Genomic DNA, 65,186 nt, shown 5'->3' on the forward strand with positions numbered 1-65,186 from the left:
AAGAACCATCTGTGATCTTTTATTTTAAAAAAAGAGCAAGCGAGATAAAGTTGTAGGTGTTATGTGAAAGCTGTGAATGTTATGGCTTGGTGCCCTATTAAAGGTGGTGTGCACAGTAGCAAGTCCCAACCAGCTGCAAAGTAAAGTGATCGTGGCACTGTCTGTCCAATAAGTTTAACTTTGTAGCCTAGTAAAATAATAGAACGAACTTCTGTCACCATATGGTGACACATAAGTTATCAGAAATGGATCCTAGAATATAATGGCATGATGAGCAAGAAGCAGAATTGTTTACAATGAACAAACCATGCCAGATAAATTAGATGGCTCTGCACCACATGAGGATCCCCTTGCAATGGGGAAATTTTCCAGTTGTTGGACCCGCTGAATTTATAACCATGTTGTGCTTGCAGATGGATACAAAGTAGTCTCAGCATGGCTGAGAATCTAGGCCAATATGTCTTAATGGGTGGTACTTTATACTAAGAATAACTTCAAGCATCTTATTCTTCCTTCACTGGAAGCTTCTGTAGGGTGCTAGCTTTAAACCTTACATTAAATATATAAAATGTAGCAAACAAAATCATTGTTCTCGGGCAGAAACTTGTATTGATTTCAGCTTGTATTTGAGAGTATCTTTAGGGAACGAAGGGTCTGATCTACACTAGGAAAACAGAGCTAGAACTAATGGAAACAATGACACAGTCTGTAGCAGCAGCACAATAAGAGGTTATTGCTATCGTGATATGGAACAGATGGGAAATTTTGGTTCCTTCTGTAGAGGTCTTTGAAATAATGAGTCAAGCTGCATCCTTAAAAATGCTCCAATATTATCCGGCAATGGCCCCAAACCCTGTGGTAACACTGTTGTAAGTAGTATAGAGATGGCTGATGTCCCATTAAAGTTAGGAAAGATGATCTTGTGGTTAAGGCACTGGACAGGAACTCAGGAGACTAGGGTCTGCACAGGCTCCTTGAGAAATGTGGGACAAGTTACTTAATCTTTGCAACTCAGTTCCCCATGTGTAAAATGTTAATAGTGCTTCCTTCCTCCCACCCTTTGTCAGCCTTATCTGCTTAGATTGAAGTTCTCCAGCTCAGTGGCATAGGGGGACCTCTCGAAACTCTACTGCTCTCGGTCATGACCATTGCTGTCAAGTAGTGCAGTATTGGGTGCCTAGATGGTGCCACTCAAGGGAACACTTGCTGAAGTGAAAGACAGCCATAGCCGGTAAAATTGCCTGCATAGATACACCTACAATCTTTGTGTTGCTGCTGTTTCTTGATCCTGCAGTCTCCTTTTTCTGTACCTTCCCTTTGCCTCCCATTTGTTTTTGAGGATGTGCGAGCACACTCCTGAGTCAAGAAATGCCAATCGCCATATTACAGATGGGTGTAATCTGCCCCTCTGAGAGCACACAGGCCTGGTGCCCTCACTCTCTGGGACGTCCCTCTCCTCATCACTAGGGTATCCCATGGAAGCAGGGGGCACTTGCCTGCAGCCTCAGCTCAGTTTAGCTTCCTCCAGCCAGTCAGCCAGACCAGGCCCCGGCAGCCGCGGCGGGGATTATGTTATCAGTGCCAAGGCCAGGGATTAAGAGTGACATCCAGGAAGCGGGAGGGGGTCCCACCCTGGCCTGTGGATTGCCAGGAGCCCCCTCCTGCCGTCCCAGCACCGGCTGGAAGTTCCGACAGCCATCAACGGGCAGGGCTGCCCGGGAGGGGGTGGGGGCACAAGTGGGGCAATTTGCCCCAGGCTCTGCAGGGGCCCCCATGAGAATATAGTATTCTATAGTATTATTCAGGCCCGGAAATTGCCTTGCCTCAGGCCCCCTGAATCCTCTGGGTGGCCCTGTCAATGGGCAAAAAGCCAAGTCATGGAGCAAGCTGGCGTCCAAGCCCCTGCAGAGGTGGGTGCCCACTGCTCTCTAGCAGATCCGGCTGCGCTGGGGAGCTGCTCTTCAGGCTCTCCCCGGCCTTTACCCTCTCTCCCCTCTTAAGTGTCAGGCCGGGGCTCGCAGCCTCTGTAGTGCCCGCTGCTGAGGAGCCGCTGTCGCGCCTGGCCCGGCTCGATGAGCAGCAGGGGAGCTGGCTGGCTGCAAATCTCTGCCTGCCAAGCTGTCAGGGGTCCCGGAGCGCGAAGGAGCCGGTTCTCCTGCAGCCTGGGCAAGCGGGTAGCTCTGCAGCTCGGGGGCGGGGGGGTCTCCCCCAGGTGCCGGCCCGCTGCTGCAGTTCGCAGGCGGCGAGGGGAAGTGAGAGCAGCGAATCTGGGGAAGGAGAAGTGAGCTTGTCTGCTGGGGGCGGGAGGGGCGAACCCAGCCCGGCTGCGCTCCCGCCGCGCCCGGGGCAGTCGGGACAGACCAGCGCGCCTGAGCCGGCAGCCGCCGCGTGTCCTGCTGGGCGACGAATCGCTCCGCCTCCGAGGGGCTGCGGGGAGCTCGAGGCGGCGAGCCCTGCACCTGCGGGAAGAGCTCGCCTGGCTCAGCCCCAGCCCCAGCCCCAGCCTGGGCACCAGCCATGCAAGCGGCCACCGCCTCCGGGCTGGACGTCTCGAGGGCGGGCGGGCCCCGAGAGGGCGGGCGCAATGCCCCGAATAACGACACAGGTAAGGGAGCCGGAGTTGCAGCAGCTCAGCCGAGCCGAGCGGAGCGGGTGACTCCAGCTCTGAAGAGCCCCCCCGCGCGGGCTGAGTGGTTGTGCCCCGCGCAGGGACCCTGGCGGCCGGGGCCGGGGAATCAGCCGGGCGTGGGGGGATGCTGCTGCTGGAGCGAGGAGGCTGATTTCCCTCTGGTTGTTGCGCTCCCGGGGAAGCAGGGAGGGTCAGAGCTGTGCACGGGGGTATTCACGTTGCTGGGGATTCACCCCACTTGCAGGAAACAGGGAGCAGCCTCTGAGTTCAGCTTTTTGGGGTCACCTTTTTCCCAGCCGGGTCACACTTCAGCTCCAGTGCGGTTTTGAGACACATCTCAAACTTGCACTCCAAGCTGCGTGGTGGCTCCAAGCCAGAGGAGGAGAGCAGCTTTTTGAATGTCAAACGTTGTCAAACGTTGGTCTTAACTGACACTGGCTTCCTGACTCTCTGCTGTAGCCATGGCTCCGTTTGCTGGATTTGGGACTCTTAGCTCCAAGGATGCACCCGCATAACACGGTGTTAAAAGCACAGGACAATAATGGACCAAGTCGTAAGGCACTGGGTATCCTGGGAGTAACGAATTCCTTTATTCTCAGGCGAGGACCATAGCATGATGCAGGCTCCTTGGTCTTTTAAGAAGGGAGTTTGCAGTAATCACCTTTGCTTCCTGTACTTTTTCAGTCAAAGCCAAAGATGAGTTACTGTTTGGGCCAATCTGAGAGGAGAGGCCTGAGTACTCCATTTGAGGGTGCATCTCTGTTTCTGTTGGCATCGCCTCCTACACAGAATTCCTTCTTTCTATGCAGGTAATTATGCTGAGCTTGCACCATTGAACTCAGTGGGCATTTTGCCACTGACTTCAATGGGGGAAGGATTCATTCCTGTAAGAATTGACACATCCCTGCTAACCAGCCACCACCCTCTCAAAGTTTTTCAGATAAGTCAAAGAGTTTTAAATTAAAGACAAAGAGTCCTGTGGCACCTTATAGACTAACAGAATGCGCATGCGTCTGACGAAGTGGGTATTCATCCAGGAAAGCTTATGCTCCAATACATCTGTTAGTCTTTAAGGTGCCTCAGGACTCTTTGTCACTTTTTACAGAACCAGACTAACACGGCTACCCCTTTGATACTTAAATTAAAGAGAGTCTCTGCAAATGACTTGGACGTAATGCAGCTGCAATTCCATGGTAATCATTTCATAATAGCCTTCTAGTGGTAGTGATGGCTGGAAAGGTTCACGTATGTTGGTGTAATTGTATTGAAAAGCTGTCAAGACTCTATTCGGATTAAAAGCTTTGAAAAAGATAAGGTGGAATATCGACATAATATAGTTAGAAAGAAAAACGCGAGCTGCTTGCTTGGGACTTGTAAAGCATGTTCACTAGCAAGATGTTTTACAGAGCTGTGATTCCATTTACAATAATCATAGTAATAAACAATGTTGCCTTTAGAGGAAAAATTCTGTTATAAATCTCTCTGCCTGCTATGATAGTTTGCATTAAATATTTGGTATCAACAGCCATTGCCTTGGTTTGCATTAAGTTTAACAGCTTGCATATGCTAGATCCTATTTTCTGTTATTGGGACGCAAAGCATATCTGAATGTGTTTAACAAAATGCTGAAGTACTAATTAAGGACCTGATCTTGCAGTCCTTACTAAGGCAAAAGGCCTGGTGACTTCACTTTACTCACTTTGTTATACACTTTTGGTTATTCAATACTGGTATGTTTGATCTGTGCAAGTATTTCGAAGAAACAAACATGATAGGAATGCACCATATTTTTAAGCTAATGCATGGAGGACAAGCTGGCTGCAATGACTAACCTTATTAAGTAGGCTGCTCTAGAAAGAATGTTACTGAACTTTAAATATAATGGAATGGAATTAAATTATGGTAAAAAGTTTGAAGTCAACTTATTTGTCTGTGTATGTAAATAAATATTAGACAATGTGGTGGAGGGTGTCTAAGAAATGCTTAGATTAATAGACATATGAAATGAGAGCCTCACTTTAAAGGGGAAAGGAATACATCTTCATTGTAATATCAGATTCAAAGCTCTATTAAAATGAAATAATCTCCTGACAGCTACAGATTGACCTGGCAGAAAATGAAAACATCTCATTTTGACTTGCACAATGATTTAGTGGAATAGAATACCTACATGTTGAAAAAAGATTTAAGGCACAAATTAAAGCTCCAATTCTGCAATGTAATCTGGCAGCATGGATCCCAACACCTGTGCAGAGTCCCTTTCGCTTCAGTGGATGCTAATGGATCCTGATGCAGGATCTGGCCTTAAAATATTTAGGGCATTTTACTTTTAATGAGAGCAGAGTTAGTCAAGTGCTAAGTGCTCTTGAAAATCCCATCCTTTCTGTTCAGAATTCAGATTTGTCCTCAAGAATGCTATGCTGCACTGATTTAATTTGCTGGGTGGTTCTAACAGGCTATATTGGTGATCTGATTTTAGCATACAGGTAGAAATGATCAGACACGTTTGGTCCAGCATTTTTTGGTAATGCTTTACATTATGTCCACTACATATGTTTAACCATTCATTTGATTTATTAGAACCATTCATTTTAAAAATAACCAAGTTCTAGGAAACATGTATTGAGAATTAAGAGCTATGTGTAAACACAGATTGTATTGCTCTGCTTTTATGCTAATAGTATTAATCACTGACTTTTGTAAAATTGTGTGGTTCTGCTCCCTTCCTGTCATAACATTTTTTCCCAGATCTGGACCTTAGCGTCCAAAATATGGGTATTAGCATGAAAACCTCCAAGCTTAGTTACCAGCTTGGACCTGGTATCGCTGCCACCAGCTAGGGATTATACAGTGCCTAGCTCACTGTGGTCTCCCAAAAACCTTCCCTGGGGGACCCCCAGACTCAGATGCCTTGAGTCTTACAACAAAGGGAAATAACCTCCTCCCCTTGTTTCCTTGTTACTTCCTCCCAGGCTCCCCTCCCTGGATGACCCTAGGAGATTCCCTGCTTCCAGTCCTGGAAACACAAGTCCCGAGAGATCTAATCTCTCCCCCTCACCCAGAGGGTATGCAAAGTCAGGCTTAGTAAATCTAACACAAAGAGATTTTCCCCTTGACTTTTTCCTTCCACCAATTCCCTGGTGAGCTGCAGACTCAATTCCCTGGAGTCCCCACTAAAGAAAAACTCCAACAGGTCTTAAAAAGAAAGCTTTATATAAAAAAAAAAAGAAAAAGACATTAAAAATAGTCTCTGTAATAAGGTGACAATATACAGGGTCAATTGCTTAAGAAAAAAAGTGAATAAACAGCCTTATTCCAAAAGAATACAATTTAACACATTCCAGCAACTACACACATGTAAATACAAAAAAAAAAAACCAATATAAACCTATTGTCTTACTATCCTTGTACTTACAACTTAGAAACAGAAGATTAGAAAGATCACTCTCAGAGCCGAGAGGGCACAGACACAAGACAAAGGACAAAGAACTCACACCCAAAACTTCCCTCCACCCAGATTTGAAAAAGTCTTGTTTCCTGATTGGTCCTCTGGTCAGGTGTTTGGTTCCCTGTGTTAACCCTTTGCTATCTGTTTATGACACTTCCCCAGGAGTGTCAGGTCAGTTTGGGGGTTTTACTTTGGGCCCACAAGTGAAACAGGGCTTGTAGGTGGCTTGTCCCATCATGATCCTGCTCAGACCTTCTGCCAGTGTGGCCAATGGATGAAATCCTGAACCCCCCTGAAATCAGTGGTAAAACTCCCATTGACTTCACTGAGCCAGGATTTCACCCCAGAAGTCTGGTTCCACCAGGGTGAATCTGGCTTTGAATTAATTAATTGCTTCGTAGCGTATAACACTTACCTGTAGGTTATCAAACCAGCCCATCTTCTTGCACTTATGGCAGGCCTCAGTAAATGTTTTAAACAACAATTCATAGTTATTAATATAGAATAACTGTGTTGACAGTAATGCATTTTGTTGCTGTAATTAATGTCTGTTTCAGGCTGGCAAACCCTGTGTGTGGGTGTGTGTGGGAACATGCACTCGTATGTGTGTAAAAGTTGGTGAGGTGAAATCTATCCCTGGGCCAGGTTCTGTGGCTACTGAACAGTTCTGTTCCCTTCTCCATGTGAATTTCATCTTAGTTAAATACCAGTTCATTGTCATAAAAATGTTCATTGAATTAGCTGACTCTGACACAGTCTTTAAATCTGCACTAGTGGTTTGGATAGTGAACCAAAAGTTAATTATCATGGACTAGTTGTCATATAATTTAGAATTATATCTTTATTTGAGACACTTAAATAATAGGGTCTCATTTTAAATTATGCAGGGATATTTGTAGGAGAAATTATATATACAGACTGCTGGTGATAAACTGAGTTCCCCCAGGCCAACTATTGTACTGTGCAAGATCTTTTTTCCTCTTTCATACTACTGGTGATCATTTTTCATACTGCGCTAGTGGAGTGTCTTCACTGTAAACTTCCAGACCACAAATGAGAAGCTGGTGATAATGATCTATGTAGACAAACTCCCTCAGGCATCCCTTTTGCAGTCCATGAGAAAAGTGATGCGACATGTCTGTTTGCATTAATATGTTAATGAGAAAAGACTAAAGAAAAGTTAAAAGATGTCCATCTGCACAGTCTAACTTCTTTAAAAAGATTTTTAACTCAAAGGGAGTTACAGCTCCTCAAAATTCCCAGTTGTGAAGTTCAAACAAGCTCCACTTTTTATGATACTACCTCCCCAGATTTCTGAGTGTAGGTTTTTCTGGCACATTATCTCACCTTGACCTAAAATAGACTCCAACAGAGGATGTTATGTTCTCCTTTGTGATAAAATGTTGGGCAGTGGGCTAAGATCCTCAAAAAGGTGCTTTAAACCTGATTTATGTATGTTAGTCTGTATTGTACTATTCAGTCACAAGAAAAAATACGTATTACCAGCAGCGGGCATTGCTAGAGCCACACACCAAAGAGATCAAAGTATTGCAGAAACTGTGCTGGGGAAGATGCGGAGTACTGCACTACTAGACATATTGGGATGGAAGAGTTGGCAGTAAAGGGCATAGTGCGTGGATAGATGAGGCAGACTGTTCCAGATACCTTTGCCAAAGCTGAGATGACATCTTTCCCCGACGCCAGCGCTTGTGTGATTGAACATCCACAAACAAGTCTACCTCTTCCATATCAGCGTGGACCTTTGACAGGAACACGTTAATGCTAGTCAGAGCAGCATAAATTTATATTTAGTATTTATACTGGTGGGCAGATATTCACTGTTCACCCCTCTAATGCCCCAGTTCCTTTGCACTGCTCTGAAAAAGTATCTGGAATGCTGATGTAGTTAGCTACCTGGGGAGCCTCCTAGTGGAAGGAGCCAATGTAACTGCCCTGCCCCCAGTTTGTGGTCCCTAATGTGTGTGGCATGTCAGGGTTGGGAAAGGGATCATGGTCAGAGTGCTCTTCTGTTCTGTTGCCCCCTCAGCTGCTTGAATAGCCCGTTAAGGTCTTTTGGAGCCAAACACAGCTCAGAGCAGCCCTGAGGCTGTTGTAAGTTACACCTTGGGCTGATTGCATAAGTACAGGGAGGAGGGAGATGTAATGGTGGTTTCTTACCACCCTTGCTGTGCAATGCACAGCACTGACGCAGCTGAGGATCTGGCCCTTTGTTTTTCCAGTGTGGGGTATGCACAGCTGTACTTTGGCTTTGCCCTGACTCCTTGTGTGTTTCACCAGATCATTCCCTGATTTGGAGTTTGTAGCTCTTTTGTGGATCTTCTGCATGGAACCTTTTCATGTTGGAGGTTAGTGTAGCAGCACCCCAAGGAAGAGACTTCAGAGCTTTTTGATAGAATTGCAGGCAGGTGTTGAAGTATGTTGGTACCCTTATCAGTGAAGAAGCCAAGAGAACATGTGCACAAAGGTTTTATGGTTACTCTTCCTTTGTCCAGGAAGACCAGAGGTAAGCTTGTTCTTCTTCAAAGCCATGAACAACTCTGCTCTGTACAAAGACTGACAAGTGGCTCTTCACTATTTTCCTGTGATCCCATGATGCATTTGTTTTTGTAGACTTTGGGAGAAAAAGACTCCAGGTTTCTTCTTAACATCTATTTCCACAGGGCAAAATATGAGACAACTTGGAATATATGGCTGGCAGTGTCTTCCATTTTTTCCCATTGAGATCAAAGTAATATCTTTGATTATATAAGATAAAGAAGTAAAGATAACAGTATTTCAGCTGACAAGTATGTGGGTTTATCTTCTATGTGACAGAAAGGTAAAATTATTACAATTTTTGTATATGTCATAAAATCCTAAAACAGCATAAAACAGAGGTGGACAAGATTTATTAGGTCATCCAGTCCCATGGCCGCCAATGCAAGATTGTTCCCTGCAGTATATTAGCCAGTGCTTTAGTCTGATTTAGTTTTAAATTAATTACTCAGATTATACAGATGAACTACATCTCAACTTCTGAGTTTCAGATAAGGATGGAGCCAATTGGTTTGGATTGAAACTTTGAGGTTTTAAAAATCTGAAGTCACATAGCTCTACACTTCCTGGTTTTGGTGTCACCAGGAAGATAAAATACAAAAGAACTATTGGTTTGGCTGTTCCCATCATGTCAGAACTGGGAAAGCCCTGAAATCCCGAGAGAGAGCCTGACATCACAAGACTTCTAGCCTAAGAGCTAAATCAAAGAGAACTGGATGCTTTTGGTCAAGTATCTAGTGTTAATTTCTGCTCTCCTTCCTCAGGCAAGACTCCCATTATTTTCCATATAGACTAAGGAGTACAGGATTCACCTCTTCATATTAAAGATGCATTATTTCAGTAGAACCCATTCACTCCCATGCTAATTTCAGCATGGAGACTCTAACGTGTTTTTCTCAATTGCAGTAGCTGACAAGCAACAGTTATTTCACAGCTCAGTATTGACTTTATCAACAGATAAGAATAATGCTGAAATGATTTACAGCCTTGTTGGAATACTGTCATACCTTCCATGCTTCCTTTCTTTTGTTTGCTTGTTTTTATTAGATGACATAGATATTTTTAAATGCATAAGCTACAAAATGCCGAACCATTCACAAAAAGAAAGCAAGGCGCATTCACGATTGGGGCAAATAAGCAAAACTCCCATTGTGCTGTCAAATCTCCAATACAAGTCAGTGGGAGTTTTGCCAAAGGCCCAGATTTTTAAAGGTATTTTGGTGTTGCTGAGTTCAGCATTGCAATGCCTAACTGATTTAGGAGCTTAAATGTCATTACTAAAAGGGATTTAGGCACTTACCTCAAATCCCATTGGCTATTATGGGATTTAGGCTCCTACATCAGGAGTTGCAGTGTTGCAATGCTGAGTGCAGCAGTGCCTGAATACCTTTAAAAATCTGGGCCTAAGTGAGTAAGGACTGCAGTGTTTGGCTTGTTATGGTCATTTCCTGGATATGGATTAATACTTGACTGCCATTTTAAAAACGAATGGTGGACTATCCTATTGTATTCTTCTGTTTAAAAGCACAGACTCACAGGCCCTTGTATGCCACTCTTAAAGTCAACAATAAATGAATTAAATCATAAGGAGAAGAGCAGTTGGGAGGGATGCAGGTCTTCAGTTTCTCAAATACACATTCTGCAAGAAAGGGCAAGGGACAGCTCTGCTTTGGTACAGTAGCTCAGGACAGTAGCAGCTTTGTTAAAACTAATCTACAATGGTTCACTTTGCTTTTCCTTTTCATTACAGTAGTAAACAGCAGTAAGCCGCTTTCAGTTCCTGTCATCTTTCACTAATCCTCGTGATCAGGGAAGCCAAAACGTGCATTTATTGGATTGTACTGTGCAGCATTTGTGGCTTTTCTTCTCAGATTTGGAGAGATATCTCTTGGGATCCATTAATTTCTATTACAGGATCCAGTCCTGCAAGATGCTTAGCACCTACAACTCCTGCTAAAATCAAAGCTACTCGGCGCCTTGCAGAATCAAGTCCATAAGCAGATCTTGTAAAGATAAAACATTCATCCTGTATGGCTTTTAGCTCAAGCTGCTGTTCGCTTTTAAACCCTTGCACATGGTTAATTCTGTGCCAGTTAACAGTATTATTTTCCTACCAAAACACACACACACACACACACACATTCTCACCATATCTGTATCTATCTATTTATTTATACACCTCATACCCACATCCACACGCACACCATGAAAAGGATATGGAATCCTGAAGTCTGACCTCAGCAGTGAAAAAATTTACATAGTCATAAGACTGCAGTGAAGATTGTTAAGTCAGTCTGTTTCGTTAGGCTCTCAATACATGAGTGATTTCTATCACCATAATAAATTACATATTATTGCTAACTAACACTGGTTTCTACAGAAAATCAATTATTCACTGACATTTTTGCTGACAAGTGCGAATGCTAGGTCACAGTTCTTCAGTGCACACCTAGCAGTCTAAAACAGAAAACCAGTTAAAGATCAGCCTTCATTGTTCAAAAGCAAAAGGAACCATGCACAGGCCAGTATCCAGCATGGGAGAGAAGATACAGGTAAAATTCTCACCCCTTGAGCCTGCCTCTTTGCACTACTCAGGTGGCTTAAAGCGGACTCGCTTGACTCTAACTGAACAGCTGAGAATTACCCCAGTTTAGGGGAGCTATCAGATGGTATGAAGTTAGAGTGACCAGATAGCAAGTGTGAAAAATCGGCACAGGGTGGGGGGTAATAGGAGCCCATATAAAAAAAAGCCCCAAATATCGGAACTGTCCCTATAAAATCGGGACATCTGGTCACCCTATATGAAGTGGTCTAACCAGCTCATGCATCAGCTGCCCCTCCTTCCAGTATAGTGGATGGGAGGGAGCACATTGGGGCAGGGTATAGCCTGCCAGCACTGACTCTGTTAATTCTCAGCTGAGGCCCGGAGCCTGTTAGAGTGTGTTGGCACAGCCCCCAGGCTGTTTTAACTTATACTGGGGCCAGGGCAGTTTCAGAATTAGGGAGCTGTAGCCAGTTCCCTGAGGTCTCTTCCCACTCCGCTCCACTAGGCAGTTTTTGACCCAGGAGAGAATATGGGCTGCAGAATTTTCCTTATAGGGCCCACTGGGCAGGGAACTCTGCTTTGTGAGCAAAAAACTGGCAATCCTGAGGTAAAAGGGAAAGGCCACTGTCGGAGGCAGACTAGACATCTGGTTTGATGTGGTGTGTTAATTCCTGTATATATGTATTTTACACACCAACACTCTATTTAACATACCACATCAGATAGGCTAGACCTGCCCTTCTGTATAGGGCTAACTCCCTAGCTGTTGTATACTGGTGTCTCTTCACTGAAATCCAATCCCGCTACACTGGTTTATACCAGCTGAGGGTCTGAGTCATAATACGTCAAATGCAGATTAAAGCTCTGAAGCCAGGTTCTCTACTGTGCTCAGTTCAGTTGTAAGGAAGGGGTCATCAACTGGGGACTCCCCTTCCCTTCCCCCAACATGCTCCTGCAATTGAGCCTGCTGGGAGTGAGGTCTCGAAGGCAGCTACGCTGGCTCTGTGCTAGCTGGGATCTCCATTCCCTTTATAAAGGTAACAGAGCAGGCAACTGAATCTTTCCCCTGATATATATTTACTACAAAGAATCCCAGTGAATAATAGTCTGTTCTGGGTTTAGGATCAGGCCCTCTTTTCTTCCTCATCAGAGAGCTTTTGCAGGCAGCCTTTGAATCCCACCACTTATATTAAATGAACCATTGAAACCAAGGAAAAATGGCAAACATCCTGATATTGTTATAGTAATATATTTTTTATTCATTTCTCCATCCTGTGTGCTCAGATAACTGTTTTCTGTTCATCCACCTCTCCCCCAGGGCTACTGCATACCTTAAATCCTCAGTCCCTCATACCTGATCAGCTCATCGCTCCCACTGCATTAACTGGGCACATCAATTATATATATGTGTGTGTCTGTGTAATATACACAATAGTATCATGGATAATATTTTGCTTGGTTTATAATTAAACCCTTTTTTTCTTTCAACCAGACACTTTCTACAGGCCAGGTCAAGTTTATGGGGTTGAGTTATTGTGTTTTGGACTAGCAGAGCATGATGTAGTGCACTGTAAAGAAGACTGATGAATATAACGGCTTTTTTTAAAAAGTATTTTCTGATCAGCTATCTGCTGGACCAACCCACCTGTGCATATTTAGCAGTTTATCTCAGTAAGATATGCTGGGTTTGCAACCCTGGGCAATTTATGAAGGCAATCTCTGCCTGAAGCAAAAATAGAAAACTACATCTTTTCCGACCTTCTTTGGATATGCTGTAATGTTTAACCACTGAAAGAAATAAATGATGATTTGTTTTCAGAGACAGTAAAACTAGTCAAAGATTAATTTACTGAGGCATTTGGAGGGATAGCTAAACATGGATAAAAATATAGTTTTGTCTTTGCAAAATGTTCATAATGATACTAGAAAGGTTTGCCAATTTTACAGAATTTCATAGAGTTCATAAAGCTGCTGTAATGTAGGTGACAATTCACATAAGTAAAACAAAATAAAAACCTATGTTATAGGTTCTAATAGATATTAATACATGAACTATTTGCAGCACATTCCTGCTACCATCTCCATTGTCAGCCTGCTCTGTAAATTGCCCTGGTGATCAAGTAAGTGTTAATAAATCTTCACTATCAGGGCTATGTGAAAAATTCTTACCACTGGGTCTAAGGATGGGAAACAGGGAAGGAGATCTCATTTTTACCTGTTTTGCAAAAAAGCCCAAACCTCCTCGCCTTTTCCAACACTTCCCCCACCCCCGACCACAACCATTTTGTGGTGCCCCTTTGAGGGTTTAAGTAGCTTTGTTGTGAAAAGCAAAGCCTAATAATTTTCACAGCAAACTGGTCTTGGCCCATTGCTGATACTGTATTGTTATTGGAGCTGGCTGGAGAACAATTCCACTTCACAACAGTTTTCGAGGTTTTGGAATTTGAGTTCATTCCACATTGGAACAAAACCAAAGCCTTTCAAACATTTCCATAAAACAGAATTGTCTTGAAACATCCTGTTTTCAGATTTGAACAGTCAGAATTTCAGACTGTGGGGGTCTCTCCGCTCTTAGGAACCAGAGTCCACCTGGGACCGCAGAAACCTTCCTGTTACAAAGTCATCAAAATTGAAATACCGCCACAAAATGTTTTGGCTTCAGCAAAGCAGCATTTTTTAATGAAAAACTGTTTTGCAAAAATGTTTTGAGTAGCTCTAACAATTGTGTTCTGCCACGTGGACTGGCTCCTCCTGAAAGCTTTTTGCCAAACAGTGATGCATATGCAGTTTTCTGTTTGGCGTCTTCCAACAACAGCTCCCATCTCCATTTTGAGCACTTGCCTTTTTGTTTCATTTGGTCATCATTTTGGGGTCAGGGACTGCCTTCATTTTTGTGGCTGGTAAAGCTCCAAGAAAAGAGTTGACACTTAACAAATAATAAAAGGAATATTCAGGCCTATGCTATTATTGGCCTTCTCTCTTTATAGATCAAGTACTCACACTAACTCATGCCCGTCACCCCAATCGGGGTATGGGCCGCCAACCACATATCTCCAGAGTCCTCTATCCTGGGCCATTTGCTCTAGCTGGTTCCAGGTATAGCCCATTTTTTTGCTATCAGCCTGAAGGTTTTGACCTCATAAAAGACTCTTAGTTCTAGTATACCCGAGGCTCTTATATAGGCCTTATGAGAAAGTCACCAAAGACATAATCACTATAAAGAGCTTTTTTCCCCCCTCTGTGGAGATTTGATCTGTACGTCAGCAAGATGTTAAACTGGAGCCTAAAATCTGAATTGTCCTGAAACAATCACAAATGTACTGCTTCTGGTGACAATCTTCATTCAGCTCTTGTATGATGACCCAAGATGTTTTGAGCATTATTCCAAGATAATGCATGAACTTTCTTATGGAAAAGGGAAAATTTTAACATTTCTGGTCATTGTTTCAATTTGAAAATATGGCTTCTGGTTAACGCAGCATTTTGGACTATCTGCAAAAATCCTATGGTTGGCTGCACATGTTTAATGAATTACATGTTATTCATGAGCACTGGGAAAAAATAATGATGGAAGCTGAAAATATTTTAGGTATAACTAGAGACGTCACCAGCTTTCTGCCTAGTAAGTGAAATTGCTGCCGGAGAGGCTATTTCCCGGCCTCACAAAATCTGGTTGAGAAGAGACAGGGTGATCCTGAAGCAATGTTAAAGGGACACAGTGCCTTTAGTGTCAGAGTGGATGATGCGAGTGTCAAGATCAGCTGCAGATGAGAGGATGCTGTGTAGAATATCAAGAGAGCAGTGAGTAATTTGATTACATTTGGTTACCATTTTATGGCCTGTTCACTAAGATCTCTGCCTTTATTCAATGGAAAAGATGAAATGATGAACTGGGGGGCCATAGAAAAAGGAACAAAGGGAAGTTGGCCCAGCAGAAGGAATTACCCTTTTTTCTCTTGTCCATTTTCATTATTCCTTGGTGAGAAAGGAAGTTGTATTGAGTGATGTACCTGAGCTGCAAATTTCTGATGCAAACTAGATTTGGTGGTGCCCAGTTATAGACCCATAGTTTAATTGTTTGCATGAGTGGTTTTGTTTCAGCCTTTTATAAAGATAGATGCCAGCTAGTGAAGTCAGATCCAGAACCTCTCCAAAGTTTGCAGGTGTTCAGAACCAGGGAGCTGGTTCAGGCCTCTCTTTGGCAGCATGTGGTATTTTAGAAACAGTTATATGTGTTTTTCCTTTTTGTAAACATTGATAATGCTCGTCAGTGATACAAAAATCAATCCTGATTGGGCTTTCAAAGTAGCATCTAACACTTGATCCTGCATTACCTAGAAAGGACAGCAGGACTGACCTTACCTGTCCAGAATGGTTTGTTTGTTGTGTGCTGGTTTTGTTCTGTTAGGTGGCATGCCTGCCTGCCTGATCATCAAGTGTGCTTTACAGTATTTGATAGACTGAGTTTGTTAAAATTCTGACAAGAGAGCCAGTAATACTCCCATTTTAAAACTCTTTATTTTATCCTGTTTAGGCTCTCCATTTTGGAGACTAAGACCCAGATTGTATATTTAGTAGAGCATGTACATTATTTCTTACCTTATCTCCTTTATAATGGAATGGAGTGATGAGAAATCAATCACAGGATTAAATGATATCCAGAGGCAAAAGGAGAAGACAGAGTCACTACAGAGGTAAGTAAATGAATGCTTCTAGGTTGATGAAGCATTTCTGCGCTGGCTAATTAAATCATACATTTACGTCTCGGAGATATTGTACCTTATGGTTTTAATATGTTGGTAAATGTACTAATAAAGTGCAGAAAAAACTTTGCATTTACTTTACCAGAGACCTCTTTAAATATCTTGTTTTTCATTTGATTTATTTTGTATCAATTAGTTCTTTATTAGAAAAAAACACTCAGTATAGCTCTCTTCATTAGATCTGAAAGTGAGATCTATGGACTTGAATAACTTGGCTTTAATGTAAACTGGGGGGAAAAATCAATCATGGAGTGCTGCACGGTGACAGAACAAATCCACTTTTAAAGAAGTAATATAGAAAACATGAGGAAGAATCAACTTGCACAGATTTTACATATTCCTCATATTCGAAGTAGGGGGGAATCACATATATAGTATTGTCGGTCAAACTCATCCGGCATTTTTTGTGATGTATAGTTTGGACTGCTTGTGGATTAATATACCCTTCAGGCTGTGCAAAAAAGGAGAACTGCAGCATATAGAATCTGTGACATTGCACTCCATATGCTTTATGAAAATATGCTTATGAATGTGAATATGATGTAAGTGGAATATGCTTTATGAAAAAGGTTTCTTGTGAGATATCATTACAAAGCTTATAATCTACTGAATGTGTTCATCCTATTTGTTTGCATGCATTACTTCTATGTCTGGAGTTAGAAGAAGAAGATATAAACTTGTATTACTGATGTAAACATATTAACTGGAAGCCATTAAGGGTGCTTCAGAATCAATGAACTGTAAATGGCTCTGTTTACTTACAAGCCTTCCCATGCACGTGTGGACCAGCCCAGGAAGAATGGAGGCTGGGTTCTCACAGGAATCCATACTGGAATCCATCTTAAATCTGGTACTTTTCCATTTAGAAGGAGGGGTGGGGACCCAGAGAGACCAAAGATTCCTGCCTTGTGCCAAAGCTATAGAAAGGGGTGGAACAGAATAAAGGGGCTGGCAGTCATGAGAAAACTCCTAATCACCACCTAAAATGGCTGCTGGAACTAACAAGGACTGTACCAGGGCAAAGGATTGGGTCCAGATTAGGAAGGAGTCTAGTCTGTGAAATAAGCTTATTGGAACATCTCTGAGGGGGAGATATTACCTGTAATCAGTTTCTTAATGTATTAGGCTTCGGCTTGCGTGTTTTTGCTTTATTTTGCTTGGTAACTTATTTTGTTCTGTCTCTTATTACTTGGAACCACTTGATCCTACTTTTTATACTTAATAAAATAACTTTTGTTTATTACTGAACCCAGAGTAAGTGATTAGTACCTGGGGGAGCAAACAGCTGTGCATATCTCTCTGTCAGTGTTATAGAGAGTGGACAATTTATGAGTTTACCCTGTATAAGCTTTATACAGAGTAAAATGGATTTATTTGGGGTTTGGATCCCATTGGGAGCTGGGTGTCTGGATGCTGGAGTCTGGCTAAACAAGGCAGGGTTCTGGGTGTCCCAAACTGACAGGGAGAAAGGGCTCAGAGGTAATTTCAGCCATCATCACAGAATCATAGAATCATATAAATGTAGAATGGGAAGGGACATTGAGAGGTCATCTAGTCCAGCTTCCTGTGTTGAGACAGGACCAAGTATACCTAGACCATTCATGACAGGTGTTTGTCTAGCCTGCTCTTAAAAACATCGATGATGAGGATTCCAAAACCTCCCTTGGAAGCCTATTCCAGAGCTTAATTATCCCTCTAGTTAAAAGTTTTTCTTAATATCTAACCTAAATCTCCCTTGTTGCAAATTAAGCCCCTTACAGTTTTTGTACTACCTTCAGTGGATGCAGAGAACAATTGATCACAGTCCTCTTTGTAACAGACATTAATACATTTGAAAACGCTTATCTGGTCCCCCTCAGTCTTCTTTTCTCAAGACTAAACATGCCAAGTTTTTTTAACCTTTCCTCACAGGTCTGATTTTCTAACCTTTTTATCAATTTGTTGCTCTCCACTGGACTCTCTCCAAGTTATCCACATCTTTTCTAAAGTGTGGCACCCAGAACCAGACACACACCTCCAACTGAGGCATCATCAATGCCAAGTAAAAAGGGACACTTACCTCTTGGGTCTTACATATGACATTCCTGTTAATACACCTTAGAATATTAGCTTTTTCACAACTGCACCACATTATTAACTCATAGTTTGTGATTCACTATAACCCCAGATCTTTTTCAGCGGTACTACCATGTAGCCAGTTATTCCCCATTTTGTAGCTGTGCATTTGATTTTTTTTTTCCGGAGTGCAGTATTTTGTACTTTTCTTGAATTTCATCTTGTTGATTTCAGGCCAATTCTCCAATTTGTCAAGGTTATTTTGAATTCTAATCCTGTCCTCCAAAGTGCTTGCAACCCCTCCCCACTTGGTGTCATCCATAAATATTATAAGCATGTTCAGTTATCCAAGTCATTTAAAATATTCAATAGAACTGGACAAAGGACAGATCCCATTAGATACATACCCCAGTTTGACAGCAAACCATTGATAACTACTCTTTCAATATGGTTTCTCAGCCAGTTTTGCCACCCACCTTATAGTAATTTTCTCTAGACCTATGTTTCCTGATTTGTTTCTGAGAATGTCATGTGAGATGGTATCAAAAGCCTTACTAAAATCAAGCTATATCAGGACTACAGCTTCCCACCTATTCACTGTGCCAGTTAACCTTGTCAGTAAGGCATTTGACACGGTTCCACATGGGGAATTATTAGTTAAATTGGAAAAGATGGGGATCAATATGAAAATTGAAAGATGGATAAGGAACTGGTTAAAGGGGATACTACAACGGGTAGTACTGAAAGGTGAATTGTCAGGCTGGAAGGAGGTTACTAGTGTAGTTCCTCAGGGATCAGTTTTGGGACCAATCTTATTTAACCTTTTTATTACTGACCTTGGCACAAAAAGCGGGAATGTGCTAATAAAGTTTGTGGATGACACAAAGCTGAGAGGTATTGCTAACACAGAGAAGGACCGGAATATCATACAGGAAGATCTGGATGACCTTGTAAACTGGAGTAATAGTAATAGGATGAAATTTAATAGTGAAAAGTGCAAGATCATGCATTTAGGGATTAATAATAAGAATTTTAGTTATAAATTGGGGACGCATCAGTTGGAAGTAACAGAGGAGGAGAAGGACCTCGGAGTATTGGTTGATCACAGGATGACTATGAGCCGCCAATGTGATATGGCTGCTAAAAAAGCTAATGCAGTTTTAGAATGCATCAGGCGAGGTATTTCCAGCAAAGATAAGGAGGTGTTAGTACCATTATGTAAGGCACTGGTGAGACCTCGTCTGGAATACTGTGTGCAGTTCTGGTCTTCCATGTTTAAGAAGGATGAATTCAAAGTGGAACAGATTCAAAGACGGGCTACTAGGATGATCCGAGGAATGGAAAACCTGTCTTGTGAAAGGAGACTCAAAGAGCTTGGCTTGTTTAGCCTAACCAAAAGAAGGATGAGGGGGGATATGGTTGCTCTTTATACATATATCAGAGGGATTAATATTAGGGAGGGAGAGGAATTATTTAAGCTTAGTACCAATGTGGACACAAGAACAAATGGATATAAACTGTACACTAGGAAGTTTAAACTTGAAATTAGATGAAGGTTTCTAACCATTAGAGGAGTGAAGTTCTGGAACAGCCTTCCAAGGGGAGTAGTGGGGGCAAAAGACATATCTGGCTTTAAGACTAAGCTTGATAAGTTTATGGAGGGGATGGTATGATGGGATAGCCTCATTTTGGCAATTAATTTGGCAATTGATCTTTGATTATCAGCAGGTAAGTATGCCCAGTGGTCTGTGATGGGATGTTAGATGGGTTGGGATCTGAGTTACTACAGAGAATTCTTTCCTGGGTGCTGGCTGGTGAGTCTTGCCCACATGCTCGGGGTTTAACTGATCGCCATATTTGGAGTTGAGAAGGAATTTTCCTCCAGGGCAGATTGGCAGAGGCCCTGGAGGTTTTTCACCTTCCTCTGCCGCGTGGGGCACTGGTCACTTGCTAGAGGATTCTCTGCAGCTTGAGGTCTTCAAACCACAATATGAGGACTTCAATAACTCAGACATAGGTTAGGGGTTTGTTACAGGAGTGGGTGGGTGAGATTCTGTGGCCTGCATTGTGCAGGAGGTCAGACTAGATGATCATAATGGTCCATTCTGACCTTAAAGTCTATGAGTCTAAGAATGAACTGAGATTTGTTTGGCATGATTTGTTTTTGACAAATCCATGCTCGTTATTCCTTATAATTTTATTATCCTCTAGGTGTTTACAAATTGATTGGTAGATAATTTGTTCCAGTATCTTTCCAGGAATCAAAATTAGGCTGACTGGTCTATAGTTCCCCAGGGCCTCTTTGTTCCCCCTTTTAAAGATAGGTACTATGTTTGCATTTCTCCAGTCTTCTGGGATCTCACCCATCCTCCATAAGTTCTCAAAGTTCATCACTAATGGTTCCAAGATTGCTTCATCTAATTCCTTAAGTACCTTAGGGTAAATTTAATCAGGTCTTACCAACTTATTCATCTAAATATTCTTTAACCTGTCCTTTCCCTATTTTGGCTTGTGTTCCTCCCCTCCCCTCCCCCAACCTTGTTGTTAGTATTGTGTTAAGATTCTGGTCAAACTTTACCTTTTAATGAAGACTGAAGCAAAAACAGCCCCTAAACACCTCAACCTTCTTGAAGTCGTCTGCTATTAGCTCTCCTTCCCCACTAAGTAGAGGACTTACACTTTCCTTCATCTTTCTCCTGCTCCTAATTTATTTAAAGAACCCCTTCTTATTGCCTTTGTGTTTCTTGCGAGGTGTAACTCATTTTGTGCCTCAGCCTTTCTGATTTTGTCCTTGTATGCTTGTGATATTCTTTTGTACGCCTCCCTAGTGAATTATCCACTTTTTGTAGGATTCCTTTTCAGATTTTCAGGTCATTAAAGAGCTACTGATGGAGTCATTCTAGCCAGTTACTGTTCTTCCTATCTTTCCTTCTCATTCGGATGGTTTGCTGTTGCACCTTTAGTGTTGTCTCTGAAAAATGTCCTTAGTGTTTAGTCCTAATTTTTACTAGGAATCACTGGGCTGGACAATTCAAAAACTATTTGGATGAGGGTTATTGGAATCTAGGGTTTTCGTTTGGCCTATTATAGAGATATGGCTCAGATGTAACAGAAGTTCCTTGGCCCTGCTATGGCCCTTTATGCTGCTCTAGCAGCACAAAAAGGCCTTTGAAGTCAGCTTACCTCACTAGCTAAAGACTCCTTCCTAGCATGGGGGAGTCCCCAGGTATCGGAATCAGTATAGCTGTCTCCACTACTAGACCCTTGCAGCTATTGGTGTATGGAGTGTGGCTATATAAAATGGGTTCTAGGCAGCCGAGTGCAGTGAAGGCACCTCCAAGGCTGCTGTAAGTTGCACAGGGGACAGAATCAGTTCCTGGTCAGGCACAGGATCATGTTACTGGAAAGGTGGTGTAACAGCACCTTTGCCACCCCACCCTACACGGGTCTTGCATCAAGTGGAGCTCAGTCAAACACAAGGATTAGACACATGAAGTTCAGCTCCTAACTTTCCCTGGCTCAGAAGTCTTTGAGTCTGTGGTTTTGGTTTGGCTCACTGAGCTAAGGGCCAGCTGTCAAGTATAATTCCCAAATCTGGACCTTAGCGTCCAGGATATGGGTACTAGCATAAAGTCCTCTAAGCTTAATTACCAGCTTAGATTCTGTAGCGCTGCCAGCAATCAGGAATTTTTAGGGCCTGATACCCTCTGGTTCCCCCAAAACCTTCCCAGGGGACCCCAAGACCCAGATTCCTTGAGTCTCACAACAAAGGGAAATAAATCATTCCCTTCCCCCTCCCTTCTTCCTCCCAGCTCCTTCCCACCCTGGGAACACTAGGAGATCACCTGATTCAACTTCTTGAATCACCACACCAAGAGGAGTGTTACCTTCCCCCTCACCCAGAGGCAATACAAGCTGCATGAATATAACACAAAGAGAAAATTTATTCTTCCCTTCTCCCCACCAATTTCCTGATGAGTACAGACACAATTCCCTTGAAGCTTAACTAGGAGAAAAAAAAATCAAACAGGTCTTAAAAAGCAAAACATTTCATAAAAAAAGAAAGAAAAAAGTAAAAGGTTTATCTCTGCACTTTAGATGGTAAACAGTTACAGGGTCTTTCAACTTATAAACAATAGAAAGAAACTTTCTCCAGCAGAAACACAATTTAAGCTACTTCCAGCAAGTACACATATGCAAATAAGAAAACAAATTAAAAGACTATAACCGCCTTTTTTCTTACTCACAATTCTGAATAGATAAGAGACTGTAGCAGGGAGATTGGCAGAAACCTGGTTGCACCTCTAGTCCCATCCAGGACCCAGAGAGAACAAAGTCAAACCCCAAAACCACAAACAAAGGCTTCCCTCCACGAGATTTGAAAGTATCTTGTCTCCTGATTGGTCCTCTGGTCAGGTGTTTGCAGGTCACTGTTTGTTAACCCTTTATAGGTGAAAGAGACATTAACGCTTAGCTATCTGTTTATGACACCAGCTCAACAAGGTAATATCTGGATCCAGATCCAGTCTTTCTTATGATTGGGTGGTGCATGGGTGTGGGGCTTTGGTTGAAGCCTATCTCTACTTGCAAGCACTTTAGCCTCCACTTAAATTTGGTGGGACTCTCAATTTGCTAAAGTCCAGGTAACCTTTTATATAGCTGTAAAACTTATTCAAAATGGGGAGTGTTGCCAGCTGAAGCACAGTATGAAAGTATGTATTTCAACATAAATGCAGCATTCTAAAACCAAATATTCCTGTTATGTTAATTGCTCAGATTGTATCCAAACGTAGATGTGGAGTGACTTAAATATCTTTTCTAAGGATAAGGTGATTTGTCAAGATTTAAAAAAGCCTTGTTTTTAATGCAGACAATGGATGCAATTGTTTGTACACAACCTCCCATTTTGACCGTGTGCTTTATTTGCTTTCCCGAGGTGCATTTATGAGCAGAATTTCTCTCCTGTTAATATGCAGCCTTCACTGCTCTTTTCTCTCAAGGTTTCTTTGCAGCTTGCTTTTGTCTGATTGTGACTTCTGCACATGCTTGATCCTGGCTGAATTCAAACCAGAGAAACATCTGACACAAAAGGGCATGAAGCAGCTGAGCAGTGTAGAGATGTGTCTGTTTTATTGGGTGTAGCTAGTTTAAAACAACCTCTGGAAACCCCAGAACTATTGTACATATCTACAGATAACAGGAAGCATCATTTCTTGAAGACTGGCAGATGCTTCCCACTTGTGTTGAAAGCACCTCCATGGACACTTGGGTGTCTGTCACAGAGGAGTATTGCAGAAGCACTGTATTATTGCTAATTATTTGGCAAGCAATTTATTGATACAAAATTAATGCATTTTTACCTACAAATCAGACTGTAGAAAAGTGCTAAAGACCTTCAAGACAGATTAACTCTAAACTTTCCTGTGTGGTCCCAAAGCTCAAAGCCCAGTCCTGCTATGCTATAGATTGGAGCTGGAAGAACATTCAGAGGATTGATATACCAATGAAGCGAGTAATCTTTTTTTAATTTTATTTTTAAAGGCACTTTCCTCAAATGCCTTTTCTTTTTACATTTAAAAACTATTTTCAGTGATAGGACACATTTTAAAGGTGGGATTTTCAAGAGTGCTCAAAGTTGGCCTAACAATTAGAGCTTGTTGGAAAATGGACTTTTTTTTCCTGCAAACAATTGCAGCTTTTTGCAGAGAAAAATTGAAAACTAAAATATTTAGTCCAGAAACTGAAATATTTTGGTTTGGAAATGTTGCCATGGTGCCTAGTGGGAGTTGTAGTTCAGGTGCGTCATGCTCCTATTCTCCTCTATAGGCTGGGCTCCCTGGTTTGACATTTGGCCATGGTGCACCATGGGAGATGTAGTCTGACTGGGGAGCCTGGCCTATAGCATCTGCAGCTTACATGCTGGAGAATCAGGGCTAATATAGACAAGACAAAGGGTGGTAGAAATGGGAGTCACTGAGAGATGAAGTGACTTGCCTAAGGTCACAGAGCTGGTCAATGTGAAGGCCAGGCATGGAACCCAGGTGTCCTGACTGTCCTTTCAGTGCCCCATTCCCTGGACTGCTCTGCTTCTTTGTCATGTAAACCTGTGCACATTCCAGCATTTTCTTAAAATCAGAATGTGTTAGTGTCATTGAATGTAGAGCTCAAACTGACTTATAAGCTAAGGAAACAATTTCACAAATACTTGTGTAGTATTGTTGGCTCTGAGCCATTATCAACCCTTGCCCACTCTATTGAATGCACCACAACTTTTTTATTTTATTGCTTTTCAGGTACTTAGTTTTAAACATGACACGTACAAAACCGTATAATAGACAAGAAATGCCAGGCCATTCAGCTGTTGAGATTGCTAACGTGTTTTTATTAGAAACTGTTGGAGCAAGTCATTATTATATAATTAAGCGATAACAAGACTTGACAGGCAACATGCTTCTAGATGGCTATAGCACAGCTCAGAAGCTCTTAAAATGCTCTCCGCTGGTGCAAGTCCTGAATGGCTGAACTTGTCTGTTAATTTGATAGCTTTGTAGGTGTCATGTTTAACACTGATTTCCTGAAAGGCTGTATAAGTACCTGAATTAGAACAAGCTCTTGAGAGCAGGGACTGAGTTTCCATGTATGGATGCAGTGCCCAATGCAGTTTGGACCCTAACCCTCATGGGGGATCTTTGGCTGATATCATGATGTAAAGTGAAAATATTGTCATGAGTGCTGCCTACATGTGGGATATCACAGCTCTCTTCTTATGTGAAGTCTTCATGGAGGGTCAGTAGGTGTTTGTGATATAAATTTTCAGAACGCATTTTAGTGGAACGTTTGCCTGCAGGAATAGGGTCAGCCTATTTACTGGCATAATGGTTTAGCAAGTCAGGAGTTCTAGTTCTTACTGGCATCTGGCTATTGCGCTATGTTTTAGTTTCATGAAAAGCCAAGCAATAAGAAATGGCACAGCTAGGTTTACATGAGTAATGGGGATAATGAGAGAAAGCCAAGGATCTTCCTACTTCTGAATCACTGGCGAGCAGTAATCAACTTGCGCCTTTCCAACAGCTTTTTGTCTGCTGTTTCTTCCTTTTTTCTGTATAATACAAGAAGAAGGTGCCCTTGAAATGTTTTCTAGGCAAATGTTCTCAGAGCGCCATTTTATGTTTGTTCTCTTATCAGCAAAATATAAATCCAAAGTGTGCTTGGTAACTGTTTCTGACAAATTGATACTGCTATGCAGATAATCTTACCAGGCCATGGGAGGAAATGTTTGTATGATTTTATCTTAGATTTTTTCCTTTTAACCATTTCATATTATTTATTTTTTCAGTGTCTGGAAATTATATGCTTGTCGACTTCTGAAAACCCCCTGGTTTGAGTAAATTAAAGTTTATAGATTACGCCACATTTAAATAGCTTTCATTCTGGGATGTTGATCTGCTGATCATGTGAAGTTATCTGTTTGTTTATTGTGGATAATGCCATTCTTTTGTACTATTGAACAAGTTTAATGGCCCCATACCTAAACCAAAATGCAAGATCTGAACACCCTGAGATTGCTCTAAACGTCAATTCAAACTGAGAAATTAATGTTTATAAGCGACCGCTCGCTCTGCAAAGAGCTGACAACAAAATTCCAAATGTTGTGAACGTTAGGGATTCAAAATTCAAACCTGGATCTAAATTTTGTGGCTTGAGACTGCTTCTAAAATTGAGTGATTATTGCTACTATTTTTGAAAGATGAGAGCTGATACCATATGCTAGAACCATACACAGTGTAGGCAGGTGTTATGCAAGATTAGTCAAGCAGTTTGGTTAATCCCCCTTACTAAATCAAACAAAAAAAATTGTATTTGAATTTTTAAAAAGAACTTGTGTCCACTCTGCTTGCTTCACCACAAATATTTGTAGTAAACAGTGAATTTTGAACTCATATTTGTAACGGTAACCAGATTCTAAAAGTTGCACTCACCAGCTAAGGGAGTAGCAATAATATCTTGTAACCAGTCAAAGCTAACCAAGACATCATGAATTCTGAGTACTCACAAAGACCTGCTTACAAATGATACAGACCTCAAATTAATCTCAAATTCCTCACAGGATTGAGCCCTAGTTGACAAGGAGCTGCATGTCTGGAAGATGCAAAGACATGAAAGGAGCATGAACAACATTTGTTTTGTTTTAGCTCTTATTTTCTAGATATAAACACATGCCAAAAGCCTAGGTCTGGACACTCACCTATCCAGAAATTTTAGGTCCAGATGCAACTTTGCTATCACAAATATTTATCCAGCAATTATGTTTTACTTCAGGAGGCACTTTAGCAGCAAATATTCTACAGGTAAAACTAACTTCCTAATTATAATGGATCTAGTCAGATGAACGTGCCTGAGGAGTATGCAAAGGATAAAGCCATAGAACATCTGCTTATCTAAATAGAAGGGCAGGAAACTTACAGCAATGATCATCTTTCTAGAAACAGAAGAGTAAGGTTAAAATGGCAGGAAAGTCACTGCAAGAAATGGCTGTAAAAAATTACATGTTATTAGTATCAGCAGGTATTAGATCCACATAAGAGAGAAAAAAACATATTGGAGAGGAGGAGAAAATAAGGATGAGTGGAATAGTTCAGATAAAATTGGAGATGAGTCAGAGTCACAAAGCTCTGCTTTGGACCTGGGCTTCTCTCACTGTTCAAGGATGTTCTGATCCAGGGTTTTGCTTTTGGTCCATCTCTCAATAAAAGAACAACTGACCTGATGTTATCCCCAAATTCAAATTGAAACAAACCCAGACCCATCTGTGCATTTGGATAATGCTCTGGAAAAAAAAACCCAAAAGAAACAACAAAACAAAAACCTAGCCCTGGTCTGCTTTTCCTGAATTCAGCGTTCTGAAATCCCATGAGGGGGGTGTCTGGGCAAAATAAAGATGTGTTTTTGCCAAGAGCTGATCTGACAAGATTTCTAGCCCAGTTTTCAGACCACAGAGATTTGAATAATTGAAATTTCAGATTAGCTCTGAACTTTAGGATGATTGTTTAAACTCAACCACTGAACCTTTTAAGCTTTGCCCTTTACTAGCTGCTGTCCAGAGAAGCCATTTTCACAAGTACACTCTGTCCAGGAATACTCCCTAAGGAGATGGCACAATGCTACTACGACCCAGGGGCACACCAAGGAAATACACATGGCTTAGTGGCACATCAGATGATGAGAAAGACTTAGACACTCTTAAAGGCTCAAGTGAAGGGAATGTTTCAAAATACACAGCTCAAGAAGGAATGCCAGCAAGGTAATTGGAGCTCAGAAGTTTTCATTACTCTACATCAGTGGTTCCCAAACTTGTTCCACTGCTTGTGCAGCGAAAGCCCCTGGTGGGCCGGGCCGCTTTGTGTACCTGCCACGTCCGCAGGTTTGGCCAATCACGGCTCCGAGTGGCCAAGGTTCACTGCTCCAGGCCAATAGGAGCTGCTGGAAGTGGCGGCCAGTATGTCCCTTGGCCTGTGAAGATGCTAGAGTTTTCAGGCCAATAGACAAGTGTACTAAGGGATTCTAATGAAGGCTAGCTTATGCTGCTTGAGAGAGATACACCTCTACCTCGATATAACGCTGTTCTTGGGAGCCAAAAAATCTTACCGTGTTATAGGTAAAACCGTGTTATATTGAACTTGCTTTGATCCACCGAAGTGCGCAGCCACCCCCCCCCCCACCCCCCGAACTCTGCTTTACTGTGTTATAACAGGAATTTGGATATATCGGGTGGCATTATATCGAGGTAGCGATGTACTATGTGCCAAATTTTGCTCAAAGTTACACTGTGCACTTTCCACTGTTATCAGTGTCAACTCTGATCACTTTATTGGCTAGTACATATTCTATGTTCTGGCATTTTAAAAAATGAAAGCATGAAACTCAAAACTATCTGAAGCAGATATTTATATTTTTGCAGGTGTGACAACTGCTTTTCAGGAGAAGACTCTGAACCCATTTTCAAAAAATCACAGTAGTCCCTTTAAATAAAAAGAGAGGGTGCACAGTTCACACATCAGGCATGCACTAATGATCAGGTATTTGGGGCAGGGGAGGGTAGGATCAAGGGGAAATCTCGCTAGGAAACATTTTCTCTTATTGATACTAATTGTTGCAACAAGGTACAAGTTTGAAAGAGCTAACACAGCAAACAGAAAGAACCATGCACAGGTTTCAAGTGTCTTGTTTTTAAAATCAAGTCCTTAATACATATTTGCATAATAGATTGGAAAAGTAATTGTCACTGTGGCTTTTGTTAGTTTTGTTTTTTAAGGGCATAAATTGAGGGCAGGTAGTTATACCTAACTTTGAACAACCTTTTGTTTTTATATCAGAAGCTCAACTTTAATTAAACACAGGGCCAAGTTCTTCATAGGATGCATGTGAATGCCATTCCCATAGAATTCAAACTTTGGCACCTGCTATTTAATTACATCGTAGTCTGTTGCTGACCTTAAGAAAAGCCTTCAAAGTAAGCCAAAAAAGAATCAGGTCCCAAGAAAGGCCCTGTCCTTGTTCCCTTGTAATCAATGGCGAAACTCTCACTGAGTTTAATAAGGCCAGGATTTTGCTCTAGCTTTGTGTGTGTGTGTGTGTGTCTATATTTAAAAAATAAAAATAAAACAGATGTGATATGAACATGTAAACCTGTTAAAAGTTCCTAAATAGTTATAAAAAGAAGAAAGTTCTTGGTAATTGTAAACCTCTGCTCTCTTATAAACAGTTCAAGAGCAACTCCCCACTTCCTTTATTATTTTTATTATAATAGTTAAAACCCCAGTGTTGCAACCGATGGTGCAGCTGCTGCTGAGTGTGTATGGATGCCCACTCAAGTCTCTGGGAGAATCAATGGAAGGATCAGAGTCTCAGATGTTAAAATGTTGAAAAAGAGAAACACTGGTGTTTATTAAACATGAATGAAAGGATGCATACAATGATATCAGGGTTATGTTAGTCCAAAACACATGAGACTAGAAAAATCACTCCATTTTGTTGTCTTTTAGCTGTATCAGAATGCTGTATATTTTCCTAATTACTGAGCGATTAAATTGTATTAAAAAACGAGTAGGACAGTAAATGCTAAATGAAGCATTTCATGGCAGTAACAATCAGTATATAGAGATAACTGCCAAAACAGGTCACACAGCACCTACCACTCAGCTATTCTAGAGAGAACAATATGAACTAAAGATTTTAGTACAAGGAGAAAAGTGAGGGGGAAGGGAGAGGTTACTACGGAGAACAGAGTTAAAGAGAAATGTTTTTAAAAAGCAGAGATAATCAACTCTAGCATTAAACTCTGAGGTACTAAGATCTTTCGTGACATACAAATAAAACAAAATTGACACTAGTAAGGCCTCAAAAGAAAATCTGAATGCAAGCAATTTGATAGCATGGCATAATATAGTACAGAATAGATTTTTGAATGTAGCATCCTTAATAGAGAGGCTCACAAAAGATGTAGAATGAAATTCACCCTTGTGTGGGGAGGCAACACAATTTGTGCACCACCTATATCCATCCCACTTCAGCTATCAGTGCATTGTAAGGTTAAAGTGAGACTCAGCCCACTGGTTGGTGCTCGGCTGAGAGGTGAATTTCACTGCATTTGTTTGCTTATTGACCATTTTCTCATACTGGGTGAAAACATGATCCTCTTAAAGTAAAAATTAAAACTCCCCTTCAGTGGACCTGGGATTTGGCCCTAACATTTCATTGTTTTGTTCTGTTCTTTTAAATCTGCAGGGCAGTGTAGCCAAATCTTTCCCCCTCAGCTTGGCACGCTACAGATAATTCATGGCGATGGCACCGCTGTCGGAACGGTGATAACATTCCAGTGCTCTGCTCAGCACATGCTTGTGGGACAGGGACTCGTAACCTGCATATGGAAGGGAGACAGTACACAGTGGACTGCTGGAGTTCCCTCATGCAAACGTAAGGATTCTTCTTCCAGAATTACTCAAAACCTCTTCTGCGTTACCCTCTCATCGTTTGCCCTGGGTAACCTATGAAGCTTTGGCATGACATGGGGATTAATTCCAGAGTTCTGTGGAAAGAAGAGGGCATGTTGAATTTCATTCATCGCTGTTGCCACTGGCTATAATGGCACTCCGGGCACATTCAGACATCATGCATTACTACACTGGAAAGACTCTTAGCCAGATTTGTGCCTGGTCTAATATCAGTGACCTCAATAGAGTTAGACCAGGGATAAATTTGTCTCTATAGCTGCAAAATGTGCAGCTGTTTGTCAGGAAAATGTATAGGTAGGATCAATGAGAATGTACCTGTATATTGCATTATTTAATTCCATTGTTTTCAGGAGGAATCATGTGGCAAAGAACATAGAGATATTTGTAAAGTACAATTACCCTGTTGCCTGTGGGTAGTAGAATGGAGCAGCTATCATATTGAAAAATAGGGCTTGAATGGCAACAATATTAGCTGCCTTTCACTCTGCACTGTTCCTTATTTATTACACGCACAACAGTAATTTAACTAGAAATGGGCCCAAAGCAGAACTCTGGATCGCAATACCTGTGAACTTCCATGTGTTTGAAATTCAGAATAGACCTCAAGTTTGAAGCTTGGGATCTTGTCTCACATTAACATTATAGGTAGATGAATAACTTTGCCATGCACCTGGAATTCCTGCTTCAACTGAGCCATACTTACATGTGATTTAGGAGGCTTCCATTATAGTACGTACATTAGAACATTCAGTTTTAAAGACTGTAAAAGCATAATGCTATCTATGGAATTCAACAGAAACAATTCTAAACCGTGCAGTCAGGGTAGTGTAAGAAGTAGGAGTAGCTTTAACAAGACAATATCAGTGCTCAGACTGGACTGGCATAGGTTGTTATACCCTACCTCTGCTTCTTCACTCCTTTGGATAATTTCTCTCTCACCCCAACAACATCCCCAACATCCAGCCCTGCATGTTTACTGCCGCTTCCATGATCTGTCCCATTCTCAGTCCTAAGATATCATTGTACAGAGCTATTGTTCCCCTAAGCAGGGCTAATTTAAATCTTTCCTTTCCTTTCCAGTGTTTGTTTTTGCAGCTCTAGTCCTTGTTAAAATTTGATTTCAGAAAACCTCCGGTACATCATTTGCATTTGAGATACTGACAAAGTTGTGCTTTTTTTTATTATTGCAATGCTGGCAGCATCGTGTTTGATTAATTGCACTGGCAAAGTTACTTGTGAACAATTAATTAGTAACTTATAAATAAAAGACTTTTTAATAGTCCACCTTTGAGACATCCTTAGCTTGAAATGAAGCCAAATGTCTTTAGGTGTCTTAGGGCATACTAATGTGAAAGTTTTCATTGCATTATTATTAGCAAGAGTGTGAAGCAGGTAGACTTCAGCACAGTTTAATGGAAATGAGAGAGCTAAATTTAATAAGGTGTTCATTTTGGAAACCTGTTTCTATATTTGCTTTGCTGCAGCCTTATCGAAATACGAAGCTTTTGGATTTAAAGTAGCAGTGATTGCCTCCATTGTGAGCTGTGCCATCATCCTGCTGATGTCTATGGCTTTTTTGACCTGTTGTCTCATCAAGTGTGTTAAGAAGAATGAAAGGAGGAGAACTGAAAGGTACGTCTCATTCCACAACGAAAGCCTTGTGAAACTGACAAAGATACCCATCAGAAAAGGAAAAGCCACATATCTTACTCACACGGCCCCCATACTCATAATATTTGAGAACTGCTTCCTCTTTTTAAACATATTCATCCTACACCACCCCTGGAAAGTAGTAGTAGTAGTAGTATCCTTATTTTATAGATGGGGATCTGAGCCACAGAGAGTTGCCCAGGGTCATGCAGGAGGTTGTGATGGAGGAACAAGTGGAACCCAAGTCCTAGCCACTGGGCCATACTCCCTCTCCTTGGATTCTGATGGGATGGATTGTATTATTCCCTCTCCTTTTCTCTGTCTATCGGTGTCCCTTTGCTCTAACTTTACTTCTTCGTACAGTCTGCTGGGAGAATTAACCTCACAGTGGGTCAGCCACCAAAATGTCCGTCATCTGTAAAGTTGACCTAAAACGGGGACCCAGGTGTGATGCACAGGAGTGCTGGTGAGAGAGAGGACTCTGCTTTCTGACTCAAGCTGGGCAAACAATTGACTTTTCCAGCTTGGCCAAGAAACCGAAAAAATACTTGGCTTGGTTCTGAAACCCTTTGGAATTTGTGCACAAATCAGAAAAGTCTGTTTCAGGCTGGCAAACTGTGTCTGTATCTGTGTCTTTATAGCCTTCAGCCAAGTTGTTGGGGGTCTCGCCTTGGAGGGGAGACCCAGTTTTGGATCCTCACTCTGGAGCAAGGATTTGAACTCTTTTTTCCCTAGCTGAACATCTTAACCCCTAGGCTATAGGCTATTCTAGTCTCAGTCTTCCCTACTAAAGCTATTCCACTTTGGTCTGAAAAATATTTAAGTATTTACACAAACAGAGTGACTGACTCTATAGGCTGATGATTAAAGCACTCACCTGGGCTTAAGGGACTCACTCAAATCCCTCCTCTGAATCAGGCAAAGATTTGAATCCACTTCTCCTATCTCCCAAAGTGTGAAAAGTGCTTGAATGATCAAGTAGAGCCTTATGCGCTATCTGATTTCCTGTTGTTCTTGGGAGGATACAACTCTAGCTCATTACATATCTCACCTTCTGCCAAAAGCAAAGATTTACATGCACTAACGCTCCCCAGGATAGTGAGCATGTTGGCATCTGTACCGCTGCTGACATGATGCTGTCCCATTTTCCTCTCTCTCGTACATTCCACTCTCACACCTGCATTCATCTTCAGTGGGACTCAGGCCTGATGCCTCCCGACTCCTTCACACCTGCCCAGAGCCCAGCTTCCTATCCACCAAGTCCCATTGTGATACCTGCTCTGCACTGTCTCCGCCACTGTTCCTGCTGCTCACATTGCTGGATTCAAACCCAGAAGGAGCAATATGGGGCAGATGAGGCCAGCGAAGGGCAAGGTGTTGGGGCCAGCTCTGGCTCCAGGCTCCTCCATGTACAGTTGCATCTAGAGCTGTGCTGGAAGCGGAATTTCCATTCCGCGAGAAGTTCGACAGTGTTGCAATTTGGTTTTGTTTGAAATCAGAACAAAAGCAAAGAATTCTTTGAAATTTCCCACTAAACAAAATTTTTTGGGGAAAATAATTGGGGTCAGTCAAGTTATTTTGTTTTGATTTTGATTTTTTTTTTACATTTTTTCATTATATCATCATTTTATACTGTAATGTTGAAATAAAATAAAGTTCTAAGCCAAAAGTCCTTTAAATGAAACATCAAAACTTTTTGTTGTGAGAAATTTGATGTTATCAAAACATTTGTTTTCAATTTTTTTCCAAACACATTTTCATAATCGACATGTTCCCATGGAATGTTTCATTTTCAACAAATAGGCATTTTCTGATGGAAAAACATTTCACTGGAAAATTTTCGACCAACTCTAGCTACATCATCACAATATAAGATGATTCCCTTTTCTTGGATCCTCTGTTTGTTGCCACAACCTCTCCATCCATTGCGTACCTACTCCCTCTGTAGCCACCCCTTTCCCCCAGCCATACGTCTAGCTCCTCTCCTGCATTTGACTGTTTTTAACCTATATAACCAAAAATGTGTGTAAACTGAATTCAGGCTGGTCCAATGACTTTCTGTTGTGCTGCCACAAGGGGGCTCTTGGTTCAGGTCCTGAGCTCATCCTCTGCTCCAGTGGCTGGAGGGAGCTGGGAACACTGGGTAAATTGTGTGGCTTAGCCCCATAGTGGGGAGAGCAGCTGGTGGCACATGATAGAAACCTCCCTCTCTCTGAGCTTGGAGTGGCAATGACACATCCTGGAGAGAGTGGCCACTAGGATGCTCAGAGGGAATACAAGTTAGCACAGTGAGGTTGGGGGTTGTTGGGGGAGAGGAAGTAAAGGCCAAAGATCCCAGAAAATCCTAGCATCGTTGGTGATAACTTAGCTCCCTTACATTCTTGTTCCCACTGAAGTCAACGGGCAGCACTCCCATTTTCTTCAGTCGGTTCCAGCAGGATTACATCCTGAAAAAAACAAGGGCCAAGCAAAACAAAATCAGAATTGCCAACTCTCAAAATTCTATCACAAGTCTTGTGATATGTAGTGTTTTCCTTAAAGCCCCAGCGTCTGTAGTCACGTGATGTTGTAAGAATCTCATGTTTCCTGTAAAACCAAGACAAGTCCATTTCTAACCCTCATGGTTGTGGAGAAAAGCTTGAAAATGTAACGTGAGTGGTATTCTAAGGGGTCAGACACAGAGGTAAATAAAACAAGCCCCAAATGTGTTTGTTTTAATCTCATGAAATCAGTTTAAAAATCATGATTTTTGAGGTTTAATTTATTGTTTGAATGCATGAAATTGACAGTACTGCAGATTTTTTTCAGAGTAAAGCAGTTTTCATTTTTCCATAAGTTGCCAGCAATTTTTTAACAGTGACACTTTTAAAAGGCAAGATCCTGCTGTTCATAGACAGGATGAATTCCCTTTGATGTCAATCAGTGTTTGTCTGTGAAGGGACACAGGGTAGAATCCTATGTGGCTTTTACTAGAAGTTAAACTTTAGGGAAATATCTAATGGACCCAGGAGGGAAAGCATGGTTTGCTGTCACACCCAAACTGAACAGGCCTAGGAAGCACTACATTCCTCATGGGAACATCCTCTGGAATTTAATAAGGATTAAATCAATAGGACTCTGAAAATTATTCTAAAAATCTATAGATTTGAATAAAAATAACCCTTCTGCAGGTTTATTTGAACCATTCTAAGTGCCCCATAAGGGATTGTCCAGAACTTTGTTTTTTTACAGTAAGTACAAAACTTTGGGTTAAATTTTCAAGCATAAGATTTATCCTATTTTGAGCCACAGTTGAAGAAAGCATCCCTCTTCAGGAAGGCATATACTTGCATCTGGTTATAGGTGCATGCTTAAAGTTAAGCATGTGCTTTAGCGCTTTCCTCAGGAGAGATGATTTTAAGCTCATGTGTTCCTAAATCATAGGCACTAAACTACTGTACAAATGTCTGCCCTGATTAGATTTTAACCGAGCTGTGTTTACAGGGATATGCAACTGTGGTACCAGCTCAGAAGTGAAGAACTGGAAAACATGCAAGCGGCTTATTTTGGTTTTAAAGGCAGAAATAACAACAATAATAAACACTTCAGGAATAAACCAGTATTTGACGATGGGACTAACCTGGCATATGACAATGAAGGCTTCTGCAGGTGAGATGATTAAAATGCAATACGCTGTGTTTCTGAATGTGTTTACCTGAGTAGATCTGAGAAGAAAGAGGATTAGTGAAAAGTTGTCTCCGAAAAAAAAAAAAGTTGTAAGTGTATTGTCTGGTTACAGGTGACACCAATCTCCAGCCAAACACGACAAGCTGGTCTGAGTTCATGGTGTTTGCATTTTGTGCTACATCCTGCAAGACGCTGGGCACGCCTCGGAGGTGCTGTGCATGCTGGGAGGGTGCTGCATGCCCTCCGCTTGAATTATAATCAGTGGGAGCTGAGGGTGCTTGACACCTTGCAGGGTCAAGACCTAAAGGTTTCATGTTATTGGTTGTTTTCTGTGGGAATTAATAATGTCACAAGGACAAGATTTTGAGACAGTATGAAAACCAGCATGACCTTGAGCCCTTATAGCCGTTCTCTGTCCCATCCTCAATGCCTTTGAGTTAGGCCCGGTCTACACACAACGTTGCACCGGGTTAATTAAAAGTGTGTATTTAAGCCCATTTAGTGAAACTGGTGCTGAGGCCTGTGTGGATGCACTTATTGGTTTAAACCTGGCTTGAGCCTGCATCAGTACCTTTCCAGGCACGAGCTCAGTCGATATGACCAGTTGGAAACTGGTATAAGCCTGTCCATACAGGGCATGGCACTAGTTCAACGACATTGGTTTAAAAACATATCTTTAGTTAAACCAGGGCAAACTGTGTACCTTATGGCTTCCTGGGCTTTGGGCCAGAGGAGACGCAGTCAACCACTGCACGTGGCATGCTCCCCTCCCAGATTCAGTATTCCCGGCTGATGTGTGCGGAAGATAGTGCGTCTCTGGGCAACATTAAATGGTTTCTGGCAGGGCAGCGGAGGAGTCAAAGCTACTTGTATAGTGGGTGTCAGTCTGAGGGCCAGACTGCATTAGTACCACAAGTCAATAGAGTCAATAGAATCTATAGTCAATAGAGTCTATAGTCAATAGAATACCACTCAGTGTGCATCAGCAACGTCACAACCTCTCCCTAAATAATGGTGTAAACTCTTTGGGGCGAGGAATATCTTTTTGTTGTACATGTGCTTAGCACAGTTGGGCCCTGATCCTCTGGGTGGTACTGCAGTACAAACACCATCAATAATTGTGAGTGAAATCCTGGCTACATTGAAGTCAAAGGAAGTTTTGCCATTAACTTCAGTGAGGCAAGGATTTCACCCAATGTATACAGACTGTCTCAAGGTGGACCACACAGGCTGAGGGGGCTGAGAGGAGGTGCAAATTAAACCCCCTTAAACTCCCCTCTGAATTTGTCCAGATGTGTTACACCGATTTTACTGGTATAAACTAAAGAGCAGAGCCACGTGAAGGAAAATGATACCATATGTCAGATTCTAATCTCAGTTTCGCTAGTGCCACCCACATCATTCTCTGTCTCATTTCACTGAACTATCCTTTTACTATCGCTTAGCACTAATATGCAATATACAGTATATTACAGTTCCTGTTTACTGTTAATTCACTGCTCACTTTACAGACTTTGCTTACAACAGTATCTATGATTTGTAATGGTTACCTGTTGAAAGCAATTTTATACAGCTTATAAAACACCTTCCATTCCACAGCTAGATGTTATTTTTAAGTGGTGCATTTAAACAAAAGTCTGAGGCTGTTTAATCAATTTTTAGATTTGGTGGGGTTTAGAAAGACTCCTAAAGCTAATTATAATGGTGACTGTACTCTTAAACCAGCTCTTCAAAAGGATTAAGAACTAGTTTGTAATTTTGAACAGCTACGTGTGATGGAGTGTAAACACAGGGTAAAAACACAATCTGCTTTTAGAATGTTTTAAAATAAAATGTATAATCCAGCAATTCCTAAATATAAAGGTTATTGCTCCATTAGCACTACCAGCACCTTAGAAATTCTTATCTAAGCCATTCTATGGAGAAAAATCTTTCATTCTAATTACAAAATCCTGCACCTCCTTCCTTAACTGAATGTAACAGGGAATATACAAGTCAACTAGACATGCAAAGGTTCAAATAAACAGCTTTTATAGGGTCTGAAAATGAGCATGTTAGTTCATTAAGAAAGTGGAGAGTTTATTAACTTTGCAGAAGAAAACAAAGGGCTGGGTGGGCTTATGAACTCTGCAACCTTTCCACATAGTAAACTTAATATGCTGAAAGCAAATACTGGCAGATGTATCCTACCTTTGGATGACAGAGTGCTGGTTAATCAGGATTCAGATAAATTTCCACTGTATTTCACTGATGCAGAGACAATGTGCATCCAGCATGTGAGGACTAGTTATTCAGATATAACAAAAAATCAACTAGATTTCAATTGTTTCCAGATCTCCAGGTTTGAACTAAAAGCCTGGCTGTTGCAAATGACCACTCATGTTCAGAAAGGCTGTTTCTTCTAAATGGAACTGGAAAGCTTTTGACTGAGTTTGGGCAGTTATGAACATTGCCTAAGACTCTGTCCTGGGGCTACTGCAGGGATGAACAGGACCTTTTAACAATGCAAATCAAACAAACTTTTCCATAAGTACTTACAGTGGTACATTTATATTCTCCATTCCATGAAATGTTATTAAAGCTATAGATTTTTACAGTTTAATGCTTGTAAATGGATCTGTGTGCATTGGATGAGATGTGGGAATTGTCTAATGCATTATGTAGCAAATGAACCTTGAATATGACAAATGATATGCCAGCTTTATGTGTCACTTTGAAGGTTTATTTGTTGTATAATGGATTAGACAGAGTCACATCTTATTCATCATCCTAACCACAACTTACTGTTAACAGCCAGGCAGTATCAAAGGATGGCTAGATAAGTGCAAACGGAAGCTGGCTGATGTATTATAGGATGGGTGAACTTTAAAGACCCCAAATGAGGTACTGGCTTTCCTCATTGTTTCCTTTCTGTATATAATGCAAATACACACGTGGGCAACTTTCATTTTGAGGTATTTCCTACCAGTGCATTGGTCGCCGTGGGTATTCAACCCTAAGTGCAGGAAATTGCTAAGCTCGGAGATAAAGTGAAAGCAAATCCAACCAAAGTCACTATTACCTTTTTGGGATCATTGGAGTAATTGACTTTATTCCCTGAGAAAACATCCTCTTCTTGGCAAGATCTGATCTTTGATTGTAAATCAGAATTTCCCATTGTTTCTAGTGAGGAATTATGCTTTGAAAACATGGCTCATTGTTTGGGTTTTCCCTGCTCTTGTTAATGCCCAAGCCACACAACACATAGACCCTCAATGGATCACAAGTTGCATGAATTTTTCCCCCTCCTGCAGAATGTTTGTGTGTGGTTTCTTATGTGAGATAACAAAGGGATGTGGTTCCCTCTTGTAACTTAACCAGAGAAGCTGAGAGATGAGGCATGTGCTTATCTGAGGGAAGAGTATTGGAGCCTTGGAGATTTTGTATAAATCTATTTATACAAGTTTTATGATAGGAATTCTTTTCCCCAAAGAGAGTCAATTCTATCACAGCAGTTGCTCCTTTGCATGATACTTAAAGTATCATAGGGTATATCTACATAGCAGTTAAACACCACCGGCTGGCCCAGGTCAGCTGACACGGGGCTCAGGCTGCAAAATTGCTGTGTAAATGTTTGGACTCAGGCAAGTGTCCCAGAGCCTGGGCTTGAGACTGAGCCCAAACATCTACGCAACTAGTTTCAGCCCTGCAGCCTGAGTCAGCTGAATTGGACCAGCCACAGCTGTGCCATGGGTCTTTTCTTCCAGTGTAGACATAGCCTTTGAGAGACAAGGCTGAGGTAGCATGTTTTATTGGACCAACAGACGTTAGTGTCTCTCTCACGTTGGCCTAATAAAACATGTTACCTCAGCCTCATCTCTCTAAACAGTGGGACCAACATGGCTCCAAGACCACTGCAAACAACTAAAGTATCTGGGAGATAGAAAGCACCTGCTTTAAGACACCTCCCCCACCTTTTGAGTATATCTTTAGCCTATTTCTGACTTGTAAAAGCATTCTTACTGGACAATGGTTCAGTACACAGGTTTTTCTGTCTTTGCTGAAATTTCTTTGAATGATTGTTTGTTCTATATTTAGATTTGGGAACAAAAATAGTTTAAGAAAAAAAAAGAAGAAACCCTCACATTGCTGTTTGACAGAACAGACCTTTTTTATGGTTCATGAAATAATTTTGAGCAAGGCAGCATCAAGCTTTTTCTCAGAGCAATCCCACAATTTTCACCTATGCTTAGAATAGGAAATCAGTGTGACAACTGGGTAGTGTGGGTTGGCTGCTGTTGCCTTTAATGAAAGAAGCCACATTCTGACCTTGGATACATGTGAACAAGTCACACGGAAGTGATGGGAGAGATGCATAGAACTATGTGAGATCAGCATGTGAGTCAATGTGAGGTGCATTTTAGCAATTGCCATCTGTGCCATCCAGCTGCTATTTGGAAGAAAGCAACAGTGCGGTGGTTACTAATACTTATTTTAATAAAGCCACGTGCCTCTAAGCTCCATATGTTGGCAACATGACCAGTCTCTTGTACTATTCCGATGACTGACTAGTGCCTGAATAATTTACTGCCGCTTACAGGGAGGATGTGCCACATAAGAAGGGACTGAAAACTTTATTTTCTCGGGATTTGATGGTAGGGGATAGAGGAAGGAGAGAGTGTGTGTTAATGGTGTATAGATTTCATAGAATGTTAGGGTTGGAAGGGACCTCAGCAGGTCATCTAGTCCAACCCCCTGCTCAAAGCAGGACCAATCCCCAGAAAGATTTTTACCCCAGTTCCCCTCAAGGATTGAACTCACAACCTTGGGTTTAGCAGGCCAATGCTCAAACCACTGAGTTGGGATATTTTACCTTGGATGAAGACATGGGAGAAGGAGTGTGGCCCTGGGCCATGCACACAGCTCAAAGCAATGTGAGTGAACCTCAGCTGCACCTACAGATAGGAGTACAAGTTATCAGTCCAGGAGGAGCCCAGTCCAAGGAGAGGAGTGATGCCCATATAAACAGCAAAAGAGTGTGTGCACCTGTGGTGCAAGGGCAGTAGCAGAGGTAGTTAGGGGTTGTCTGCACAGGGAAATTGACCAAAATAGCTATTCCAGAGTTAGTCTCCACTCGTGGTGTTATTCTGGAATAGATATTCCACTTTAAATTCACACTCTACCTTTCTCCAGAACAGCAGCCCCGGGGAGATAACACCCTTACACCAACATTCCCCCTTCATCCACAGCCAGGATCCCTGCTGGCTGTTTAACAGAGGCTAGAAAAGTATGACTCTGCAGGTGAGCCAAGCAAGCTACACACCACACGTGGACAGGCACAAACCTGAATATTAGCAAAGGGAAGTTTAATAAAAAGCTGGCAGTCTCCACTGCAGGGTGCCAAAGGTATCTGAGAGATTAAAGTGAGCGTCAGTGAGAGATCATATTAAAGTAATGGGAACCAAAAGGAAAAATGAAACACTTCCCTCCACCCAAGCATAGCTGTATGGCCACCTATAAAGGAGCAGTCGATTACAGATGTTGTGCAGCTGAATACAGACTAGAGATGGGACAAGGCAAATTATTTTGGCCTTGAATTCACAGCTTGTAGGAACAGGGAGAAGTTTCCTTGGCTCATTTGTGATTGCTAAACTGAAACAACACTCTCCTTCACCTCTTTTCAATGATTCCAGCCATTCTTCTAGGGTTTTCAAGAAGAATCAACTAATAAACATGCATAACCTGGCACTACGATAGGAAACTCGCTACAGTAGCTAGGGTACACAGTAAACCATCCTCCCTGTGCATATGAAAATATCCAGTAAACTCAGAGTCCTGCCACCACCAAACCAAGAGTGTGCCATCCAGTAGCCCCACCACTGGAAAAACAGATACAGTTAGCAGTAGGAGAACCTGCACTAGGTGAGAATTCAGTTTGTATTAACATCCATATTATGATATGAAATTACCAAACTACAGGAAGCCTCCATTTTCCTCAGTCTCAGCACATGTGCCCTCATTTTATCCCCTGGGATAGTTCCTTCCTTGACAAGGAAAAAGCTATGGCTTTGACTGGTGGCCTGCTTTCTCCCCTCTTCAGGGATTTTTTGAAAATCACAGCAGACCAGCTGCCTTCTATCACCTTTAAGAAACGTATCTGCTGTCTCTCTTCTTCACAGGGGTGACTCCAGGCCCCAGCATGCCAAGCACATGCTTGGGGCGGCAAGTCTTGGGGGGTGCTCTGCCCGTCGCCGCGGGGGCGGCAGGCAGGCTGTGTTCGGTGGCTTGCCTGCGGGAGGTCCGCTGGTCCCGCAGCTTTGGTGGACCTCCCGCAGGCATGCTGCCGAACGCAGCCTGCCTGCCATGCTTGGGGCGGCAAAATGCCTAGAGCCACCCCTACTTCTTCAGGCTTGAGCAGACAAGCCCAGATAGCTTCTGCTCAGCCTTTGGGGTTACGCTCAGCTAATCAGCCCACCTGAAGGAGTGTCATGTGACAAAATCCAGTCCACGCAGTTCAGCAATGCATCCCAAGGAGTGCAAATAAATATGATGATTTTTTTTCCTAACATGAACATTTTTGGAGGAAATGCTGCATTTGTGTAGAAACATTGACAACAACCCAAAAACTCAAACCAGGAAATTTGGAGTGTTTGGAGTTTGAGGTAGATTCTTTTTTACAGGTCTCTTGCTGGTTTTCAGAGGTACTGTTGTTGCCAGTTATCTGAACTGACTGCAGGAGTGTATCAAGTGAAATGGAAAAGCTCATGTCTGTGACTCCTTGAAAGTCCTCCTATTAGACACCCACTGCAGCTGGTACATATTACCATGCCAAAATCTCTGCAGCTGGGCAACAGATTGATGTACACCCACAGAAGTTATTTTTAGTGCTTGTCTCTGAAAGATCATGAAATTCGGTCCTGGGTCCTTTCCAACGACAGGCTGTCAGTCAGTCCACATTATCAGTGTAGTAAGCAAAAAGCAGATAAGGAATATCCAATAAAAAGATGTCCAAGAGAAATGACAAATGTGCAGAAAAACAAGATGTGCTTAGGAATTTGAAGCAAATGTGTATAAGTGATGAAGCAAAATCAGTGAAATGAGCAGCCAACATTTGTCCATGCAGAAAGCCCAGCTATGCTCTCTCTTCCACTTAAATCCGGAGTCTGTAAAGGGCCAGGTTCTCTCCTGCCCTGTGTTTTGTTTAAAGGGTTGGAGGAAAGGCACATATTTAGGCCAAGAAATTAGAAAGCGAGAGGACAGAATGCTAAGGTAAAGGGCAGCATGGCTGAGAGATCTTTACAGAAGCAGGAAGCATGGTGCTGCAGATTTACCCCAGTGAGAGAAGAGAAGGTGTTTCTTCCTGTGCGAGGAGCTAAGCTCATATAAAGTTTTGATAGTAGGGGAAAAAATAAGCAAAGCATAACAAAAGACACAAAACGAGGCTAAAAACTCAACAGCAGAAAGCTATCAAGATGGAAGGTCTATTGATGGAAAAATCAAATGGGGGCAAAATGCTGTACAGTTAGTAGCAATTTACCACCAGACTGCAAGAGATCCCTGAAGGCCAGTCTGCCCTGAGGAGATTCCAGCAAAGGCAGGAAGTGCTGTTGGAGTTAACACTGTGTCTGTGTTTTCCTTACTACATGCGCTTGCTTACGGGGTAAGTGTAGTGTTGCCACAGGTGTGGCTGAAAGGGTCTGATCCAGTTTCCATTGAATTAGAGCCAGATCCTTGCCCCGAGCTAAATCCCCCGTATGCTGCTCTAAAGGGGCAGTGGAGGATTCCTCTAATATAAAGGAAGCCTCTGGTGGTATAAAATCAGCCTACCTGGCTTAGTGTCACCCAGGGCCGGTGCAAGCATTTAGGCAAACTAGGCAGCCGCCTAGGGCGCCTAGTGGTTGAGGGCGCCTAAAAGTCCCCTCAGGCGAGGAGGTGAGCTGGGTGGGGGGGCGCGCGGGAAGGGCTGCCCTCAGTAACGGGGAGAGGGGGAACAGGGGAACAGCTCCCTGCCCCAGCTCACCTGCACTCTGCCTCCTCCGCTGAGCACACAGCCCCGCTCTAAGTCTCCTCCAATCAGCGCCACAAGCCTGGGCAGGGAGGAGAATTAGAGCAGCGCCGGTGTGCTTAGTGGAGGAGGCGGAGCCAAGGTGAGCTGGGGCGGGCTACCCAGGCAGGGTTAGCTTCCATGGGGGGAGGTCTCCCCAGGCAGGGTTAGCTGCTGTGGTGAGGGGGGAGAGGGGAGAAGTCTCCCCAGGCAGGGTTAGCTGCCATGGGGGGGGGGGGCGTCTCCCCAGGCAGGGGTTAGCTGCTGTGGCGGGGGGGAGGAGAGGGGGGAAGTCTCCCCAAGCAGGGTTAGCTGCCGTGGCGGGGGCGTCTCCCCAGGCGGGGTTAGCTGCCGTGGCGGGGCGGGGAGTCTCCCCAAGCGGGGTTAGTTGCTGGGGGGGATGGAGGAGAGAGGGGTTAGCTGTCATGGTGGGGGAGTATCTGCTGCAGGGGGCTCCCCGGGTGGGGGGCAGAGTTAGCTGCCGTGGGGGGAGGCGGGTTAGCTGGGTGGGGGGTGCAAGGTGGAAGTTTCGCCTAGGGCGTGAAACTTCCTTGCACCAGCCCTGGTGTCACTCCCCTGTCCTGCCCCCTCCACATAAGTGGTATATTGGGTATTGGGGTGTGGCCTGAACACTGCTGCTCTAAGTTCTGCCAGGGGCTGGACTGGCCTCCAGTTGCCCCCAAGATTGGGTAAGCAGAAAGGGGTCGTACTGGCACCTCTGCCCTCCCTACCTCAGCTCACCTGAGAATGCAGCCCTTTGCGTGGGTGCAGAATCGGGCCCCTCTTCTCAGGCTCTGCTTTTAGATCATTTGTTCTGAAATATCTCTCCATGGTGAGTTCAAGGGTGGCTTATTTGCGGGAGTCTGAAGGAGTCCAGCCCTTTTCCCCCGTTATCTGAAAATGCAAAAAAAAAAAAATCTCCAGTGTTTTTCCACATGAACAGGCTTGTCCGAGTGCTGTTTTGCATTCAGATAATACACTGGCGATTTTACACCTACAAAAGCTGAAAGTAATTATGAGCCAAATCAGCTGGGGGGAAGAATTTAGTCAGAAAAATGTGAATGGTAATTGGGAGTCATTTAAGAATATCTTACTAGATGTCCAGAAAGCCACAATCCCACAATTGAGGAAGAAGACTATACGTGTTAAAAAAACAAACTGGTTTGTAGGGGAAGTAAAAGCAACTATAAAAAAATTAAAACATAAAAATATAACATAGAAGAAAGGGTAATTTGGTACTAATGAATGTAAATCAGTAGAAAGGAACTGTAGAAATGTGATAAGGGAAGCCAAGGGACACCAGAAGAAATCTATGGCCCACAGAGTTAAGGACAATAAAGAGGAGTTTTAAAAATATATATTAGGAATGAAAAGAATGCTGACAATTATATTGATCCATTATTAGGTGGAAAGGGCAGAATTATCAATAATAATGCTGAAAAGACAGTATTCAATAAATATTTCTGTTCTGTATCTGGGGAAAAAGCGGATGATATGTCATCATATTGTGATAACATTCTTTTTCTATTCCATTAGTATCTCTGGAGGACATTAAACAGAAGCTACTAAAATAAGACATTTTTTAAATCAGCAGGTTCAGATCACCTGCATCAAGAGTCTTAAAAGAACTGGCTGATGAGCTTGCTAGACTGCTAATGCTGATTTTCAATAAGTCTTGGAACACTGGGGAAGTTCTGAAAAAAAGCTAATGGGCCAATTTTTTAAAAGAATAGATGGGATGACCTGGGTAATTATAGATCCATCAGGCTGGGCAAGATAATGAAGCAGCTGATATGGTACTTAAAGAAGGATAATGTAATTAATGCAAATCAAGGCTTAAAGAAGGATAATGTAATTAATGCAAATCAAGATAGGTATATGGAAAACAGATCCAGCCAAACTAACTTGATTATTTTTCTGAGATTGCAAGTTTGCTTGGAAAAGATAATCGTGTTGGTGTAATATACTTAGATTTCTCTAAGGTGTTTGACTTGGTACTGCACAGCATTTTGATTTAAAAAAAAACTAGAACCATATAAAGTTAACTTGGCACATACTAAATGGATTACAAACTGTCTCATAATGTAACTGTAAACAGGGCATCACCATCAAACAGTGTATTTCCAGTGGATTCCCGCAGGGATCAGTTCTTGGGCCTTTGCTATTTAACAATTTTATCAATGGTCTGGAAGAAAAGATAAAATCATCATGGATAAAGTGTGCAAATGACACAAAAATTGGGGGAGTGATAAATAATAAACAGGACAGGTCACTGAGTCAGAGAGGTGTGGATTGCATGGTAAATTGGCTATAAGCAAAGTGGGTGTAATATATGGCTAAATGTAAACATATACCTGTGGGAACAAAGAATCTAGGCCATACCTACAGGATGGGAGACTGTATCCTGGGAAGCAGTGATTCTGAAAAGGATTTTGGGGTCATGATGGATAATCAGCTGAACATGAGTTCCTAGTGTGATGCTGTGACCAAAAGAGCTGATGCGATCCTGGGATTTATAAACAGGAGACTTTTGAGTAGGAGTGGATCTATGAATCTATGCCTTTATTTGGCACTAGTGTGACCGCTGCTGGAATCCTGTGTCCAGTTCTGGTCCCCACAATACAAGAAGGATGTTAATAAATTGGTGGAGAGGGTTCATAGAAGAATCATGAGACTGAATAAAAGACTAGAGAACATGCCTTGTGAGGATAAACTGAAGGAGCTCAATTCATTTAGCTTAACAAAGAAAGAGGTGACTTGATTACAGTCTGTAAGTAGCTACATGGAGAACAAATATTTAATAATGGGCTCTTCAATCTAGCAGAGAGAAGTACATGATCTAATGGCTGGAAGTTGGAGCTAGACAAATTCAGATTGGAAATAAGGTGTAAATTTTTAACAGTGAGAGTAATTAACCATTGGAACACTTTACCAAGTGTCATGGTAGATTCTCCTTTACGGACAATTTTAAAATCAAGATTGGATGTCTTTCTAAAAGATCTCTAGGAATTATTTTGAGGAAGCTCTATGGCCTGTGTTCTACAAGAGGTCAGACTTGATTATCACAATGGTCCCTCCTGGCCTTGGAATCTATGAAAGTCAGGACGTTCCAAGTTATGCTTCCAACAGCACTCAGAACTTGGCCAAATTTCACTTCTATTAAGGCATAAATGTCAATTCAAAGGGTTTGATCCTGCAGATCTGTAGTCACTTTGAGATGGTGATGCAGCCACTAGATGCCATTTGCACAATGCTGGGACCACTTGATCATGTAAATGCAAATTACATGTCCGCCCACAGCTATCTTCTCTTGTCTAGTTGCAAGGCAGTACTTAAGTGACAGGGAGGCCATCACACATGGCTGTGTGAAGAGATGCACAATTGGATGCAATGCTAATAAAACAAAACAAAAGTGATGGTGTCACCTTATGTGCTTAATATTGTATTACAGCGAGTGTGCAGTGAAATGGCTACACGTAGCACGACTAGTTTGATACCACTGCCTGTAACTCAGGGCAAGTCTACACGCTGCAGAGGTGCAGCTGCACCGCTCTGGTGCTTTAGTGAATATAAATATGCCAATGAAAGAGCTTCTCCCATCGGCGTAGTTAATCCACCTCCGCGAGAGGCAGAAGCTATGTCAACAGGAGAAGCCCTCCTGTCGACATAGTGGTGTCTGTACTGGATGGATTTTTCATAACCCTGAGCTACATAATTATATCAATGTAAGTTTATAGTGTAGGCCTGGCCTAGGAGAGTTATGTAAATATGTGAAGTGACAGGGGAACTTCCTGCAATATCTATGGGAGACCATATTGTATTAAATATAAGAATAGTTTATGTATCATTGTAGGCCAGGGATTATATGCACTTCCCAGGGAGAGAGCTACCACAGCTCCTCTGGGAAGTAAAAACAGTAGGAGATGGTTAAGGCAAATCACTCGGGTTGTAACTTCTTGAGTGAGGTACTGCCTGTGATACTGCACCACATATTCTTCACAGTGGTATTATTATGATATGATTGACATAATTATGATGTATTTTATGCAAGATAAGTCACGTGAGATGTCATTGGAAAAGTTAGGATGTGCTGAATATGATTACCCTATTTGTATGCATGTATCATTTTTGTATCTGAAGTTATGCATATTGACCTATGTATCTGTATTTCAAATATAGTTACTCCTGGGTAGCACCCACTAGACAAGATGCATTCAGTTTAGATAGTGGTTGGGAAAGGGCCTAGTCAGGGTAATGGGCCATTAGGAAAAACAATAGGCCTTAGGAGAAGCTTATTTCCCACCTAGGGAGCCTTCCTATGAATGCTCCAGACAGCCTCCAAGTAATGGCTGCTATGATTCTACAAGGACATTTGATGAGACCACATATCTCTAGACTCCATCCTGGAATGTCAGTATTTTTCCACAGACTGGTCTGGGAGCCAAGCTGTGTGAACAGAGTTCCGTCCATATGCAAAGGCTATATAAGCCAGGGAGTGACATCACCTGGGGTTCTTCACTCCCCTCACAAGAAGGTTCCTGGAAACACCTGAGGAAGACTGAACTGGGGGAAGTGCTGGACCCAGGCTAAAGGGATTCCTAGCCTGTAAATGAAACACCTGGGGAGTCCAAGCTGTAAAGCAAGTGCAGTTTGCCCCTTAAGAATCTGCAGCCTGCTTGTATCATCTCTTAGGATGGGTCTGCTATTCATATCCAATCTATTTAGTATATTAAGCTTAGTTTGTGTTTTTTGTTTATTTGCTAGGTAATCTGCTTTGACCTGTTTGCTATCACTTATAATCACTCACAGTCTATCTTTTGTAGTTAATTGTTTTTGCTTTATCTAAACCAGTGAGTTGGAGTGAAGTGTGTGGAAATCATAACTTGGGGTAAAGGCTGTTGCATATTCCTCTCCACATTGAGGGAGGGAGCGAATTTTATGAGCTTACACTGTATAGGTCCCTGGGCAGCGCAAGATGGTATAATTTTGGGTTTATACTCTGGGGTGTGGGGGTGCCTGAGGAGCTGGGAGTTGCCTTAGCTGTAGCCTTCCTATGCAGCGGCTGGTCAGAGAGCCTGCATGTAACTGCAGTTGGGTGTGTCCTTACCTGTGTGTATGCTGGTGAAAGTGCAGGCCTGAGGGGCTCTGCAGCTTGTCACAGCAGTACAGTGTGAGAGGGAGCCCAGACTGGTGGGTCAGGGGGCTCAGTGGTACCCCAGGGGTGACAACCCATCACACCGCTTCCTGAGAAGGCTCACATATTCTGGTTCAAACTGGATTCTTCAAAAACCAACAGACAAAGAAAGGTTTTTTAAGCCCGTGCTTAAACTGACTCAGGGCCTTCAATCTGGTTCCTGATTTTAAAGACTGATATGAGCGTGTAAGAACGGGGAAAACCCACTTGTGGGGTTTGAAGGACTGACCCCTGCCAGAACCCCATGTTGGAGTTGGGGATGACCTCTGGTAAGTTTTCTAATATGTGTGTAGGTTCTTTTATTGTCTTTATATACCAGGGGTAGGCAACCTATGGCACGCATGCCAAAGGCGGCACGCGAGCTGATTTTCAGTTGCACTCACATTGCCTGGGTCCTGGCATCAGTCCAGGATGCTCTGCATTTTAATTTAATTTTAAATGAAGCTTCTTAAGCATTTTAAAAACCTTATTTACTTTACATACAACAATAGTTTAGTTATATATTATAGACTTACAGAAAGAGGCCTTCTAAAAACGTTAACATGTATTACTGGCACGTGAAATCTTAAATTAGAGTGAATAAATGAAGACTCAGCACACCACTTCTGAAAGGTTGCCGACCCCTGTTATATACTTTCTCTGTAATGCTTCTCCTTAGCAATAAATGTGTTTGCTTAGGAGAAGCTGTGTGGTAACTTGTAACTGCTGGCAATACACTGCCATAGCCCTTGGAGAGAAAGCAAAGCACAGGTGCTTACTTGCTGGAGGTATCACAATGCAGATCAGGGAGCTGTGCAGCCTTAAAAACCCTGGTTGGAAAGAAATGAGATGCAGGTCTTCTCTCAGGAGAGATGACATCTGAGAGCTGGAAACCTTTAAGTGGGTGACCATGAAGGGGGAACACTGGTGCAGTTACTCTGAAACTGTGACACTAGCACTTTTGACATGGCAAGTGCTTTACCATTGTTACAAGGTAACACTGTGAAACACTGTGTATCCTTGGAGAGAAGTATCCATGATACTGGGCTGAACATTTCTTGTAAAAAGTCAAGGATACTTGCACAACTAAAATGACCTCTTAGAGCTTGGAGTGTAACTTAACTGGCCTGCACTTTAAAAATCTATGGCCTTCCTTCTGCAACTGCTGCATGAAGCCAGTACACCCCCACACTGAATCAGCCATAGCAGGATTCAGCCATGAGAGTTTTAGTGTTGAGGCAAAGAACAGATTGTCTCTGGCCCTTGCACAGGGCGAGGAAGCGAAGTGGGTGCAAGATCTACAGACAATAGCAATCTGGGGAGTGCAGAGATGGCTTTCTTTCCCCAAATGATCACAAAAAGGAGGAGGCAGACCTATGTCCTCTCTTTTCTCCATTACCATCCTATAGACTTGGCCAGAAACATTGGGGGATGTAGGCTGCAGCATCCCAGCCATTGCTCCCCCATTGGGGTTATATAGTTCTGCACCACTCCACACCCAATGTGGGTCAGTGGCCAAATCCCACAGTATGGCCCCAAATGGGGCACTTCAAATCAATCGTATCCAATCCAGTCACGGTCTTGGGACGACTGGGCAAAGGGGTGTGTGATTTTTAGCTCAAATCCGGGAATGCCTCAAAATATATACTATTCTTGTCCCCTCTCCCTTTCCGTTCCCCAATATGGCTATGCCTTCAGAGAGAGGCATGGGCTAGTCAGGGTTTGAACATGGACCTAGGAATCAGGGTCTTCAGAGTTCTAGTTATGGCTTTGACAATGACGTCCTCTGTGATCATGGGCAACTCACTCACCCTTCCTGCCTCAGTTTCCCAGCTGTGAAAGGGAGAAGATCACATTCCCTACCTTGTAACAATGGGAAAGCACTTGCCACGTGAAAAGTGCTAGATATATATTTGCTAAATTATATTAATTTTCTTCCTTGCCTTAATATACTGTTGCAACTAATGCTGCGTGTGTGTGTATTTGTATTTCAGAAAAGGTTCCATTATTGTTTTCATAATGGCTCCATTATTATCAATGCAAAATCACCTGACATAGAACAAAAGAAAAGTTCCACTCACCCCCATTAGAAATCACTCCATTGCCAACAACAGATAGGAAATACAAAATGTACTTATGATGTCCCGGTGTGCTGGAGTTCTCTCATTGCAAGGAGGTCCTATTAGCTTTCTCATCCCCTGCAGCTAGGAACAATTCTCAACTCTCACAAAGGAGAATTCATTCAATTCATCTAACAGCCGTTGAGGCATGGTTCTGTATATTACTCTTTTCTACTGGTATAGGCTGTGTCTGTATCTCCATACCCCTCCTCCCCTCCGCCCATTACACCAGCCCCGTGGACTATATAATCTTGTTTTTTTCTAATATTGTTCAGGAGCTGTAGCATGTGCTGCCTGTTTATTTTATATGATACTAGAAATAGATTTGAGAAGAGAATGCAAACAACAGCAACAACAACGTAAAACCTAGGCAAATGAACCCTCTGCATCTGTCCTTTCCAAATTTAAAGTCAAACATGGCTATGTGAGAACATCAGTATCCAGTGTTACTGTGTTTGGTGTTATTTTCAAGTAAACGCTAAGATGAGCAGGTGTTATGAGCCCAAGTCACTCACTAAGAGTATATCTATGTTCCAATTAAAAAACCTGTGGCTGGACCATGCCAGCTGGCATGCGCTTGTGGGGTTCATGCAGAGAGGCTGTTTAATTGTGGTGTAGACATTCATGCTTGAGCTCTAGGACCCTGCGAGGTGGGAGGGTCCCAGAGCTCAGGCCGAACCAGAACATCTACACCGCAATTGAACAACCCCTTAGCGTGAGCCCCACAAGCCAGAATCAGTTGGCACAGGCCACACTGGTGTCTAATTGCAGTGTAGACACACCCTAAAAGGCTTTGGAAGATTCCAGCTGGAGACTGGAATGAAGGACTGTTAAAGTACAAAAGGGGGTCACCCATGTTATGCTGCTTTTACACAATGGAGGGAGCATCAGTGAACAAAAGTACAAAATGACACTCGTGTTTCATAGATCAGTATAAATTCACAGAATCCACCCGATGCACGTGCCTGTAACTCTTGTTAACACTGGGCCCAGTCCTGCCACTTCTGCTCAGTCCTTACTCAGGCAAAATGCCCACTGACTTCACTGATCCCACTGACTTTTGCAAGGACTGCAGGATTTAGTCCAATGCACTACGAGTGTTTTCCTTCAGGACGTGCATTTGTACATTTTTAACATTAGTAGGACACCCCTAGAGAGGCAGCGGCTAATGCTCCGGTATGTGGTTGCACTCTGCTTTTCCACCCAAAGCATCTCCTAGTGGACAATGACTACATAATCATTGAAAGCCAATTCCTAGTCTGGCTGAAGTCATTGGGAGTTTGCTACTGAGTGAAATGGGCTCAGGTGGTGTACCTATAGAATAACCAGGTGGTGCATAGTGATGATCCAACTACAGTCTTCAGGGAAATTTTTTAAAATCGCAGGGCTTTAGTGGTGCAGCTCCCAACGACCTCCATGGGAGGCAGGCTGCAGCTGCTAAATCCCCACACAAAGCTTTATAGAATGGCTTCACAATAGGATCAGCTGCAAAAGTAAGCTCTACATTAAATGCACAAAGGCCAAAAATAGCTTGTTTTGAAAGCTCTTTGCTGCAGTGTTAACATGGTCCCTTGACAGGTCTTGCAAATGCAAGCATTCTGCACTCCATGCAACAACTTGCAGACCAAGGTACATTTTACAGAGTTCCTCTCCTCTTCTCCCATCCCAAACTCTTGTTAGTTTCTTTCTTCTCCCTCTGGCCTTTCTCCTTCTCCTCCTCTATACTTGCTGTTTTGATGAGATTGTTTTCCCTTATAACTACTTCCTATCACCTCAAGAGCATTGAGTGGAGTTGCTGGCACTAAAAAAAGCATTTGTCCTTGGCAACATATGGTGCCCAGTTGTGATGCTGCCAGTAATTGCTTTTTTTCGTGGGCATTTCTAGCACTTGATTAGAAAGTCTTTACAATGTTGTGCTCTGCATCAGCATGCAGTATCAGCATTTGAATCTTGTATTTTTGTAGCACTTCGTTCTTGCACGGGTAAGTAATCTCCACACCCCAGTCATACTTCCTGCCAGTGAAATGCTTATTTCCTCTCTTGATACACACACTTAACTCAGCGGAAGGGTGGCGGTGCTTTCAGAACAACAGCTTCAACTGTGATGTGCTTCAACTTTTAGATAATGTTTTCACCTCTTAGCTCAGAGAGCTGAGAAGTGCTTGCCCTGGTTTACATGAGGTAAAGGAAAGTCACTGATGCTTGAAAATCAAGATGGAATCTTTCATGTCAATAAGCAGAACCTTTTTGTCATTTCCATATGCACGGTTTGGAAAAATAAATAAGGTGAAAAATAACTCCTGCCTTTCAAATGTGCGGGGGAGATGGAATTTACAAGGGGTAGTTAGTCCTCTGGCACAAGGGAATCCATCCAGAGGTGGGGCAAGAGGGTTTGGTCTGCTCGTGTGTTGAGAGAACACTATTGCTAGGGCCCTACCAAATTCACGGTCCATTTTGGTCAATTTCACAGTCGTAGGATTTTAAAAATTATAAATTTCATGGTTTCAGATATTTAAATCAGAAATTTCACAGTATTGTAATCGTGGAGGGTCTTAACCTAAAACAGTGTCTTGGGAGCGGGGTGTGTCACAAGGCTATTGTGTGAGGGGATCATAGTATTACCACCCTTATTTCTCTGCTGCTGCCTTCAGAGCTGGGTGGCCGGAGGGCAGCTGCTTGTCAGGTGCCCTGCTCTGAAGGCAGTGCCACTGCCAGCAGCCGCACAGAAGTAAGGGTGGCAATGCCATACCATGCTGCCCTCACTTCTGTGCTGCTGCTGGCGGCAGCGCCGCCTTCAGAACTGGGTTCTTGGACTGCAGTCAACTCTCTCCAGCTGCCCAACTCTGTGAAATCTGGTCTCCCCTACAATAGACAGATTTCATGGGGGAGATCAGATTTCAGGGTCCGCAATGTATTTTTGGGATCAGATTTGGTAGGGCCCTACCTATGGCGGTTCAACTCCCACTGCTGCATAGAGAGGGGGAATGCTATCTCCTTGGCACCATTCCTACCCACAAGCTTCATAAATGCCCTTCTGCATTATCTGCATCTGGAAGGGGGTTGATGATGTATTAGAGACGAAGTGAGAGTTAGAGGTTAGTGGAGCAAGGAAAGCTGTTGTGCTCCAGGGCAGTCTCCTCTTGAGCCCATGAGCGGGTATCCAAGCAGGTGTCCTAGCTGGAGCTGATACGGGCAGCATTAACCCGTGCAGATTCCATTTTGTGGCTGCTACTGAACAGCCACCAGGGGACTCCGGTGCACATATTAGTGTGCAAGCAGAGAGAGGGCCTTACAGTTTGTCTGCATGTGAAAGTTGTACAACCCTGTCCCCTCCGTGTAGATACAGTTATACCTGTAGAACAGTGCTGATACCAGAATAGCTTATTCCCATATGGGAAGGAGACTAAACTATACCAGTGTACGGCACCTTTGCACCAGTATAACTGCACCCATGCTGGGGTTGGGACCAGTCTAACTAGATCAGTAAAAAAGCACCCCTCCTCCCAACTGAAATAGGGAGACTGATACAACTTCCTCGTGTAAGCCAACCCTTATGCTCATTTACCCTGAGGTCCCTTTGCGCTGCTATGTGAGCGGAAAGGGCCAATGAGTGAGTGTAACTGTAGTTTATGCCCATTTTAAGGCTACTTCATGTTCCCAAAACAGTATAAAGGGACTTGGGAGTACCTGAGACTCAATCCCATAGTGTAGGCAACTAGCATGATTTGTCAGTAGGGCAGTTAAGAAAACTGCAACAAAATTCAAAAAGAGATGCCCCACCCACCCACCGTGTTACACCGGCAGGTACCACTTGTCTTCAAGCTGTGCCTCCTTCACAATTATGCAACTCTCCCAGCTTCAACTGAGGCACAATTATTTGCCCCATCACTGCCCACTGTTTTAATGCTAGAGCAAGCAGTCCATGTAGCACAGCACAAATTGTTTGGTAAATGCTTGATGTGCAAATAAAATGGAATTGAAAGATCTGACTCTGCTAAAGCAAGTGAAACCCAACTAACTTTCACCTTCTTATTTGCAGATTCCACCAAGAATGGACTAGGGACATTGCAGCTTCTGCATGTGGCAGAGGAAATGACTGTCAGCCCAACTTCAACACAAGCGATAGTGCACCTATTAAACAGTTACTGCCAGAACATAACGTTCCAATACATACAGTGAGTACGATACACGTTGAGGTCTATAGACATGACAAGGACATTTACAAGAAACCCATCTCTCATATCCCTGGATAGTCAATGTCAGAAACAAATAATTTGCTGTATTGGACCAAAATGAAATCTGATTAGAAATATGTGCCTTAAAGACTGCGTAGAAAACTACTTAATTATTCTTATGAATCTGAAAATTTTATACATCAAGATTATTTTAAAATGCTTCCAGATTTAACTTAAATAAAATAATGAATGTTGATGCTTACAATAAGTAGCCATTCTCTACCAAGTGCTAGATATCATGGCAAGAATATAATATTCTCCTGTACATACTATAGAGAGAAATGGTAACCATTTGTATATTTGCTTCATGTAAAGTCTCTGACAACAACGACACATTCATATGACTGCAAACTTCTTTTAACCTGCGTTCTTTTTGTAATCATGCCAGAAAAAAAACGTATTTTTGCACACACCTTTGAGAATTACAATAAAATTTCTTTTTAATGAAAAAGCACTGTCATTTTATTTGAGAATGGCATTATTAGTTAACTCATCCATTCTAGGTATATACAGGACCTCCTTATTCATATTAGAATATATGTGTTCTTGTTTTTCCAGGTTGGATCATTAAGGAACTGCTCTGGCTCTTATTCCATAGTTACAATATAATTGTTCTCCATGTTCAAACAGAGTTCTTATTTGTTCTCTCATCAGAAAAATAAGAGGAATTGGTGCCACTTTCCAGCCCTTATAAAATAGGATTGTAAGGCGAGCCCTGACAATAGACTTAATTGTGTGACCTCCTTATGAAGAATTCAGATGTTTCACTATATCCTTTTTTTCTCTCCACCAAATTTTGAAAGACTTTTTAGTTATTTTTATCAGCTCAGATTGTTGCAGTTTGCTAAAGAATCTAGAAAAACCCTACTTCATTTTGGCCCCAATTCAGAAGAGCACTTAAGCATGTGCTTAACTTTAAACACATGCTTAAGTCCCACTGAACGATGTTAAGCACATGCTTATGTGCATTGTTACATTGAGCCTTTTGGTGGCCGTGATGACTCTAGGAATTCTGCAGCTGAGTGGGCCTGGGGCATGCCTGTTTGTGGTCTGCTCAGTGCTGTCTGAGTACTGCACAGCACACTCCATTCCCATTGACTTTATTGGGAGAGACAAACACTCAGTCTCCTGCGGGAAGTTCTCAGTGCCTGTTGGATATAGCCCTTGTCATTTCACCCATAATGCTCCTCCAGCTCTCAGTTGTTTCATCATATTGCTAGTGGGTAAGAGGCCCAAAAGCGCCAAAGTGGGAATTTTCATAATGTTTTGTATGAATATGGTGTGTGCCTCGGTTTCCCCAATGCATAGTTAACTGGGTGGTGGGAAAAGGTGGTTTATTCTTTATAGTGATCCAGGGTGACTGACGACTGGCTGTCTGGGGTCCTATGACAAACCCAGAGGACAATGGCTCGGACATTTGGTGCTTAGTAACTAATGACCGAGGACAGCTGGTGCTCTCTCCAGGAAGCTAGCTAGTTTTGGCCAGTGGGAGAAGAAAGAACTGAGATGGACGGCCAGGTGACCTGTTCAGCCTGGGAATCAGAACCCAGGATGGAGGAGGGGCCCTTAGGCGTGGGTAGTGTGGGCTGCTGGAAGCAGGACACATGTTTCTGCACTGAGTCTCAAGGGCGGGTGAGACAGAAAGCTCAGGGCTGACCCCAATGGACTTTGATGTAACTTTCTATTCTCAATGCTAACTAAGAACTTTCTGCGCTGTGTTCCAGAATCTAATAAACCCTTTCGTCTGAGGGTCACTCCAGTCTGAAGAGGTCAGGGGTGCATTGCTCCCTTTGCACGTGCGAGTCTTCCCCAGGGGTCCAGGTCGAGTGGACTCACTGAGGGGAGCTCATGGATTCAGCAGAGGTGCTGAAGGCTCCAAGGTTCAGAACCAGGATGTGGTGAAGCCAGGGGGCTTACCTCAGCCACTGTGTGGGAGCACTGGACCTGTAGATCCATGCCAGTCCCATTTTCAAAAGTGACTGAAGCTCTTAGGGCCAGATATTTAAAGGTATGTAGGTGCCTAACTCCCACTGAAATTCTCACATAAATACCTTTGGGATCTGCGCCTTAGGTTCTTAAGTCACTTAAGTATTTTAGGAAATGTTAATTTCTAGGAATACAACAAAAGATTTATTGATGAGTTTTAAGTTTTTTATGAATGTACACAGCTTCCTTTTGTTGACCTTCCAAGTTAGAATAGTGCAAGGTTTTCCCACCTTCAGCCCTTCATGCTGGAGTCACGGGCTGTAAGCTGTAATGTTCTCCTTAACCTCTGAGGATAGGACAAGAAGCAATGGGCTTAAATTGAAGCAAGGGAGGTTTAGTTGGACATTAGGAAAAATTTCCTAACTGTCAGAGTAGAATAAATTGCCTAGGGAGGTTGTGGAATCTCCATTATTGGAGATTTTTAAGAGTAAGTTAGACAGACACCTGTCAGGGATGGTCTAGATAATACTTAGTCCTACCATGAGCATAGGGGAATGGACTAGATGGCCTCTCAAGGACCCTTCCAGTCCTACACTTCTATGAAAGGGCTCAGCCATGAGCGGTTGTTTCACTGGGTTGTAATGTTTATGGCAGACTCCTTCCATCCTCATTAAATCCAATTTCCTGTTCATTTTAATGGGAATTTGCACTGTGTAGGGATTTCAGGATTTAGTTCGTTGTAGTTTTAACTTTACCACGTGACTTTTAGATGCTTTAATATGATTTAGAGCCAACCAGGGGAAAACCACATTCACTTGTTTGTGACACCAATGCACAGCACAAGAAGGGAGCTCAATCACTAGGTTTGGCAAACCAGGCCAGTCTGAGTAATGTTTGCTACAGAAAGTAAAAACCCTGGAGGTGAAAGCCATTGATAGCCATGAGAGACAACAGAACAGCCAGGTAGATTTACTATTTCAGTGCTGGAACATTTGATTACTATCATTTGTTTAAGCAATCTAGTTCAATAGGCAGCAAAGTTATAACAAGACAAAGGAACAATACCCATAGCGTTTTATGAGAATTGTGGTTCTGTTACCCCTGGGAATGTGTTTAGTTTGTGATAATGATGCCCCCTGGAGTTGGCTTTATTGCTTGCGTAAAAATTATTTATCATCAGAAGGAAAAGGAGTGCTCTGCAGGAAGAAGATGAAAGCAGTTGAGAATATTAAGCAGACATTTAAAAATTCATGTTTATTAAATTAACTCCTTCGAACTTTTTTATGAGCTAATGAGTTTAAATAGATTCACACTCTCATCTCTGTGCTATAGAACAACTCCCAAGGGGTGTTTCACATTGACTTGTATATTTTTAATGAACTGGCAGCTTATGCTTAAAAAAGCTAAATGCCTCTAACATATAAAAGAACCCCCATGGATGTATATTTATGAATTGTTTATGTGAGGATAAGGTAGGATAATTCTAAATGGCACATGAATACCAGTGAACTTCCTTACTTGTATTCCTTCACTGAGAATGGTTTAAAACTGCTTACCTAATGCAAGCCAATGTACTGAGACAGCCCAAGTCACACTGTTCGATTGCTAAGCTTAGGCTGCCTGCAGAAAGCCAAATAGATGGTTTTAAGATCTTCCAGTAAATAGCAAGAGGTGGTGTTGTCTAAGCCAGCTGGTATAACTCTTGCCATGGGAATCAAGAAAGCTGGTTCTCTGAGATAAATGGAAGAGGAATCATTTGCCATGCTAGAAACGTGAAGAACCTGAACCTGTGAAGTGCTGAGTGCCAATCAAGAGCACACAGCCACTGGCAGGATAATGCTCCTAGCAAGTACTTGCCTGTTGCCAAAGGGACTGTCCAGATTCATTTTGGGGGGCAAAGACAGCAGTGTTGCCAACTCTTGAGATCTAATTGTGACTCTCACAATACTTGGTGGGTGGTTGTGGGTTTTTTTGGTGGAGCCAGGCGAATCCGAGGGAATCTTGCCTTTCATTTAAAAATTAAGTGAGTTTTGAGCCCTCATAGTTGCAGAGAAAAAAACCTGAAAACAGGACTCCTTTGGGGTCTACTGCTAGAAGGCAAATAGAAAGAACCCCAAATGTATTCTTTTTCAATCTCATGATTTGGCAGGGGCGGGGGGGGCTGACTGACATTTTTGTACACTTGGGGTTGCCAAGCCTATGTATGTGTTTGAAGAATATATTTGGGGGGGGGGATTTTTCTCAAGGTAGCCTACTGTCAATTGGAGAGGTGAAGTGTTTAAATAAACATTAGAGTATTAGCAAAAAGGAGGAGGAGTACTTGTGGCACCTTAGAGACTAACATCGTGATTATCACTACAAAAGGTTTTTTTTCTCCTGCTGCTAATAGCCCACCTTAATCAATTAGTCTCGTTATAGTGGGTATGGCAACACTCGTGTGTGTGTGTGTGTGTGTGTGTGTGTGTGTGTTTTCCACTGCATGCATCTGATGAAGTGGGCTTTAGCCCATGAAAGCTTATGCTCAAATAAATGTGTTAGTCTCTAAGGTGTCACAAGTACTCCTCGTTCTTTTTGCTGATACAGAATAACACGGCTACCACTCTGAAACTTGTCATTAGAATATTGACTGTTGTGCAGGCATTTCCTCCATAGAGCGTTGTAAATGAATATTTGGAAGCCTGCTGAATGACCTGTTCTTGTGCTCTCTTTCGGAGGAATTAAACGATATCATTTTCCACTGTGTGTTTTGCTGGTCTGAAACAATGAAGAATGCTCCCTGTTATGCAGTACGATAATTAAAAATTTATTTGGGACATGATGTATCTGAGAGAGAGAGAGGCCTTTGCAGGACACAGGAAAAAGAAAGGGCTGCAAAACCAAGGAAGTGGAAACATACAAGGCATGGCTGAAATTTAAGTAAGAGAAGACAGGCCTGGGAAGGCAGGGAGAGATCAGAGCACCCATGCATTTACGGAAAACACTGAATATCTGCTTCTGTGCATGAGACTTTTCGTTTTTGCATGACTCGGGTGATTTTGCTTCTGGAATGTCTCAGGCATCAATGACTTGCGGGAAGCAGAATGAGCTGTTTCTGTTACAATCAGACGTAAACAGCTTGCACAACTTTTCTTTTTACATTGACGTGCAGCACATGTTTGTAATAACTTTAATTGAGAGGTAGACTTAATTGACTCTCTACTTGAAGAAAGTGAAGTTGTTCTGGCATCATGCTGCCTGGTAGCTCCAAGGTGGGCTTACCAGTCACATTGCATAAGGTAGATAAGTGACCGAGAAGTGGTTGATTTAGCTGTTTTATTGAGAGACTTCTTACCTGTTCAATAGCAGATCTGGGAATTCACCTCCATGCCCTATGAGGTTCAGCAATACCTGCAGAACCCAAGGTTTAATTTGAGAGAAAGAGAGAGAATGTGATCTTGCAGTAGGGAGACCATGGCTGTATCAGAATTTTCTGTTCTACAGGGTCAGTACCTCAGTGTCTCATCCTTGTTCTAAACCATGTTTGTAAACACACCATGGGGAATTTGAACCACATTTCAGTCACTAATTAACATGTGAGTGGAATGATTTCCCATGTGTATTTTGGGTTTCTGTATTGTTGGGGGGTTTTTTGTTTTGGGGTTTGTTTGGTTTTTGAAAAGTTATGAAAACCAGAACACTGGAAAAGCCTGATTCCTACACTGAACCCATTTGCTGCCGCTTGCCGCTGCCTGAGCAGACATCAGAGATAATCAGCCACTCATCACTGACTGTCTCCAATTCATTTGCATACCTGGAGAGCGTCACAATTGCCCAGAATGTTACGGCAATGACTGCCTGGGGCCATAGAGAGTTGCAGCGCTGGTGAGGGGGTTACAGCGCTGCAACTTAGGATGTGGCCACACTTGCAAAGCACGGCCAGCACTGCAACTCCCTGGTTGCAGCGCTGGCTGTACACCCGGTCGAGCCTCGGGTGTAGGGATTCCAGCGCTGGTGATCCAGCGCTAGTCAGCAAGTGTGGACGCCCACCAGCGCTTTTATTGACCTCCGGGGTATAAGGAGGTATCCCAGAATTCCTGTCCACAACAAACCGGAAGAAAGGGAGAGCTCGGAGTTCAGCCAAACTGCTTATTTAAAAAACAAACACAGCTCCTGTTTGCTGAGCGAGCGGAGGCAGGCAGGGGAATTACTTTGGAATGTTCACAGCTGTTTGCTTGAAGAGAGAAACAGCACGCTCACACGGCAGAGGGGGAGGGGGAAGTCCGTGTTGAGCAGTTGCTTATCTGGTCTGACGGGTATTTAGCAGTACATAATTTGCATTTAGTGAATGAGAGAGGAGTGGGGGAAGGGAGTTAGAACTTTTAAAATGATTGAAGGTAGGCACAGTCCTTAGAACTTGCAAGGCAGGGAGCTGAGAACAGTGTCAACTCCAAAAATCCATTCTGTCTGTCTCCTCCACGCTCCCTGTCACATTCCACCCCACCCCCCTCTTTAGAAAAGCACGTTGCAGCCACTTGAATGCTGGGATAGCTGCCCACAATGCACCACTCCCAACAGCGCTGCAAGTGCTGCAAATGTGGCCACACTGCAGCGCTAGTAGCTGTCAGTGTGGCCACACTGCAGCGCTGGCCCTACACAGCTGTACGAACACAGCTGTAACTACCAGCGCTGCAAAACTGTAAGTGTAGACATGGCCTGGGATGTCAAATAACACCCCGGGGAGATGCCTTCTTTCATTTTGAGGAGAATGGTTCCCTTTTTACCTGAGCAGGGACTTGAACCCTGGATCCTCAGATTAAAAGTCTGGTGGGTTACCAACTGAGATGCAAGGGAGCTGGAACTGCTGGGGGTGAAGGAGCACCCCCTGGCTTGAAGTGGTTTCCATCATATACAGGGTTTATAGTTTGGTTCAATGGCTCTCAGCACCCCCACAATATAAATTGTTCCAGTGTCACTGCTTGGATGACTAGTTTGCCTCAGATTACCGTAACATTACAAAGAGAAGTCCTAGGTCCAGAAGGAGCTGTAATGAAAGCACATGGCTGTTGTTTAAACTCCAAAGTGATCCTTTGGATTTGTACTGGGGTAAGTTTGTTTCCAAAGGTCACTGTTTATGTTCCTCTCAAAGGGCTCCATGAAAATCCCAGCTCCATTTCAAGTAGATTGTTGCTTCTTAACAAACTGGGGGCTATGGCTTTCTGGATATGTACCTTTTTTTCAAAAGTGGGAAATTATAGATAACCCCTTACTCAGTTTTCTGTTACACAATTTAAAAAAACATGAGTTTTATTGCAACTTCTAAATTATCTATTGTTTCCCAACACTGTGAAATCTGTATATTTCAAATACATTTTTTAAACTTTTCATGACATTAAAACTTTCCCTTAAAATCCAGGGAGATATTCAATTCATGCTGACTTGTTTACATATGTTGACATTCTATTAACAATGCTGCTGCAATTTAAATAACTGTTACAGAAAGCAGCACTATTACTGTACACATAGTTTTATGACACGCACATTTTTTCTTTCTATTAAGAAAAGGAAATTCTCAAACAAAAATTTGTGTTTAATATTAGTTAAGGCTTCCCTCCGTAATAAACTAAACCATAAAAAATTAAGAAATAGACAATACACATTGTGTATTTATTAAGGGTTAAAAAGCTGCCATCAAACACTCCCAAATTAGGATATGCAAGAATGAACATTGCCCATGAAACCTTAATTCAGCCCTCCTGTTCACATGCACTACGATACAGCTTTTAACTACCACCGCCCTGGAGACTGCCCCTGCCTCCAAGTTCCTATGTGTTGCTCAGCAAGTCACTTGCACCAGACTTTTCACAGGTAGTCACTTCTACATGTAATTAAAGACTGTATCGTAATTAATATGCAAGAAGGCCAAATTAAGGTTGCATTGCATGGGCAACATTAATTCTGGAGTTTCCTAACTTGTGTGTGTTTGACTTTGCAGCATTTTAATCCTTCATTTTGTATTTCCAATTTTTTTATGGTTTCATTTATTGATGAGAGCTACCTTAACTAATATCAACAAGAGGGTTTTTCTCCCCTATATATATATATATATATATATATATATATATATATATATATATATATATATATATATATATATATAGTTTCTAGCCCTAATGATTACAAAGAAACTCTTCTGAATGTGAAAAGAGCACAATCCAATGTTGTGGTGAGAATCTGCAGGAGACAAAGGGTCTGTGATAATAGTTGTAAGAGAGATCTGAACTCTCCTCATTTATCTTAATGGGGTGCTCACTGAAAACTGTATTTAGAGGACAATGCAAGTCTCACCATTGTTCACAGTTTATTTTACAGGCATGAGGTGTTGGAGGAATACTGACACTCTTCATATCCTAGGAAGATGAGAACAGGAAATCCCAGATAAACAGAGACCCAGAGAATCACTACAGTGTCTCTGCAATAGCCGGTTTCATCTCACCTTGATCTCAGCTACCCATCTGACTGAATATTGCAAGGCACAAAAATACCCAAAAGAGAACAGATGGACCAGAGAACTGCAAACAAGTTATTCCACAGATGAGACCCAGAAGACAGTGATTGACAAGGGAAAAAGTAAGGTCTCTCTGAAAAGTTTCTTTTTTAAAATTTAACATTTCAAAGTCTTTTTTAATGTATTATCTTCTTTCCTCCTTTTAAAAACATGTTTAGAAATCTTTTGGAGACAAATTAGTGTGTTTTTATTCTGATCTGCCACCGGGCTACCCTTCTGCCCCATGCACTGACCAGGAAAGAGAAACTCAGGAAGGGAAGAAGCGGGACCAGGGAAAGGATCTAGAGGTGATAAGGGAAGGTTGCAAGGAAGAGACGCTAAGGGTGGGAGTGAAAGCAGAAGGCTCCAGAATGGTGGAGAGAGGAAGCAGCCAGGTCCCAGGCTGTGGAGACTGGGGGATGGTTTTGGGGAGGGAGGAAAGTTGTCGGCCCCAGAGGGAAGCAGCAAGCTCCAGAAAGGGGAGTAGGTTCAAGGATTCCAGGAAGGAGAGGGAAGCAAAAAACCAAGGGCTGGTGGGTTGGGGTTGAGGGGTGTGTGTGTGGAGGGGGTACTAAAAGCTCTAGGTGCAATATAGTTTTTTTACTATGCGGCAGAATTACATCTTCTATCTTTAGGGTCCGATTCTGCCTGGATTATACCCTACGCAACATCAGTGGTTTTATGCAAACTATTTTGGCCAAATCCTATTTCCCCTTGTTATGCAAATAGCTTCATTTGCTTCTCATTGTACTCACATGAAGAGGTTGGTTTTGTATTTTGTAATAGAGCCTTGTTATGGAGAGAGATGATTTACAGAAGCTGTTGTTGGAAACTCCTTGTGTCATTATTTCACTGCCTTTGGTCACTTCTAAGGTCGTTTGCTAACTGGTATGTGTGTATCTGAACTGGTGGGAACCTATCCATTCAATTCTCACACTGCTACCTGCTTGGAAACCATTCAAGAAACCTGATTCTCCACTGCCTTACACCAGCTTATGCTAATGTATGGAATTGTACCAGCATAAAATTTGTGAAAGAGTGCACAATCAGGCTCTGAAAGTACATCTACTACAGAATTCAGCTGTCCGCTGAAGTCCTGATCCTGCAAAGACTTAAGCACATGTGTAATAGGGACTGCTCATTAAGGTTGAGGATGTATGGAAGTGTTTGCAGGATTGAGACCTTGCTTAGTGTTTCCCACAGAAAGCATTTTGCCTCCATGCTCCAGAATCTGTAGTGGCTTCCAATCCATTTCCACGTCCTGGGTTTAATTTAAAAGTCTTTTGTGGTTGGCATTCTGGCTGCATCTCCCCTTCATCCTTCCCTGACAGTGGAGATCAGCTGAGGCACTCAAGCTAACAGTTCAAATATTTCCATACAAGGAGTCTGGGAAAGAAAAGCCTTCAAATGTGGATTTTTTCCCCTCCACGCTGGTGGAGTCTGAGTTTGTGACCTTTTGGGGCTTTCAGAAAGTCTAATTTATTTACACATGTTAGGGGTGGAGATTTGAGGCTTGTGGGGTGAGAGGAGGGTTGTTTGTTTTTTGGTGTGGGGATTTCTTTGAATCAACACCATCAATTAATTCATTTTGTGTGATCGTGCATTGTTAGAATTTGACATGGGCTGAGACACTGTGGCAAGTGTATTTTCAAACTCTGAACATATGCTTGTACATATATGCCTCTGGGAGTTCCTTATCCCATACATTCTCAACTGAACAAACATGGTAATGCTTGTAATAACATCTATCCAGCTGATTGATGACTTTCCCCTAAGGCTTACGTATGTTGAATTTCCCAGTACACCCAAAACAGGACATGCTCCAGTTTTCCATTGTTGATGTCCTGTCCTATCATTTTGTTT

At 42.5% G+C, this 65,186-nt stretch overlaps 1 protein-coding gene across 4 annotated transcripts; it reads left to right on the forward strand.

Annotated features, from left to right (window-relative positions):
* The first annotated feature begins 2,293 nt into the window (after positions 1-2,293).
* SUSD3 (sushi domain containing 3) lies at positions 2,294-55,325 on the forward strand. Of its 4 annotated transcripts, none has more exons than XM_050959212.1 (6): positions 2,514-2,605; positions 28,804-28,934; positions 29,781-29,969; positions 31,492-31,639; positions 35,141-35,305; positions 54,679-55,325. In XM_050959212.1, the coding sequence occupies exons 2-6, from the start codon at positions 28,856-28,858 to the stop codon at positions 54,890-54,892; spliced, it is 795 nt and encodes a 264-aa protein (XP_050815169.1). In that variant the 5' UTR covers positions 2,514-2,605; positions 28,804-28,855; the 3' UTR covers positions 54,893-55,325. The 4 variants fall into 4 exon arrangements, with proteins under 4 accessions (XP_050815170.1, XP_050815167.1, XP_050815169.1 ...); XM_050959211.1 differs by lacking the exon at positions 2,514-2,605 and adding an exon at positions 3,363-3,438; XM_050959210.1 differs by lacking the exon at positions 28,804-28,934 and having other exon boundaries at positions 2,295-2,605.
* Positions 55,326-65,186: the final 9,861 nt, after the last annotated feature.

Source organism: Gopherus flavomarginatus, chromosome 6 (assembly GCF_025201925.1).
Source record: "Gopherus flavomarginatus isolate rGopFla2 chromosome 6, rGopFla2.mat.asm, whole genome shotgun sequence".
In the NCBI taxonomy this organism is placed as follows: domain Eukaryota; kingdom Metazoa; phylum Chordata; order Testudines; family Testudinidae; genus Gopherus; species Gopherus flavomarginatus.

Excerpts from the sequence above, each read along its gene's own strand:
- SUSD3 (XM_050959210.1), top strand. The coding sequence starts at position 2,518 with ATGCAAGCGGCCACCGCCTCCGGGCTGGACGTCTCGAGGGCGGGCGGG. Across the intron at positions 29,970-31,491 it reads TGGAGTTCCCTCATGCAAAC|CCTTATCGAAATACGAAGCT; the intron begins GTAAGGATTCTT and ends GCTTTGCTGCAG. Across the intron at positions 35,306-54,678 it reads GACAATGAAGGCTTCTGCAG|ATTCCACCAAGAATGGACTA; the intron begins GTGAGATGATTA and ends TCTTATTTGCAG.